The 72,089-nt window shown below is 38.0% G+C and overlaps 1 long non-coding RNA gene across 1 annotated transcript; it reads left to right on the top strand.

The window, feature by feature from the left end:
• Positions 1-23,407: 23,407 nt before the first annotated feature.
• Positions 23,408-45,476, top strand: LOC136363227 (uncharacterized). The gene is made up of 3 exons (XR_010743937.1): positions 23,408-23,576; positions 35,735-35,791; positions 44,915-45,476. It is a non-coding gene; the product is annotated as an uncharacterized lncRNA (long non-coding RNA).
• Positions 45,477-72,089: the final 26,613 nt, after the last annotated feature.

Raw genomic sequence — 72,089 nt, 5'->3', positions numbered from 1 at the left:
CGCATTTCTCATCCATGTTAAATACAAGATCATTTTGTTCCCCCTTACTGCCTTCCTCTTCTTCTGACTGCTTGCCTGGATAAAAATAAAAATGCCTTGAGCAAATCCTTTCATAACCTTATATATTGGGATGGTTAGACCAGAGCTCCTAACATGCGAGAACACATTTCCAGGAGTGGGTGGGTGTGTGCCTGAAAGCAAGAAACTAGACAGGACTGGGTGTCTTGAAAAAAAGCTCTGTGTTCATGAGCTAACTAAGATCCATTTGAAAAAAACCCTAAATTATTTGATTATATTTCCATGAGTATCTGGCCCTTGGAGAGAGAATCTCTTACAAATTTATGTGACATCCATTAAGCATTGCCTCAGATATTTTTCCTTCCTTCAGACATGCACACAGCACAGAAGGTGAGCTAATATAAATGGAAAACAGAAAGATGCAAACAAAAAGGAATTTATTTGTAGACATTTTTTTCTGAGATTTTCATGTGATTTTCTGCAAGTCAGAATTTTCCTGTGCCTCGGTTTACCCAGCTTTTAATTACAGTCATCTTCATACTGTAACAAGAGTGAGATTTTGCTAATTAGTTAAGTATGCCAAATACTGTGGTCATCTAAGACTTCATTGCTATGCTGCATAACTCAAAGAACTTCACAGTTACAGCCATTACAAAATTTAAATATTTCTAGATATGGGCTCCAAATGTTGTGCATTTTTAAGGTTAGGTCTACAGAGAGATTTGGGACAAATCAATCCAATTTTTAAGCATTTCAATAATCCTTAACATCTCACTCATCTGCTGCCAAAATCTGAGTCTTTAATTATATATACAGTGTTTAACTCCTTTGCTAGGAGCAATTGAACACTTCATCCAGCATGTCAGATAACCAAATGATTTAGGCAATGTTCTTGGACGAGGAAAAGAAAAATACCAAAAAAAGCTCCAAAGCCAAAAAACTTCAGTCTCTGCTCCAGATCATAAAATATAAAATTTCAAAACTGCTCCCAGACAAGGACTTAGATTGAAGGTGTATCTGTTTCTATGCACCATGCCTCTCAAGGAAAGCTTAACTCCAAGCCAGGTGCCCAGCTCCCTTGTGATTAAGCATCTCAAGAGACCCCTAGTTCCTGAGAGAAGAAATCAGCTTCCTCTTGTGTGAGGAGCAAATCACTTTGTGAGATGCCTAAAGTCTCCTGGCTTTAAAGGATTCATCTCTAGGTTCCATACTCCTTGCATTTCATGTATTGCCTGTGACACTGGGGACTGTGGATTTCACTAAGCTGTTAGACACCTAAAAATAGCATGTTGCATGACCTAGACCCTTTATGGGTCCAGCCCCCAGTTCACTACATATTCCCATGTTAAGACTAAGCTCATCCTCACGTACCTGGGCTCACTGCTAACAGCCTATGACATACAGCTGAGGTCATTCTAATTCCCTCTAGTACAAGGTAAGGGATACACATGCAGGAGGTAGTTCATTATGGTATTATAATCATGCCCTGCTCATACCCCAAAGTCATTCACTTCCATTAAAGGCCAGGAGAGCGCCTGTGAACTGAATCCCGAAATGAGTAAGTAGCACTGTTTGGGAAGAAGGTCGATGAGGTCATGGCAGTATTCATGGTGATGGCAGCCCTCATGAATTCAGCTATTATTTTTTATTTCATTGCCTTCCCAGAAATCTTCCTAAGCTTTAAATAATTACAACCTGCAACACTATTTGTTTAGGAATTTGTTTCATTTACCAACACACATTCCTATCATCCCTTCTTTTTTCTTATAATTCAAATATTTTGAATTATATGCAGGTTAAGCTGCTGGGCTAAGTGAGATTAGCAAAACAAGTGGTTCCAGGAGAATATCAGTTTTTACCACCAATGCAGTAACGACTGCAAGAATTGTCCAGTAAAATCATTAGCATTTTCTTCTTTAACTCAGGAAAAGACATATACATGCATCCTGAAGGATATTTCCTTGAGGTTATAAAAGAAGAAAAGACAATCTCCTGCGTAAGGAAATATTAGAAGCATTTTGACACTTACCCAGTTTTTGTGTGAGTGATTTGCACTGCATGAAACTTTTGCAGGATGTGCTGGGCAGAAGAATTGGTGGTTGTGTGCACCAATGGGTACTCCCAACTAGTCCTAAGTTGGGGACTAACTAGTCCCACTTCAGGTCACCAAGCAGAGAGATCCACCAAAGGAATGGCATAGTAAATCCGAACAGCCCTTACTCATCTGCTTAGGTTCAGTTCAGTCTATTTGACCAGGATATAAATTTGGGTAGATCACAATACTTTCCCTTGCTTTTCAAGGCCTAAAGAAGAAAAACAAACTGACCTTAAAATCAGATTTTCTGCTTTTGTTGTGAAAGATAAAGATAAGAAGAATTTTCTGAAAGGAGATATGTTTTTGGAAAGACTGTCCAACTTTCTACTGTCACTTATTCTTTCTTCACGAGACAATTACTAAAAACAAGGAATAAAGCAAATGAAGTAATTGAAATTGTTATTGACAGTTATAGCTGATAGTTGAAAATGGGAAAGTAAAAATAAAATATGTCACTTCCCTCCTGTAATAATACACATTTTTGAGTCACAAATCCATTTCAAATAGTCATTGATAGTTACAATTCAGTATTTCCCCAAGGAAATCTAGAAGGAAAATTCCTAGGTATGGAGGCCGTAAGAACATTGTACTGTTTAACTTAACTGTCAAATCTGTAGCTAGGAAGACAACAACATTCATTATTAAAAAAAAATAAAACAGTGACATACACGATCTGGTAAGAGCACCACAGGGAAACTTTGTGAAATGATGTAATGTGCAAGGTGAAAGGAACCTTACCCAAGGACACTGCAGAAGGAGACCTACCAGAAAGAGCCTCAAAGATTGATTTGGCCAATATTGATCAGATTAAATATCCAACAGTCAGAAGACCTTTTTTCTCAGATTCTAGACAACACTGCAGTCAAGCCTTGTGTTTAGTATATTTGTTTTATATGGCATTTATTGTTTATGGCTGTAAGTGGTCAAGACCTTAATTTTGTGTCTGGTGAAACCTGGTACAACACAGTGTCCTAACACTATGCTTGGGCACTTGCATAGTACCATCTGTTAAACAGAAATGTTCCCTGACAGCCTGCCATTTAACTATCAGACTAGTCCAACAATGCTTAACCCATGAGTTCTGACAATATTAACTGATATAATTAACTTATTAATATTATTGGCTTTACTATTACTCTACCACCCTCCATTCCCAATCATAAATAGATCCCCAATTTGCTGTGTACTGTAGAAACATTACATAAAATAACCTCCATAACTCTAGGCCATTACAAATGAAATAAGCAGAAATTACATAGGCATTGAAAATACTTAATTTGTCTCCCTAAAATGATGTAGTACTTTTTTGTCGCTGAAGCACCATCATTTGCCAACGGTAAACCAGAGTATTGATCAATATGACCCTACACAGTTAAGGGTATGATATTATCAGGGTTGCTCTAGTTGGAGGAAGCAGGTCCTGTTATACCAGCCCACTATTGCTGTTCTGTTCCCCATGTGTACCCCATTCTTTACTCATTTATCACAAGAGATACGAATTAACAGGCCAAACGCTAGATAAAACAGGAATGGAACGCATTAGGGCAAATTCACAAGTTCCAAGGAGCGCAACAAGATCGAGGCCAGTGTACTCCTCATTTTAAATCAAAACAAACCACAAAATGCTCCAACTTGCCTTTGTGAGAAAATAATTCTAGGTCATACAGTGATGCAAGTCAGAAACTCCAGACTGCCCCTAGCCTACTACAGCGTGAGTAGTAAGGGGAGCAAGTCATAACAGAAGTAAAAATGGAGCCCTTGTGTATGGTTTGATTCTTTGAGATTTTTTGGTTTTGGTTTAAATCCTTGCTTTGGGACACAGAAAAACAGTTTAGCATTCTGAAATCCTTCCTGCTGAAAACAGAGACAGGAAAAGGGAAACTTACATCTTTAATTACTATCCTATTGTTGGTAGAATTTATAAATTATGATATTGTTACCTGAGGGCTTGCTAACAGACTGCATCGTTTCTCCTCAGTCTGGCTCTAATCCCAGCTTCTATTTTTTCTTTTAAATCCTGGAATGCAGACAAAAAAAGGGTTTCCTTTCAATAAACCAACTGTCTGAACCCAGATTACTGTGCTGTGTCACTAAAATAAAGGATCTAGCATTAATCCCCTCAGCTTTCAAACAACAATATGAAACATTTACAGTATTTCCTATTCCCCAGGTAATGGAATTTATGTCATACAATGATCTTTATAAAATCAGAGTAGATCTCAGACTGGGCTTGAAACAATTGGTTTTCCTGGATATTGTACCCACAATTGGTTAGCTCTTTAAACTCTGGTTAGTAATTATCCAAGGTTTACTTTCTCAGCATTCAGTTAGATGGAAAATTAAAGACCAGGTTTTTATTACTTGAGAAATGTATTTTAATACCTACTTGTCTTAAGTCGCTTCCAGTGCCAGTGTTTTGATCAAAGAAAAAAGACCTAAACATGAACGAATGGAAATATTATCAGGAAAATAACTGGCTTTCAGTGGCAGGTGGACAAGTAAAAAAAAAACATTGTTTAGGAAGTCTCCTTCCAGTTCATTTTTTGGTGTCCTGTGTAGTCACCCATCCACATCGTGGTGGAATAAATTCCTCCCCAAAATGCAGTTGTACTGCTATGGATAACCTGCAGAAATCACCAGCCAATGAGCTGAAGGACTGTGCAGAGTATACAACTGTGGCTCCACTGTCAGAGCAGCTTGAAACTTTCCAGAGTCCTACAGGTCTCCTACTCTACAGGAGAAGCTTCACTTCAGCATGGATGGTGATTTTGGCCATCTATACAGTGGTTTTGGTTAGACAAAATGTATAAACCACATGTGCTTAAAGGCTTTCACACCTTTCACTCAGCAAACAACTCATTTCATTTGAACTCACTATAGGGGCAATACATCATGAATCAGCAGCTCTGCTGGAGATGTCTTCATTTGGGTGAATCCAAGCCAGTGACTCATAATCATTGAAGATGACATTGCTGCAAGCCTAATGTGCTAATTCCTGGATTGAGGCCAAATTCACTGTTGATTATTTCCACTCCTCTTGGGTGAAATGCCTACCTGGCTTTCAACCATAATCTTCATCATCTAGAACTCAGCACTCTCATTCCAGAAAATCTGCAGAAAAGCCTTTGGACAGCTTTTTTCTCAGGACAATGAACAGCATCATCAAACTTAATTCAGCAAATTGGTACAGCATAAAAAATAAGAGAAATAATTCTTCTAAATACATGCTGCAATTCTGCTCTGTACATAGAATGGAAAATGGAAAATACTACAGTTACAGAACCCTTTCTATTATTTGAAATAATTCTATGACACTATAAAAACTATGCAGTATTGCCCAGATTTTATGCTATGATCTTTGCTTTCCTGTATTCAAATTTTTAACTTGGATGAAATCAAACTTCTTTGAAAGTACTAAGCAACCAAATCAGTTAGACAGAAACAGAACCTCACATTTACAGCATCATTTGAAAATCAATGCAGAGGAAATTAACTCTATGACTTCACAATTAAAAAGACCAAACAGACTACTTCAGAAAAAGTTAGTCCCCTGGGGAAAAATGAATGTAACTGTCTCCAGCTATATAGAAGAACCAGACTTAGAAGACACAAAACACTGAAGGTTTTTTCTTCTTCTTTTTTATGGTCTTTGCTGCTACAAGCAGAGAGATGGGAATTTGAAATTCCCTGGGCCCCCGTGGAACTCAAATGTATCCATATTCCTGTAATGCAGTTTCTCTGTATAAATGTACTAACCTCCCACTAAGAAAATTAGCTCTTTAATCACTTGAATCCAAATAAAGCATTGTTATATCCTAAAGGCACTAAAGTTCTGCACTTTTAAGAGAGTGTCTGAACATTTCCCAAATACACTTAGAGTGGGAGAAGTACTTTTATTTAATTTTCTGTAATTAAAGAACAAGTCAGGTAGAAAACAAAGTTGTATTTGTGAGATTGCTTGCTAAAAGCAGAAGGTCTGCTTTCCACAATCCTTGTATTGTGTAAAAATCAAAAGCATCAGAAAGCATCAAGGAAAGAGGAAAAAAAAATACTAAAAACTCCCCAGTGCTATTTTCATGAAGGATACAATCTAGATTGAGACAGTAAAAGATACCTCATATTCTCTCTAAGTGCAGTTATTTATGGAACTTCGGGTTACAAGTTTAGTTTTTCATGTTTGCAATGAATGCCTGGATTTTTCACACAATAACCTGAATGAAATGGTTCCCTCACTCACAGTTATAATGCACTGACCACAGTGCAGCAATAAATTAGGCATGCAAAAGTGGAATGTAAAGGGAACAGCTTTGGAAGTCCTAAAGAGTACTGGGAAGGACTTGTAAGTCCTTCAATACCTAGAAGCCTCGTAGACCTTACCATCAAGCCATCTTCCTAACATCTCTCTTAAAATAAGCACCCTGCTCAGATAAGCGTACCATAGAGGATGTCCATTGTCCTGATATATTGATATAACACAAATATTGAAGAAACTGCCTTTTCTGATGGGTCCCTTGCAATTTTGGCCAGTGATGGAATTCTTCGCAGTCTACTGCTTTCAGCAGTTTTCCCCACTCCCAAGTTGACTTGATTCCCTTGGACTTCATGCTCAGGAGTTCTCTCCTTGCTCCTGAGAAAGAATATTTAATCTTTTGAGCCTGCTACATGAAAACCCCTCCCCTTTAAGTCAGTGGACACAAAGGATCCATGGAAGTTAGCTAATTCTGAGGCAGGCTGATCTCTGGCTGAATACCTGCACGTATACTGCCAAAGTTGCCTCAGCTCTGAACAGCTTGACAAGTTTGGTATGAATATACTTGGGATCAACATTTCAATACAGCATAATTAGTCTGTCAGGTGATTAATTCATTGTGCATATTAGACTATCCAAGCTGTCCTCATTAAGGCTGCATTTCACTAACTTGAAGCTTAATTTTTTAAGTATATGACTAGTATCCTTGAAATCTTGGTGCTCTTCACATACATAATTTCAAACGCATGCATAGGAGGTGTAATAAATAGATGTAATGGCTCTTTTATAGTAGGGTTTTTTAAACTATTTATTGTCGTTTCTTAATATTTATTTGCAGACTAGATTAAGTTACTTTTTTTTTTTTTTTTTTTTTTCCCAGCTACACTATACTTAGTGTCCTTGCTCTGCTATTTTTAGCCACTCATTTATAGTGCACTAGTGCTAGGACCCCTAATCAGGGATCAGGGTCTCATTCCACTCATTTCATGCTAGGTGTACAAACAGAACTTAGTTGCAGAGAGTTTTAATCTAAAGGCTACACATGTATATAGCCAGATTGTGAGCACAAGGCAACTATGAGAAAATGCACAATAGCTGTACTAAGAACAATATCAGCTCTCAGTCAGCAGAGCCAATGGTACATGACAGGCTGGTTTGCTACATGAGACTCCAAAGTTACACTTTTCTTACCTGGCACCTGCACTGCTGTCTTGAGCAGCATAATTTATAAATATCTCAGGCAGCATTTCCAGTGATAAGGATGCAAGGGTGGTACTTAACAGACCTCTTCAATTCTTAGTTCAGCTGTATAGCTGATAAATGCCACTGCACCTTAGTGTAATGCCAAAAAACTGGAACAGTCTTGGACTTATTTGGAAGTTGAGTGGCACATAACAGGCAATGTTTTTTGAGTGAGGCTCTTAAAGGCTACAGCAATATAAATATTTAGTGAGGATAAAAATAGCAAATGTAGATAGTATGTTCATGTGTCCTCACTGGAGTCTATTTAATTGTAGTCTACCACAGTAGACATAGACATATGCATCTCCAACCCATGGGATTTCACCTGATTTCAGAAAGGCTTGCATATCACATGAAAAATATCAAAAGGGGCTAGTTACACTGGGTGGAGGTTAATTGTCATACCTTATATCCACATCAAAAAAAAAAATACTAGCTTACATCTATGTATATAAAACTAGACATTAAGATCACATAAAGCAACCAGAAGGACTGTCCTTAGCTTCATAGGGGTCTGGATGGATAGATACCTTGAAGGAGCAGCTAGAAGTCATCAGCATGTATTACTCTCAAATGTTACAAAGTCACCAACGGTTGCGTATCAAACACAAAAGAATTAAGGTATAAATCGATATACGTATCACACTGACAAATATATGTGCTCAGAAGTACCTATTGCAATGTACATCTTCTCTTTCCTTAACTTCTAAAATTGGAGACTAATTTCTTTATCTTGTTTTAGTTAAACTTTCTCTACTGGTTCTGGCACTCATCAAAAATAAAAGAGCTGAATAGAAGGGGTGGAAATTCTAATTAGTCCCTGTCACAATTCATGCTGCTGTTGAAGGAATTCACAGTATGCAAAGCAGGTTCGAGCTACCCTAAGTGTCAAGCCCTGCTATGACAAAGAAATTGACAATACTTGGGTTAAAAGGCAAGAAAAACACACTATCTTTTCCACTTTACAGATAACATCTTTTTGCTTAGTCAGGCTTAATTTGCCCATTACAATGAGAAAAACAGAAGGGTAAAGGTGTATCTTCATAAGAAGTGACAGTAGGAGTACCAATAACATCATACATACCTTTACTCTATAGCAGAAGTATAGTCTTCTATATTCAGACTTAAAAAAAAAAAAGGTAACTAAATCAAACAGAACTGCGATGCAAGTTACTATAAACGCCACAGAAGTAAATACAACACAGTTAATTCCATGATAAATGACTGAGTGCTCTAGGCGTAGCATCATTTTCTGATACTGATTGGCTGCTGATATGAATCAAGAGTAGCTCAGGAATCCAAAGAGAACAAAAACCAGTAAAAATTAGGATTTTTCTAGTTACCATTTAATGATCTGTGTACATTTTGACTATAAATAATTTCCCGAAGAGCAGCTTGGTGCACATATTTTTGAGAAAAAACAATCTTTAATATATTCACTCAGGCATTATCCTTTCACTTAAAGTACTGCACAGAGCACTCTGGTTTTCATGAACTTTTGCTAAACTTTTATTGCTTACAACACTCAGTCAAAGGAAATGAGAAAAAAAGGCCTGACCATTTGCCTGATGTCGTTGTAGAGACAGCCACAACATTCAGAGTGCTTCAATAAAATTTCAGAGGGCTTCAAGTATCAGCACCTTGTTATCTAGAAGTCTCTCATATCTTTTCTCTGTAATCTCCCAAGGGCAGCTCCACACAGCTCTGGGTCTTCCTCTCCTTCCTTCCTCTCCTCTCCTTCCTTCCTTCCTTCCTTCCTTCCTCAGTTCTGGCTTGCTCCTTCCTATCCCTAGCATGGCCACCTAACCCTTTCTGTGCCTCACATGACCTCCTGTCCCTTCCTCCTCACGTGGAGGAGGGCAAGGCTCTTCCCACTCTAGGATCATTAACATAGCTGCAATATATTGGGGGCAAGATTGCCTTTAGCACTATCTCTGTCTGTGTCCTCACAACCTGTCTACCCACAGCCCAATTCTACATGGTCTGGGAGTGAGCAGGAAATTGTACTGGTAAATAAATATTTTCATCTGAGCCCAAGGTGTTATATTTTCCTGACCATTCATAGAATTTATTTAATTTCTGGAGTGAAAACTGCAAGTGACTTGGGAAATGATCCTTAGAAAGAATTTATGTTCACAACTTTGTCACCAGCAGCTGTAGTTACTCCTTACAACATTTTCTGGGATATATGTGTTATAACTGCATCACCACTGAGACTGCACATGATGACATCCTCCATTTTGGAAAGTGAGCATCTGGATTGCTGATTAGAGAACAAATTGGTAAGCTGAAAGACATTGCAATCTGTTACTCTTATATTTATATAAGCATTAAATCAACTATTGAATTTGAGCTTAATAATGGCTTCAGACAAACCACTGATTTTTTACAAAGGGACTTTGGGTGTCTTCCTGTTAGCTTGAATATTCTCAAATTCAAGACTCTGTATTGTCTGCCCCACAAAACTATTTCTTTTGGTTGACTTCACTATCAGCATCTTATCTCATTTGATCAGATCTACGAGGGAGACGTAAAACAGACTGGGACAAATTACAGTGATCTGAGGTGTATGCTGTGAAAGAAATCTGGACTGACACCCTCCCCACATCCCCCACAGACTTCAATATTATACTGAAAGAAGAGAGATGAATTCTTTGCACCAGATACTTCTACAGGTGCCACCCAGAGCACTGACAGTCCCTGGGTTAATTAATTAATAAATTAATTAATTACGGGGCTGCAAATTCTGCCACAACTATTTCCACTAACACCACTCTCTCTGGTGCACTGCTATCCAAGATAAACTGGACCATCAATACACTAACCAAAAATATCTTTATAGCCATTATTGTACAAAAAGCCAAGTGTTCATAAAAAATCAGGACGGATAAATTTTCCTAATAAGTGGCTAAAACATCCTCAGCATTTATAGAGGTATTTTGCTGCTCAAGGGTTTTCAATATGATGCTCTGATGATAGAAGAACCACACTTATCAAATATGAAGCTACTGTAAATTTACTATAATTGAATAATTTTCCTCTTAGCTTTGGTTCACTAAAACTGTAGCAAGGATCTCATCTCTAAGTGATCGTTCCACAGTCTGTTTCAATATATGTCATGTTAGACAAGGCTCATATATAGTATCATTTGAGATTACTAATTCCAAAGCCAAGGAACCTTGTAAAAGATCTGGATGATTGACCATAAAGTATGTAAGTATTTAGTCAAATTAAACTGTGATTAGGGTTTTCAGCTACACATTTAAACACACACACACACAAAAAAAAAAAAAAAAAAAAAAAAAAAAAGTTGGATATATCTTTGCTACCTTAGAGAAGTACTATCTATGAATTGAAATTTGTAAAACAAATTCCATGGAGACTTTTCAGGAAAAGGAATTAGAGAAACATTTGTAATATTCTAATATCTGTAATATAGAGAAATATTCACAATTTTCTGTGGCCACTTCTGTACAACAAAACATTTTCAAAGGTTTTTCCATCATTGGAAAAGAGAATGATGACTGCAGAATAACTCCATGAGATAGTTTGTTCTCCATGGATCTGGTGTTAATGTTGCAGAGGTTTTTAATCCTGTTCAATTTAATGAAAGGGAAGACCTTACTCTGTCTGTACCTGTTTGGCAAGACAGAATTGTGCCCAGGTTTTCCACAAATAACTGTCAGTTAAAACTAGAGCTGTCCTCACTCTCTATGATGTAAGATTCAAAAGAACCCAAGCATGCCAAGTAATCACCTAAAGACTCTGTGATCTCAGAGAGTTTTCAAGTGTGCTGTTGTTCTGCTTTTATATTCAGATTCTGATGGAACCTCAAAGCCAGAGGTTCCATCACACTAACATTACCCTCCTATCCCCCACCTCCTTTTTTTTTTTTTTTTTCTTCCAGGAGTGTTTTCTTGGTTTTGTTCATTTATTTGTTGAGATTTGTTTTTTGGATTTTTTTCTTTTGTCTCAATGTCCTTCTGTAAAAGAAATGGCACATAATGTTTTTGTTGTACTTCTGTCTGCTCATGTGGAATTCCCACATCTATAGCAAGTTATTTCTAATTTCAGAGGTAAGTGTAAATATTATATTGACCCTACATTCTGTCATACTTAAAGACATCAGTGAACAGGAAGGAAAAACTGTATCTGTCACAGGGAATCACTAGTTCTTCCAAATAACAAACCTAAGAGAACTACGAATGCAAGACTTAATCCATATCAGAAAAAGAACTCATAGAATGCCATTAAGCAATTAAATCTAATTTAATGCAATTTTTTTATAACAATCATTGGTTTTGTAATATTTAAGATCTGTCTGCAAAGAAATGTGCTAACAATTTATGGAAACTTCTTCAACCTAAATGAAAGCACTGGAAATAGTCTGCCAAAGGTCATTTCTGGTCTTCAGTTCCAAGACAAAAACTATTTGATGTGTTTTGAGTCATTGTGATATGTGCTCATATTTGGGGTGTAATAGTGAATATTTTGTCCAAAGATTCATTAGCAGTAGTGTTTGTGTTTTACCCAACTGCTCTTTAGAGTCTATTTTAACAGGGATAGTAAAAAACCAGTATGGAAACAACTTTTCTCCTTGCTGCCATTCATTGTCTGCCATTGTTTAGACAAAAAACAAGAGGACAGTAGAAACCATTAACTAGTAGCTTTTTTTCCAGGTGAATTTCTCAGCACAGGATGGAAAGAGGGGGGTAAAAATGTCAGAAAGGTTGTGTGATATGTACCTACATACTGTGTGAGCACTGTGTGTTCCCAAGAGGCCATTTTAGAAACTGAGGTATAAGGGCAGGAAAAGATTTCTTTTTTCTCCCAAACATACCCATACAACACATGGGATTCCTGCAACTGTCCAAAATGGATCTGCATTTCTAATATGAGTAGAAGTTATTGCAGAACAGCTCCTCAGATATTCACTTGGAGTTTTAAATTAATTCATTCTGAAGGTCTGCACATCCACTGGCATGAGAATTGACCAAAATCAGCAAATTCATGCTGAATATTTGGAAAATATTTGGAAAAGTCACTGCTGAACTGGTTAATAAGTGAATTAAAACAAAAAATAGTCGGAACGCATTTGCTTTTTCAGTTAGAAAAAATGACTCTGTTGAATCAAAGATCACAATTTAAATACTGAAATTCAATCCAGCTGTAATCATGATCATTCTTTCCTGTGCCAGATCTATAAACTTTAAATGTTTTCATACTCTTGGGATGCAAAGTACTTTATTGCTATTCTCCATCTCTTTTTATTTATCATAATCAGAATTGCTGTATTTAACTCCTTATCTATCCAGTCCTAGGGTTAAGTGAAGCCTATTCTGTTGCTAACGTTATCAGGTTGGACAAAGTACAGTGGAGTAGCAGAGAAAGTTCATTTACCAATTATGCCAACTGCCTTTTTATTAGATCGTAATTTTCTGACTGCTGTTCAGTGGTGTTAAGTAGTTCTCAGGGTATTTGCTTTGCTTTAAAAAAATATTTTTACATTTATCCATTAAAACGCTGCTTCTCATTTACTGCAGTTTTTTCTAGTTCATTCCTTGCCTTTTTTTTTTCTTTTTTTTTTTTCTTTTTAGTGTAAGAGGCTGGTTTTTAAGGAGGTTGTGGTGACCACTGATGCTGTTTCCATCAGAATCTTTCAGATCTTACAGCTGTGTTAACTCAGTGAAGCAGTCAGTCTTGTCTTAAGCAATTTTGATCTAATCAAGAACTATGCTCTAACACCTTTGGCTGCACTTGTATTTCTATCATGGCAACATTACGACTTTTTTTTTTCTTTTGAAATAGCACATATGCTACTATGCACTGAGAAAAGTCAGTAAAAAAGCAGCCAAAGGCCAAAATCTACTGCCAATGATGTTGCTGTAAAGCTGAAATCACAGCCATTCACTTCAGTAAAGCATTTCCAGATATACATTAAGGTACCTGAAAGCAGAATTAGGTGATACATGGACAACATCGTGATAGGATGTGAGGTCCCGCAGATAAGGCCGTTTCTCAGCACTTTTACTGCAGAGGGATAGGAATTCAGACTCTGCCAAAAAGGGCAAACCCAGCACATTAGCGAGTGCTAAGTTCTCTTCCCGTGCATCTTAGGAAAAATCTGAAGCAACCAAAGTGGCTGGATTTTTTTTCTCTGTAATTGGCAGGCCTAAAGGTTAGAGACTTCATACCAGATTTATCATTCCTAGCTTGGTAATGGTTGAAAAAGAATCAAAGCTTTTGGATTGTGGCTTTTGGGTTTTCCCCTGTATTCCCTCCTGAAAAACAGCAGGACAGACACTGACAGTGCAGAGCACACACTGCAGAGCTCCCATGACATTTGCATTTGGGGGACCTTGGAGCTCCTTATTCAGATCACTGTCTCTATTCTGAGAAATCTTGTGGTCAAATTCAAAAAGGAGCATAAGGGACTGACAGAAGACTCAGACAGAATAGGATGATTGGACTTGTGCTCCAGAAATTTCTCACATAGCACAGATGTGCCTCGCTTCAGAGACCTTGAGGCACTCAGCAGCATCTTCCACGTATATATCTATTTATCTATTTATATATCCCTCCAGATATTATCTAGGGAAGATTGCAGATACTAAGAGACTATCTCTTATGTGTCTCATATCCTTCCATCATCAACAAGTATCTCATTGTCTAACTTTAAAATTAGACTCTCTTGCTTAACTTTAAATCGTTTAAATCTTGGACTTAAATATATTTTAATGTATATGTTAGAATGCTTGCTGAATAAGTATATACATTTAAAATTTTCACAAACTGTAATCTACATAAATGACCACTTATGACAGAAAAAAAACACTTTTCATTAAATAGTAGATTTGCTTTAACTTACCTTGTTTTCAGTCCAGAGTTATGAAGCCAAGGAAGCAGAGAGTTTTCATATGAAACTGTTATAGCTTTTGCTGCCCACAGGATGAAAGACCTATGTTATATAATTTAGATGCACAAGCATAATTGCCCTTTATTTTCATTACAAAAAATCTTGAGAAAATGGCTTGATTTCTTTGTGTCTGTTTTTAAACTGATACACGTGCAAAACCAAAACATTTTCCCATTTTAAATGTTATATATATTTTAATTTCTGACTGCTCGTCATGTTCTGTAAGATCTTTAGAAAAGAGAAAGATTGTTAATGTATTATGTGTCTGTGTTATCAGATAACAAAATCTGACAGGAACCATGCAAGTAAATGCAAAGAAATTTCCAGTATGTCTACAAGGAAATGTCTTATATGTAATTGGATTTACATTCTTGGGAAGACTCTCAGATCAGGCCTAGGATTAGCCCCTCAAAACAGGGTGAAATAATATCATACTGGAGACTTTTGTTTTACCGCCTGCTGTTGCTAACTGATTAAATTTAAACTCTGTTTTTTAAAAAAAATTACTCCTCTCTGCACATTGAGTATCTGCTTCCATTGCAATAATAAAATAGAATCACAGAACGATTTTGATCAGAAGGGACCTACAGAGTTCATACAGAGTTCACCTGAGCCACCTTCAAAGCAAGGCTAACAGATGAGCTTTGAGGCCAGTTTTGTATAAGGTCAAAACAGTTCCAGGCTTAATTGTATATAACTGGTATCCTCTTTGATTCAATTAATTTTAATCTTCAAAATTTTTGAATACTTCTATTTCCATTCCTGGACCAAAGTCCAAACAAAAAATTTCTTTTGAATCATTTCATATGACCACATGACTATCATGAGAAAGCATTAAGGAAAGAAGAATGGATTTTTGGTACACATTTTAAGATTTTAAACACACATAGATTTTGCATTTCCTCAAGTGACCATCATGTTTAGGTAGAGATCAGTATAAAAATAAAATATGAAAATCTTTAAATCATCCTTATCAAAGATTGCAGATTAAAATTTGATTCTTCCACCAAGTGAAGTTGTAATATTCAGTTCCATTTCGATGTGGTGCTAAAGGGCCATTGAGAGAGGATACTATTCAGCAGTCTTGAGTATTTCAATTCTTGCACTGAAAAGGGTTAATTGCCTATTATATATAAAGTTTTTGAGAGAATGCCATTCTTCTGTGTCAAATCCTATTTTCATTGCATTCAACCTTATTTTAATGACATAGAACTGGACAAATGGGGAAAAACACCCATGGCACAATTTCTACCAATGAATATTTCAGCAGGTGCCTCTTGGCTAAAAGTCTAGATAAAAGCCTTGCTCCAGGCAAATTAAGAGTGGAAGAAAAGACTTCTAAGTACTGAGAGCTTATGAGAAAAGAACGAGCATAGAACCCCAGACATGATCCTTTCAATCAAAAATCTAGAGATCACAGCAAAAGGCAATTACAGTGGCTCCTCCCTTGTGTTGTAGTCTGTGTTTTGCTGCTGTGTACAGCAAAAGTTTCCAACTAGGTGAAATGCTTAGTCTCCTCTTTCACTTTAGACATTTAGTTATAGCAGTTAACAACATTTTTTCCTGTTTGTTAGAGGACAAAAACAGGACTATCTGTAAATATTGGGTATAGGCTTTTACCTTTAAACTCCTCTGAGATGGTTTATTCAGGAGACTACGGAAAGGATTGTGATGCTATAACACACTGACATTATAAAATAAATCCTGATAGGAGCTAAAAACTGGGCTTAAGCTGGCAAATGCATAGCCCTGGGTAGCCTTTCTTCTCTGGGATTTACTTTGAACTCTGGCTTTGAGAAGTTTCTGAGTGCTGCTGAAAAACACAAAAGTGGGATCAGAACTGGGGTAGCAAAGGAGAGCTGCCACAGAGAAGGGAGAGCTGAAAGGTGCATGAGTTACAGGTAGCAGGGCTCTAAGGAATAAAAAAAGGAAAAGGGATAGAAGTGTGTTCATAAAGCACCATAAATGGGGCAAAGCATGGTGAAGTTGGAAAAGCTGGGACATTCAGTAACAACTTGACAGTAAAACAAAAAAAAATCCAGTCATCAGCCCTAGGATTTCCCCTAGGCTTGCAGTGGTTCTGCAATTCTCTTCCTGTACCTTGTCTTGCAATGTAGTCCACAATTTTGAAGAGCATGATAAAACCACATGAGGCACAGCTGGGGTGGGCACATACTGCACCCAACTGTGACTCAGCTCTACAGATAGGATGGCACCTGCCTTCTTCTTGCCATTTGATATGCAGGCATTAACTCTTCCTATTGATTTCAAAGATGGCTCCATGGAGAAAAGCACAAATTGATGCAAACCAATGAACAGATTAGCTGAAACACTATGAGTTGCCTGGCAGACCTAAAATATCAAAAACAAGTCTTCTACTATCTTTACCAGGAGTCATAAGAAAGATGTGGGTTTGCCCATATGTTTTTGCGCCATTTATTTCCATTTATTTGCTTTTTTTTGACTTCTTGTTACTTGTTGACACTGATTATTTTCCTGTCCATTAAAATTCTCCCAGACATATTCTATGCCACTTCTCTTTTTTTATATTTTCCTTTTCATCTCTGTTTTTTTTGTTTGTCTTTTCAGCACCCTTCCTCTTCCTGTTTTCATTCCAATACTGTAAAAATTGTTTAGAAGTGAATAGTTGTTTATTCATTTAAAAAGGACCAAATAACTATGTAAAACTCCTTACAACTTCCAGCCAGGAAAAAAAAAATGTTCAAATTTTCATCTATCAAAACTTTTGTATTTTGTCCTGTTGAAATATATCATCAATGTAAAATGTTTCCCCAATGACAAACCTTCTCACAAAAATTGTTGTTCTGTCAAAAACACTAATATCTCAGGAAAAAGACATTTGAGCATATCTTTGACCAGCTTTACAGAATACTCTTTCCACAAATTCATACCAAAGGTTCTTTTGCTTACTTTCAACTTCTACAACACCCTTGATATTCTCTACATTATGCTATATTCTTCCACAATTCCATCATTCCTGTGTCCACTACTTTTCTACGCTCTCCTCTCTGCAGTGGAGTTGGATAGGGATGGCTGTCTAAAAAGAAGAAGCATCATGTAGGTTTTTTTGATGCCAGAGAGTATATGCCTGTTTTTCTCTATACTCTATTAACCACGTGTTATCAAAATCAAAAGTCACACACAATGCCCACTGAAACCTGCCAGCAGTGTTTCAATTCTTCAATAAAAAAGTTGAATTATAGAGGTGTTAAGATAGAGGCAGCTTTGGAGGAAATTTAAAATTTTTGGGAGATAATGAAACCAGTTTCATTTAGATGGACATTTGACATTGCGTAATTGTAAGAGACAAAGTACTCATTAATATTTTACTTTTAACTAAAGTCAAGATTATCACATCATTTTCAACCAAACTTAAGTAGGAGCTAACCCACCGGGAGACTGCAGAATATCTCTTCTTAAATTTTAATTTGTTGAAAATTGTATTCTTCCTATTGTTAGTATTCCACAAAAGAATCACTGAAGCTTCAACTCATCAAACCAAGCTAAGGAGCGTCTATTTTGCCTTCCTTAGCAGTGCCCTTCAATTCAGTCTTTATGAGAGTGAACCACAAAGTCTCCAGCAGCATGGAAAGCAGCTGATGTTTGTATGTTAGCATTATCAGTAGCTTCTGTAATTATTTCCATAATAAATGGCCTCCAGGTGCAAAGTATGAGAAAAATATAATGGGGATTAAAATAAGCATTGCTGAAGTTTGACTGATTGACAAATACTTATTTTTATAGCATTTTTCGGGTATCCTTTTATTTTTAATAAAGCTATAAATACTTAGTCAAGGGCTTCACCATAAGAAGAAGGAGTAATCTTGTTAACTTGAAAGTGCAGATACTAACAGAAGAATAGAGTTAAATGTTTCTGTGTTTGACAGGTATCATTTGACATCTGGCCATTTCACTGACAAACTCTAGGCTGTGGTGCTATAATGAAAACTACAGTCACTCCTCATGACCACTCAGTCTACAGATACACTCTTATGTCATCAGCAATCATGGAATCTGTTGACTATTATTGTTAATATGTTCAAACAGAAACACACAAGTTATGAAAATCAAGCCGTGTGATGTACAGTATTCCCTTTAGAGTAGTTTTGGTGCCTTGACCCCAGCCTGTGTATATTCTTTGATCCAAATAAAATTCACTGCCCACTGGCTATGAAACACTTCTCAGGTCCACACCATCATCATCAAATTCTTTATGGTCCTTTACTGAAGCAAGTCAGAATTTATATATCAAGTTAACAGAGAGCAATCAGCACAGAGACAACAGTGTGTGCAAGCTTCAGACGATAAATAAAATGTTGACTGCATGGAGGACAGCTATAATCAGAATTAAGACCTTAGTCTGTGAGAGCTTATGCAAGGCAAAAGAAGGAAATGATTTGTGATGGAATTGCATGTATGACATATCCAAGATAGTATTATGGTTCAGTCATAGTGCAGCTGTAATCATGCAGACCTTCCATTCCAGGACCAGAGGAGGAAGCGGCATAACATACAGCTAATCATCTGTTTCTCCCTTTTGTCATTACTGCTTCTGTCAGTTAAAATGGCATTCCTTAAAAACCAAGGGATGATTCTTGGGAAAGAAAAAGAATTTTTCCCAGATTTGTGGAGTTTTCTCGGTGCAACAGAAACTTTTGATTCATGACGGAACTACCTTGTATATAATAAAGAATGTATCTGCTTTTAAGAAAAAAAACCGTAACTGGTCTTTCAGGTACAGCAGCTGAACATAGATTACGAGTGTTAGTTGTACAGAAGGCATTCCAAGCTAAATTTTCCACATATATAAGTAGGTAAATTTGTAATTAGATGCCTAAGCTTCTTAGGTATTTAATATCCACTGAATACCAAGCACTTTCTATTACAGAATATGAACAGGCACTTTTGTCACTTCTACGAGGTACTTAGCTGGAACTTTAATTCCCTTTAAAGCAAACAAACAAACAACAGTAGAAACACCGCAAACTACACATGCACAAATATGGATACTCTAAAAATATTACTATTTTTAACTGTAAGGTAAGCTGGTTTATTGTCCAGTTTACTTTGACAGTTCAGGGATTAAAAGCTCTACCCTTAGCTGCCAGGTGTCCTTGCAGATGCTGTTGGGACTAAATACAGGGAGCAGTCACATTATCTTCTGGCTGCATGGAACGGGCCAGGCAGCCTAATTGGAGAACAAGACTTCTGAAAGGAAAGTGTGAACAAGCCTAATTGTCAGCACCAGCCTGATTAGCTCCAAGGTGAAGTGATATAAACCAGAAGCAGAGACAGAAGCAGAAAAAAGTGCAAAGAAATGTTTAAATAACGCTGGTAAGCTTGTTTCTCAAGTTTTTGGCATTTGTTTGGTTTTTGGTTTTGTTTTTTGCTATTATTTCTCCTACCAGGACTGCAGGCTGAGAGAAGCAGTGTATGGTTGGGGAGTGGAGAGCACTAGCTGAGAAACCAAGCTTTTCCTTAAGACGTTTGTTGTTTGAATAAAACCTGATCTTCACCTTGTCAGGCAGCTGGCAAGTACTTGACCTGAAACCCCATTGTTCCCCCTGCATTCCTAACATGATTCAGCAACAGAAACTAAATTTGGCAGCTAGTAATAATGGCATCAGAGAAACTGACTGAGAAGAATTTTCATTAATATTTTCTTCTTCTTTTTTCCCCTACCATTCTGGTTGCAGAAATAAACCCACACTCAGCCCTGAGATTAGTGAAATGCATGGCATGACTGTTTTCCATCTTACTACCTCCAGCTCAGCTGCAGAAACAGAACATCACAGCTCATAGAGGTAGAAGATCTTCTCCTTAAATGAAGTAAGGTGGAATTCTCGGTCTGCTGTTTAGTAAATCTTTTAAATCACAAAGTGGTTCCTACATGCTACTATAACTGTTCTGTGGGTAAGAAGTACAGAAACATTTAAGGGGATAGAATAAACCTTTGATATGATGTATCTGATCCATATGAGAAAGTTCCACCTCCTTCTATGCCAGAGGAGCCCACAGCTGTATGGAGCTTGTTTTACATCTAGACTGCTCCTTAGTGACAAATGAACCCTCTGGGTTCTTGAGGAACCAACAAGTCTTGGTTTGCCCAGTATGCAATAGTAGCCAATGTTAGCTGTGTCCAGCTACTTCCAGGAGGTAATTTCATTTACTTATTTTGAAACCCCAAACTACTGCTTTTGTTCATGCCATTTCATATATCCCTTTAGTTCAAACTGGATTACTCCAGCTCTCATGGATGAACAAGCTGAATTCAGAACTGGGGCATCCCCATTGTGGTGACCTGGTGCAACAGCAGCAGTTGGGACCATGCAGAGTCAAGTGCTTTAGCTGCAGGAGAACACCTCCATGCCTCCTCATCCCTTTTACAGCACTGTACCAGGCTGTAATGGCCAATTTTAGGCTATTCATATGCAGAAGGAGGAAAATGGATGTTCAGGTAGGACATTTTCCACACAGGGCTGTTTCTTACCTCATCAACAGAAAAATCAGCAGGCTGATTTTGGCACAAAAGTTGCTATTTGGACCTCAGTGCTTCAGAGATTTTCATCTTTGGTACTAATCCCAGCAACATGTATTTTCTATCCTTCTTGGTACTTTCTCGACTATGTTAAGCACCTTTTTTTTTTTCTTCTCAGTGCACTGCCATGTGATTATCTACTGAACATCTCTCTTCCACATCTGCTCCCACTGATAATGGAACAAGCGTGTTCTGGTGTTCTTGGAACAAGATTCCCAGAATTCAACACAGTGTGTCAGACTAGGGTTTCTCAAAGTCACTGAGAGGTGATGAAAAACTTAATACTTTCTTGGTTCTTTTGGTTATACTTTTACTGGTATATAATAGAACTGTACAAATGGCCCTCTTGGAGAGATTCAAGTGTGCATTTGGCTTTTTTCCTGTGTCATTGTCAGCAAAGGCAGAGCTGTTTTGGTGAACTGCTCAGTGTCTGATGTGGTGAGTGAGGACTGACTGACACATGCAGAATGTAAACTCATTTTGAATCAGAGCAGTTGGAGAGCAAGAAAGCAAGCAAAACTGTTGAAAAATGCCAGTTATTAGAGCTGGACAAATTTCTGCTATTAGATAATGTAATTATTCCCCAAACTGTATTTAATTATCAGGTACACAGATAAATTGGCATTTTTATTCCTTTTTTAAATATTGAAAATTAATTGAAAAAGGCTTTTAAGAAAGATAATTAAACAAATATGCTATGAAACAAGGCCATGTGCAATTTCATTTTATGTGTAAATTACATGTAGGCCCAAAGGGGATGCAGTCTTATTATACAGTTTGTTCCTCTATTAGCATTTCAATGGAAAGACTTTTCCTCCTGGTTCAGAGGAAAACAAGGAAAGCAAGAGATATATGCTCGAGCTACATATAGATAGAGGGCCTGGAAAAGCTCTGTTATTCCTCCTCTCAACCCCTGAAAAAGGAATGAAAGAGGATAAGGTTGTGATCTCTACAGATGAGAGGAGATTGCAGAAGTGTGAAGTACAGCTGATTTCATTCTGTAGTAGACTGGACTGCAACTTGAATCAGGTCCTAAGTCTTGATACTGAAATGTTAGTTCCCTGCTGGAATCTGTTCATGGCAGGACCTCAGTACAGAGTACAAAACCCAGCAGAAACAGCTATATTGAACCTCTCTGCTTTCCCAGGACCTACCTTCTTCAGACAAATAAATGCAGAATTCAGAGAACTGTAGCTACTAATCCTAAGTGTTTAAACACAGCACAGGGCAGTTGTATTTATAGAAATCTGACAAAATCAGCTTCTGAGGTTTTCAGCTTCAGCTCTTCCCCTCTCACTAAGAAGTACCTGACATCTCCTCCAGCAACTGTGGTGTGTTTAGCCACATAATCATTATCCCTTTGTGGTTTTGTTCACTTTTGCTTCAAATATATGGACTGTTGTCTAAAGAAACAAGCTATGTTGGGTTCATTTTAAGTTCATACTGTCAGAAAGCACATACTGTGTGTCTGCCATCATGGACACCTTAATTTGATTCCGAGAGGCTGTGGAGTCTTGCCTCTCTGGGGATATTCACAGTCTATCTAGATGTGATCCTGTGCAACCTGCTCTGAGGAGGGAACCTGCTTTAGCAAGGAGGTTGGACTAGAGGATCTCCAGAGGTCCCTTCCAGCCTCAAACATTGTGTGATTCTGTGAAAAAAAAAAAAAATTTAGTGCTGAGAAAGTGGCAACATTTGCCCTAACAACCAGGAGAAGACAAAGCAAGACGGGTTCATTCAAGTGATGTGCAATTTAACATAGCAAAGTATGCTGTAATCTAGAACAAGCAGCATCACAAATAGACTCTAGTTTCTCAGGAAGAGATTAAAGAGTGAGAGTGAAAAAAAAAAAAAAAAGAAAGAAAATATATTCTGAAAATGAGAAAAGTTTTTGAGCTGAGAAATTTTATTTATTTAAAAGTTGGTTAAGAACTGCCCTGAATCACCTTCCTGGGAAGTGATTCCATCTGCAAATGAACATTTAAATCTAACAGTAGACCAAAACTGCAACAAATTACTGGCAAGTGAAGCCAAATAAACTTTAACTAGGAAGATATCAAAATATTTAATAGTCAAGGCATTTAGGCAGAATAGCAAATTAGCAGAAACTTTTGTACCTTTGTACCTTTTGAATCTTCATGTACCAATTTTTCTGCATCAAAGCAGGATAACTCTCTTTATTAATTCAAAAATATTATTTTGATTAACAATGAACTAATTAAGAGAAAACAGATTGCCTGAGATGTATGAGAAGTCAGGCTAGATGATCTGCTTGGCCCTATAAGGCCCTAATATTTCATAATGTGTGAATTATTTTCGGATTTTTTCATACAGACAAAAGAGAAAGCTTTCTATTCTTCTCCATTAGGGAAAACCATTTTCCAAGTAGCTGTAAAGAACACTGCTGCATTACAAGAACTAAAGACAGATCCAAAGATAATGATTACTAGCCTTCCAGATGCACTACATTTTGCATAGAAAGCTAAACAATGACTAGGTAATTGTTGACTACTGTTTATTGTAATAATCATCACTGTCACCTTCCTTCTCTTCCTCTCACATTGTATCTACCCATTGTCTTTCACTTTGTATTTGAATTAAGTGAGACAAGTATATTTTTTCTTTTGTTTTTTCCTTGTTATTAAAATGCAGACTTAATCTCTTCCAGGAACTTCTTGTAATATCTAACACATAAATATGCAATAATAAGTACATAAGTACTTTCACCTCTAATGAAAGATATCCCTGCCCATGACAGAGAGGTTGGAACTACATGATCTTTAAGGTCCCCTCCAATTCAAACCATTCTATGATTCTTTGATTATTAGAAGGGAAAACTGGGTGAAGTCTCTTTTTTTACATTATCAAAGTCATCACTTTGTTTCCAGGGCTCAGTTCTGCAGCCAGCAAATGAATCACCCAAAAGTACCACTATGTGTTTGAACCACAAAAACTTAGGTTAGATGTATATCAGCTTGCATATGTTGTATTTTCCATTCTCCTAGGACTCAGTTTTGTCCTTTATTTCAAGGTCCATGTGGTTTCAAAAGTATACTGTAAGGTTCCACTATTTTTATGTGTGAACTCACAGTTTGTTATTGACATTCTTCTCTTACTGGGGTAATTTAAACATCTATTTTATTTGCATCTAATCAATTACTAAATGAAGTCATGCACTTTTAACTGAATGGTCAAGCAGTCTGCTTTCCACTTGCTTTGTAGATGTTTTTTTCATGGAACATTTCATTGATCTAGACACTCTCATTTGTCTCCTTTCTGGAGAAGGATCATCTGTTAACATCTCAGATCCCCTGTTTTCCCATAGATACCTTCCAGTGGGCTTCTAAAAGAAGACAATGATAGTACATGCCCTCCTTTTTGCATCTCACTGAAATGTCCAAACTTATTTCCTTCTTTCTCTCTTTTTCAAAAGGGTTGTGGATATGATTAGAGTTTGAGTCAGAAGCTATAGGTGTGATTTCTGGCTATTTCTGCTTAGACCTTAGTATCTATTCTGTAGATTTCCTGTCTCTTGCATGCTCTAAAGACATTTTTATCAACTATTGCTAGCAATAGCTTTTAATTTCTTTCTGTAATCACTGAAAATTGAGACTTTAAAAATACCATTCTGGATACACAATCAGTTAGTTTATTAATAAATAACAAACAGCACTTGCACATGGAGGCATATTTTGTTCAGAGCTATATGGTTATTTCACGAATGAGACCTTTCCTGGAATATGTGCTCAAAGATTTATACCTGAGTTGGTTAAAAGAAAAGATCTAACAGAGTCTTAAGACCTTTTCAATTCCAATTTTGTGGTACACCTATGTGCTTCCTTTGCAGAGAGGATGAGGAAGGAGGTTGGTCCCTCTGAATACTTCCCAGAGTTGGAGCCCCAGGGACACACCCCAGAAGAGAGGACTGCCCAGACACAGAGGTGGTGACAGAGCCTCTCATGGCATACAGCTGTATATCAATGGACAAGAACAGAGTGGGTAGTCTACAGCATTTTCTTTCATGCTTGGAGTTTAACTCTTCCCAGTAATTCTTGTTTAAGTTTGATGCTTACTGTATATAAATCACTGAATTGCAACATGAGAATTAGAGAAAAAAATTCCTGAAGACTCAACGTTAATTTAATTTCAGCAATTTTCAACATTTTGAATATGTGCTGTCTTTGGCTGTGGTAGAGTTAGCTTTCTTCCCCTTGACTGGTATGGGCGTGGGCACATTTTGGGCTTGTGCTGAACACCGTGATGAAAGTGTAGAGATGTTTTTGTTATTGCTGAGCAGTGTTAGGGCCAAGGCTTTTACTTTCCCTTACTGCCATGCCATCGAGGAGGCTCAGAGTGCATGGGAGGCTGGGAGGAGACTCAGCTGGGTCAGGTGACCCAAACTGACCAAAGAGATATTCCAGACTACATGGCATCATGCTCACTATATGAAGAGAAAGAAGGGGGACATTGGGAGTGATGGTGTTTGTCTTCCCAATTAATTACATGTGATGGGGACCTGCTTTCCTGGAGGTGGCTAAACACCTGCCTTCGATGGGAAACAGTGAATTAATACCTTTTGTTCTGCCTGTGTGTGTGGCTTTTGCTTTCCTCGTTAACTGTTTAATTTTACCCCATGAGTTTTCTGCCTTTTACACTTCCAATTCTCTCCCCAGTCCCACTGGATGGACTCAGCAAGAGACTGCCTGGGGCCTGGCTGCTGGCTGGGGTTAAACCACAACAACATAATATGCAAAGAAAAATCAGGGACAGGGTACTGAAAGCAACAGGCTGTTGAAAGCTGCAGGGTTATCTTCATGATCAGATTGTTAAAGAGTGAGAATGTGACTTTGAGGCCAGTTCCTGTCAACATGCAAAATTCATCTATTTATTATAAAATAAAAATTCAGAGCAAAACATCATTTAAAAACAAATATGATATATGATGGTATTAAAAATGAAAAGAGGAATAGAGCATGTCGCCAGATATATATGTACACATATATACGTAGAGTTTATGTCTATAGTCTTTCCAGTGAAGAATCTGCCATTCCGTGTCACCCTATTAATTATAAATAGATCTTAACCAAAGGATGTATATTGTGTCTAGATTTAAAAGCATATGAGGTTCAGATATTTATGGGCAGAAGTTTTCACAGTCTGCATGAGCAAGACAAAGCACTTTCAAACTGGGACTTGACACTTGCGATATGCATGCACGTCTCAGTTACACAGTAGTCAGAGGGGTAGGCATGCAGAGAAAGAATATTTTATAAGTCGATATCAGTAAACTTCAAAAGCAGCCCCAATGATGGAAGGGAAAGCTGTTCATAAGGTACAGTGAGCAAGAGCACACCTTTAAAAGCTTGGCAAGCAAAAGGCAGGATGTGATAGATGCTGTAATTCAGAACCAGAGGCCAATGCAGCAGAGATACAGCTGGAGTGATGTACTGCCTGTTTGTGCTGCCAAGGTCTCTGTGTGAGTAAGATGAAGTTTGAAGATCACATTTCTAGGAGATAGTTCAGCAATCAGTTCTGGATCCTAGACCAGATTAAACTGCCAAATAAGTAATTGATCTGTATGACTATTTTAATTTGAATTTATTCTGTGCAGGACCCTAATGTGATTTGACTTATATTTTTATTTTATGTTTTTACAGGACACACATGCTCTCTTTTGCCCCTTGAAACACTTGTGATTTTTTTTTTATTTTTTTATGAATGCTCTCCAAGGGAAGTTACAAGTTGATTTAAAAGTATATGATTAAGAGGAACACAGTCCAGAAGAAAGGCTGGTTATGTGCAGTATAGGGAGTGAATCAGGTAAATGTCCCTCTATGTGACATTACCAGTAGCTGCAAGTCACCAAACAGCAAGGTTTCCTAAAGTTTCTAACAAAAATGAGTGTACTCCAGTTGGAAATTTAGCTACAAATGTTAGAGGAAACATCAAAATATGTCAGATATTTTCAAAGGTGTAATCACTGCAGCCCAATGGAAATCTTGGTAGCAATCATCCCCAAGAGAATGGATTCGAATCATTCGGATGCAGGGAGATTGAAATTGCTTGCCTGCCAAAAGTTGCATAGTAACAAAACTTCATTTTGTTCAGGTCAGGGCATTCTGTACACCACTGAATATAATCAAAATGTCACCATTTTTAAGGACAATATCCTTGTCATGTGAAGAAAATAAAATGGATGAATAGCATTGCATTAATTTTCATAACATCCCATTTCATATGGCATTACTGGAAAGATTTTATTAATTCATTTAGTGGCTTTTCTGTGGTTTTTAGTTTTAGTTTGATTTTTTTAATTTTTATCCAGCTTCTCATTTGTACTCAGGGCAGAAGTAATTTTATCTAATTGTGTTTGGTGACATCATAGTATAAGTGGAACAAGCTACCAAGAGATTCATCTCCTTCTAAGATTCGTGGGATGAATCATGGTCTGGAGGTGTCTGTCTCTCTTCACTGAAAACAGAGGCAGCTGAGATAATTGGCCTAGACTAGGTGCCTAATTTTTAAATGATTAATGTTAGATGAGGTGAATCTTACCTTAAGAGGATATTTTTTAGGGCAGTCAGTGTGTATACAAATGTAATTAGTAATGCCATTATGAAAGTCCTCCATTTAATCAGAGAGGTTCAAATGTGATGCTTCTCAATGATAATCAGCATTTGAAATCAAATACCTTTTTAGTATGCCAAAGAGTCACTGCAGGAAACTATGGACTGGGATCCAGTGGCTTTTCTTTCAACATCTTATTTACAGGTGAAAAAAGCCTTGAGTTCTGCTGTGCCTTAATGTAGCCATCAGTTGGTCCTCCACACTGCAGTGTGACATTTGCTACTAATTTACAGTCCCAAAAATGCAACTTTGAGGAAAGTAAATTGCTATTTTCTGCAGCTATGTTAGAAAAAGGTGTTCCAGTGAAATGGCTCATTCATCCTCTGTTGAAGCTAATGCACTGTAGTTGTTGCTGTAAGTAAGGTAGTCCAAGGGCATTTCAAGGAAAATAGATAACTGAGTAACTCTGACTGAAAACAATCTAAAATTTGTAAGCCTGCCAAATTCTTCCAAACATTAGGCCAGAACCCAAAACAATTCTGGTTTTTCTGTGTTCCATGTAGTAAACTGTAGATCAACTCAGAATCAGAATGCCTCTACTAAGCTTTCTATCCATTCATTTTTACTGTGGGCAAATCAAGTACACACATACTTAAGAACTAAGAAGGCTTTCATTTTTCTTTTGATTCAATTTATTCAATTTATTCTATTACTGAATAGTGCCAAAGGTAATTTTGAAGCGATCAGGTTAAAATTTATGTGAGCTAAAACAAAGAGGTGGCTTAATTGAATAAGCACACTTTACTCATTAACCCTGTGCCACTGGGACTAATCAGTATGAACCCAGGGCTGCTAATAATCACAAAGGTAGCAAAGTTCTGCTTCTTGCTCTTGCACAGAAATGAAGAGGGGTAGAAACAGGCAAAGGGAAAACAGAGGTGGTCTGTAGGCATTCCTGGAGTAAGAGGTGATTTGAGAGCACAACATAAAGCAATTAGTGCTAGGTTCTCCAATAGAAAAGCCTGCATTTGAAATAAAGCTGTTTTTCTCTCCCACTCTGAACAGTAATTATTAGTTAGAAAGTGGAGCAGACAACTGCTGCTTTCATTGTCATGAGTTATGGGAATGTGAGAAAGGTTGGGTAGTTTAAAATAAGAATGAAGAAATACAGTAGATCAAAGACCAGTGACCCTGTCTGACCTGTCTTAATATAAAGAGGCATTGGAAAAGGCTGGTGTGACAGGAGTCTCAATTTCCACCATTGCTCAGGATGAAGGAAGGTAGGGACTGAGGTGGGCTGTGGGTCATCTGTAACTATTTGGAATTCTCAATGGAGTGTTTAGTGAGCTGGGAATAGGTCATAACTGCTCCTTTAAATGCCGGTGGGATCATATCAATTCTTAAATGTTGAAATATAGAGAAGGCCTTACAACTACCCCTCTGTTAAAGATGGAAATAACATTTCATGAAACATTTTGTAAGTTCTCCAAAGCTGAAAGAGGAGTTTCATCTCAGTGGCATGACATCTGTAGTTTACATTGTAGTTTGAGAGCACTGGGAGGAAAGGTTTATTTAAAGGATACATTTGAATATCTGGTGCAGTCAGAGGAATATTTGGTGCATGTAAAAATGCTTGATACCTACAATAACAGTCTCTTCTCTGTTGCAGGCCCTGAATGAGACCTGTGCTCATGAACAGATTTAGCTGAAGTTCAGTCTAGGCTAGGTGTTAGCAACATCACTGGAAAAAGTAGATACTTGCCCAAATCACAATATTCCAGTCAGTTTGAATGTTTTACTTTAAATTATGAGAGGCCTTAGTAATCCATGATGTCAGGACCTCCCAGTGTGTGCTGTAGGAGTAGGTCTATGAAAACTAGAAGAAAAAACTGCCTTGTCATTGAATCCATTGAAATTCTATATTTTGTAATGATTAACACTGATTGTTAACTTTTTATTTACATATTTTAGCCAAGAATATATTGCTTTTGGAAAAGAAGCAATTTTAATAAACAATTTGACTTGAAAATATTTTGGAAAAAGAATTTTAAGTTAACAATGTTCCATATTTTTTAAGAGAGAAATTGTAGCTTCCCTTCATGTATGCTTAGAAAAACAATAATAATTACAGAATTATTTTACATCAAGATTAACTATTTTTTTTATTTTTAAAACAAAGCACTTAGAATAAATTCCTTTTTTTCCCTGTTTTTGTTTTTGTTGTTGTTGTTGTTGTTTTTAACAAAAAATAATTATAACTGTCAGTGTTCATCTGGAGTCAGTGTTGTAAAATCACCACTGAAATCCAGAGCTGCATCAATTGTGAGTCACAAGAGATTGCCCTGTCCAAGATCATAGCTGATGCATAGTCAGCTGGCCCTATGCTGTCCCTAATTGTGATGTCCTGGGAGTCTTAAAGGCTCCCAGCAAGAAAGCTTGTAAACCATAAGCACGTGACCTCTTTCTGTACACCATCTGATTGAAGCTTGCTGTGTTTGGGGTGTTTGTCCTAATGTTCAAGCCCCATTTCCACTGCTGCAAAAGTAGCTACTTACTTCTTTCTAATATCTGGTAAAATTATCAGCAAGGATGCTGTTGCCATTGATGCTGCTGACGCTCAGGAAAAGGACAGTCTGGTAGCTAGTGTTTCCAGATGCTTTAGGTGGAATAAACCCTTTAAATCACAATGCCTTGTGATTGATTTAAACTAGGAGAAAAAGATAAACTGAGTTAAGGAATATATGTTCCCCTTCTGCCTACTCTTACCTAAATGAACTTGTTTCCTTTCAGCATTCTTCATGGGCAAAAATCTCTTCAGTCTTCCTGTGAATTCCTGAAGCCTGCATACTTCAGTATACCCTCAAATCCTGAGAAATGTAATCAAAGAATTACCTCCCGTGACTTACACAGGGTAGATAACCCAGAAAATTATCACTTTGCCATAGCATCACATTACCAAATTTTTGTTTAGATAATAATTATAATATAATAAGAATATTCAGGGATGAAAAATAATTTCCCACCTAGCTTCAGTCTAATCCCTCAAAGCTTTTTACTTGCTGAACATGAGCTCGATTAAACAACACTTTTCTCATACTGAGCATGACTCTCCATGAGAGAATGGCACCTTTGGAATAGTGGGCAAGGAATAGCAAGGGTAGGACTGGTCAGATCAAGAAACAAAGATTGCTTGTTCCCATATTTTCCTCAGAGATTGGTCACAAAAGCTTCATCCTAAAACTGGAAGCCTGTTCTATTCCCAGTGACTTAGCAGTAAAGACAATTAAATGGTAGTATTTTTAGATAATTCTTGAGATAACACAGCACCAAAAATGGCACATAGATTACAGTGCAGACTCTGGAAAGTCATCAGGTTGCATTCCTTAAAATGGCTGCATTTATATATATATTGCTTGATTAGAAGTAGAACAGTGCGTCTTGGACACCTCAGAACTAACTCCATATTCTGATGAATGAATGACAAGCTTAAATTTAGGAGGAAAAATCCACCTGTTTTTACATTTTATATAAAGTATGTATTTATAGTGCTTTTGATGGCCATTAGCAACTGAAAATATGGAATGTTATAATTCACTAAGAGCTGCACATTACCCATATTTTCAGATGTTGTATCTGAATGAATTAATGTGTGTCTACAAAGTGAATTCAGGTAGATACAGTTGCATTTTAAATTTTAAACAGAAAACATGTCATCATTTATTTATTATTTTAATATTGAAAAATGCCAAATACATTCCTTATTATGATTTTTTTTTTTTTTTTTAAGACTGTGGCCAGTGTCAGTGAGTGTGCTAATAGGATGGTTGACAGCTCCTGTGGAACGTTTTCAGCACAGATGCCTTATTGGTTCATGAAGCATTCCTTCAAATATTATGAGTGACAACAAACCTGGAAATGGTGCAAGACAGGCATTTCCAATCTATAGAGACAGCTCACTTTTGAATTCTCCAACACCAGACCATTATGCAATCAACCAGTACTCCATCTGTACTGTAACCTCATGTCACAGAGCTGCATTGTCTTCCTGGGAAGTGAGATACATAACATGCTTCCTAGGACCAAAATAAACTGCCTCGAAACTGCAGGATGTTTGTTTTGTACCTGGCATATGTTAAAACAGCAGCTAGTGGGTTAATAATTTTCATTAGTTTATGTGCCTTTGGGCTATGTTGGACTAATTGAGCAGAATACCCAGAGGTCAAATCTGAGTTGGTTTCTTGGTTTTCTTCATTTAATTCTAATATTAAAGTAGTAACAGGTTAAACTGAGCTCTCAAGGGAACTGAAGACATACTGCTCCATAGTTGTTCTGGGTGTTGACTAAATCTCTGGCATTTAATCTTTGCTAAGGAAACCCTGGTGGGTGCTTTATGCTTTTTCAGTACCTATTTTGCATCTCCCACCCTTCTGCTTTCCTTGCAGAAAAAGTTTTTAATGTTATATAGCCCACCTGTAATGGTAACACTGCTCTCCTCAGATGGGAGGCCGGACTTGCAGAATTAAAGTGAGCCTTGGACTAGTGTGGTGTGGCAGTTGAGAACCTTAAGGCAGTCTTAGGAGCATTTGTGCCACCTTCCAGTCCACATTACATAAGTGCCTTCATCTCTTCAGTAAGGCAACTGTCTTAGGGATTGAATTAGTTCACCCTAGATTCCCTTTGGAGTTGCAGAGAGACAGAGGCACCTCAGGAGATGGTCAGCCTCAGGATGTTGTTAAGACTTTGCAGTCCATTGCTGCTTCAGCTGTGCACCAAACAGGTGGAATCACAGCTTTCTTCCACGCCGTAGTGCAAACCTCAAAACCTTTACATTTCCCTGTTTCCTTCAACCTCCATCTGCCCTTTCAGCAAACAACATCAAGGATCTTTAAAGAAACACCTTGTTTTCCTTGTCTTACACTGGTTGCTTCTGACCACCACAGTAACAGTGGGAGACAGACTATATACACATGGACACACCATACACTATGGTCTGACCTCATGGCAGATTTATTTGCCCTTGAGAAAGCATTAGAGCACAAAGGTCATCCACAGAAGCAAAAATAACAGTGGCTGAGGTTGGCAAGGATCTTTAGAGAGCAGATAGACCAAACTTCACCTCAGGGCAGCATCAACTAGAAAATGTTTCCAGAACCGTGTGTCCATTTGGGGGCTTGAATATGTCCAAGGATGGAAACTACACCACCCCTCTGGGTTACTGGTTCCAGTATTTGATCACTCTAAAGGTAGAAGAATTTCTTCTTACATTTAAATATTATTTCCTGTATTATAATGAGTCCCTGAGGTTTTTATCATGTAATTCCAACTCAGTTTCCTAGAAAATGTTTCTACACACAAGAATACACATTAATTTAGCCCCATTTTTTTGTTTGTTTGTTTTGTTGATAAGCCTACTGGCATACAGCTTTAAAAACACAGTTTTTTGACTGGGGCTGGTTGATTGTTTTGGGTCTGGTTGGTTGCTGCCTCATAATCCCATTTAAACAACCGTTGTGGACAGAGTATGTGCAAGGTGTACAGAGTAGAGGGGGGGCAGATGATTACTTTAGATTTGCTAAACTAAGTCACAGCTATTACTGCGCTATTATAGTTTTATAACAGGCCAATATTTTCAGATTTTGAACTTATTCATCCCTTTTAAAATCCTGGCCAGAAAATCGTTTACCTTATAGCTACAACATAAATATAAGGCAGAGGAGACACAAACTTTGGTAAGGTAGTTTTCTTTCTCCCTACAGGGGCCAAGGCTAGGATCTTCAGTTCTTTCTTCCTGTTACTTTTACTATTCTGTTTTCATTGCTAATTGCAAAGAGGATCATGGACTGACAGCAGATGAATTCTCCTAAATTCAGAAAGGACTGTCTCATTAAAAAGGGGCTTTCTGATGGTTGGATACCTGTGTTAGGGGACAGTGTGCTAATGTGCTCTGGCACAGGGAAGGTGGTTCCTGCTCCGGCCCAGAGCCAAGGGTGTGGTGCTGAGCTCCCGCAAGGTTAAATGAGGAGAGAAGTTGTTCTCAGCCTAGAGGAAAGGTGTGTGCCTGAGGTTTCTGAGAAGCTGTTTGGCATAACTTGGAGGGAGGTTTTGAACCATTTCAGATTGGCAGAGTTTTAATTCAGGAAAGGAAGGGAGACAACTGGCAGGTGAGTTTGTGGGCGAATGGATGATATACCGGTGGTAAAAGGACAATGGTAGACAGATTGGAAGAAGATTGATTGACTAGGCCTTCTTAGGAAAAAAAAACCTGTAAGAGCTATGGCAGATTAATTACTGTTTTCTCACCCCCTTTTAATTTTCAAGAAGCCGTTTGTTCCCCTGCCATTTTCATATCCACTTCCTGCCTTTCTCTGGAAAAAGAAAAGACAGGACAAAAAAAAAAAAAAAAAAAAAAAAAAAAAAAAAAAAAGGAGTCATAAGATCTATTTGAAAAATAAGCATGTGTGTGATTTAATAATCTACTCTCATGTCATATATGTGCCATAGACAGGGAGAAATAGCACAGTCCATGGAATCAAATATGATTTACAGCCAACTTAGGGTCATGTCTCTTGAGGGTTCTATTACACTCAGAGAACAATTAAGATGTTTTAAAGATTTCCTGGCTCTTTATTCTTCCAGTAAATTGCAGAAAGGTTCATATAGGGCTGAAGGTGGTTGAATAGGCATTTTCAGATTTCTAAGGTTGGGAGTTTTTTTATTTTTATTTTCTTTTAGTGGGGGACTGAAGACTGGGGGGGAAACTGTGAGTCTAAAATAAAATGACAGAAGGAAAGAGAAAAAGGATTTACAAATACCATCAAGGTGATAGATAACATCAGTGTATTTTATAAAGATAATGTGTGTTTTGAGATATGGCCTTTACAATTTCAAGTTATATCTCCAAGCTTGGTTCTTTACATATTTTCCTTTCAATAATTTTATTGGAAGTAATGTGGTTAGGGCTTTGCAGCATTAATATATATCCAGATTTATAATAATAAATATCCAAATTTTCCTTCACTTTCTTCTCCTTTTTGTGTCCTGAAACTCAAACGTTATGTTATTCTAAAAGAACTCCAACTTATTGTTTCCTTTGAAAACACTTATTCAAGAGACTTTAAAAAATATAGGCAGCTGGGTGTGTGTATTCTGTTATTTACTGGTTTTGTCTACCACTGGCAGTTTGCATTCTTGCCCCTTATTTCTCATTATCATTTGAGTTGAAGGAGTAGAAGAACAAGATGATAGGACAATACAAAATTGTTATAAAACAATTTGACATTGACTTTACATAAGAATTGAACCTTAGCTGAGTTTTCTTTTGAGATTTTCCTACTTGAGAAATGTTCAAGGGTTTTATGTTAGATATTGTATATGTTTTTTGCTTCATGCTAATGCTTAACATCGCTGTAATAATCCAGTGTATACTTGTGTACACAGTTTCATTATTAAAAGCAGAAGTGAATTTTAGATAACTCTTCTTGTGTTTATGAAAGATCTGGAACATGATTGTATATGGGGTTTTTTTTTCCATGGTCTACTGTCCATACCCCAATCCAAACAGATTATTAGGTGTTCAAGCTAATTTTAAGTGCAGCACGCTGCTCTAACAAATCAGAACAGGGTGGCAGAGGATTGCTCTGATATAGAAAATATCTAAAACACTTTAGAATCCAGGAAGTCATCATTATGGTGGTCTTCAACATCACATTACAGAGAAATGAGAGTGGAGGGTCTGGAGACAAATAGGATGGGAAATAATTTTTTCTTCATCAAGATAAAACTAAATAAGGAACAAAACCAGAAATATAAAAAGCATTCTCAAAAAATTTTGATGGAGAAAAGCGTGCATGTTAATCATCAGTTTTTCTCCTACAGTTCTACTTTATTTTTTTATTTTGTCCCTTAATTTCTATTTTTCTGATATTAAAATGATTAAGATCCCAAAAGAGAAAATTATCAATAAATACGACATTTAATTTTTCATTTAGAAAATGTAGAAATGGAACACTATGATGATAATTTTACTTTTTTTCTATTTCTAATTTGAAATAATTCAAAGCTAATTCTTCATAAATTCCTTTTTCACAGATTTGTATGGAGACTGTATAGAGGACTCCTCTGAAGTGCTCTTAGGCCAGCATGCAGGTAAAAAATTACCATGCCAAAAAGCTGACATAGTGCTTTTTCAGGCTGTCTTCTAAAAATCTGGAGCATGACCTTCAAGCTTTCACCATTTTACTGCTATGCTATGCAGCCCCAAACAGGTTCTTATGTTGTCCACATCACTGCAGTATCTGAAAGTCCCAGAGCAGTCCATTAAGCAACATGACTGACACTGTCACATGTGGTTTGTTCTTCCACTCTCTCCCCTAGGGAAGAAACGGGGTGTGCTGTTTTGTTTTGGCGTGTCATTTTCACACATCCATCATCATGTAATACTCCTCCTTCTATTAGCCAATGCAGTAGCTTTTGTCCTGGGAGAAACAAAACTTCCCATGAAACTGGTACAACTGCTGAAAGGATCCTGTAAAGCAGAGCATCTTCATTATCCCTCACTTTCCAGTCATGCTTGTCTCAGCAGCACCCCTCTGTCAGCAGGCAGTAATACTGAAGTCATGCCAGAAATAGGCACATTCAAGCAACTTGGCTGTGCAGTGTTGAAAGCCACCAGATTGTCCAAATTTGCTTATAAGAATTCAACATGGAAGTGACTATGCAAGGTGTTCACCTGTTGCTCTGTGCCTTGATTATTAATGAATTGTCTAAATAATTAAAAGAACAGCCCTTTTACCCCCTACAGCTGCAGTGATGGCATCAGCATTACAGCATCTGCCTCATGTCAGACACTTCAATGCTGAATCTCATTTAGGGTTAAAGCATTGCCACCATTATTCATCCAGGTCACAGCTACACACACCTTTTTCAGCACAAAAAGACACTGAAATGACCTCTGAAGCAACCATTGACCCTTGGGACAGAAAAGAGAGTAAGAGGCTTTTCTGGGTTTGTGTTTCTTCATGATATGTTATTTGTTACCAGTGACTTCCTTTTCCTAGAAAAGGACATAATGAAATTCCTGACTGAATGTTCCACACTGCAATGACAGTATATGTAGGCTCTTTAATTTTTTTTACTTTTCATGTATGCGAACTAGACAAGAAAGATGAAAATGTTCCCTCCTCATTAGAACACTGCTACAAATGAAGCACTGATTTACTTAATATTCCCCCAGCATTAATGGCACTGCATGGATTAGGGGTGTTATGATAATTTATTGAGACTATATAACAGCTGTTTTATTTTCTCCACCAACACCCCATTTGGATGCATTGGGCAAACAGAGTGAAACTTATTATCTTGTCTGTGTTTGCAAGCAGGAATTGAGACTGGAAGCAGAGAGGCAAAGGTAAAGTGATTTCCTAAGGACACCAATAAGGATGATAAAAAGTTGGAATTAGAGTCCAGGTTTTCTCCTGACCAGGTTACAAACTGTGTCAGAAGGGTCACACCTGGACCCTTGGAGAGGAGAGAGAATATGAGAACAGAAGGGTGGAAAACAAAATGTCATGCATGGTACTTTCAAATTCAAATGTGAATATGTAAGTCTGCGTCTGTTTCTTTAGAAGATGATACAGGCAAATAGGACAGTTTGAACTAGGCAAAATGTCCATACTGACACACTCAAACTGTTTTCACTTCAAGTTTAATAATTTCAGAATCACTGAAATGATGGCTCACTGGAGGGTTCTTAAAATTTCTTTCCTTAGATCTATCCAGGGCACAATTTCTAAGAAAGCTGGACATAGAATGCTTAATTTTAATAGAAAAAAAAAATCTTGCTTTGTTCTGAGAAAGTGACTGTCAGTGCCAAGTTTTCTGTATTTAAAGATGACAATATTGCATAGAAATGAAGGAAAGAGGTGATTAATACAGCAAATGTCTAGAGGCTATGCAGGGCAAATAGAAGAGGCAGTAACAAATGGATCAAGGTTTTCCCTAAAAAATCAGGCTACCTTGATATTGGAGAGACGACAGCATTGTCAGAGATGTTTTGACCAAGTATCTGATCTGTCATGTGAGGAGCAAAGAATGCTGGAGTCAGGCTTGGCAGATTATGTATCAGGCTTCCTGTGCTTGTTGCTGCTTGCACCTGGGACCTTGCCAGGGAAAGTAGGAATGAAAACATCTTTGCTAGTTATGGGCATTTCATAAATGAAGGAACCTTGTTCTGAGTGTGGGTGGGAGAAGACTTGCAGTTGTCCCTTGCGAAACAGTGTTTGGATTAGGAAAAATTCCTATTGATTTCAGTTCATGGCTGAAAAGAATTCTTAGGAAGTTTAGCTGGCAGTATTACTAGCTCCTGGATGGAAGTGGGATGGTATGTTATTCCTGCTTGTTAGTGGAAAACAGGCTAAATTTTAAATGCATAGTTGCTGCAATGATTTGTTTGCACGCTCCTGTTCCTGTGTTTTGGCAATGAGTTACAGGCAGTCAGTGGTGTCTGGATGGTAGCTTAGGCGTGTGCTCAGCTTCAGTTTTATAGGACATCTGGAACTGGCAGCTGAGGGATCTGTAAAAAATTTTTCTGGTAGAGAAAAGTATGAGGAAGGATGAATTGAACTTCTCTTGACAGACTTTCTTGAACCCTGCTAAATTTAATGACCACAGAGGTGTTTGTGGTAAAGGGTAATGCTCCCTTCTCTGAACCTCCAAGCCCTGTCCTTAGTGACTGACTCTGCCCCTCCACTCTTCTAAGCTCACATTAAAAGAAGAGCATAAAGCAGGGCCAGGGGAGGAGAAAGGGCAGAAACCTAAATAAAAGTTTCCAGTGCAATCTTATGGCCAAAAGGCCTAAGGTGATACTGTGATCTATAAACAAGGGACTATTGAGAGAGAAATCTTCGCCTCTCTGAAGTCAGAGACAAAATTCACAATGACTGCAGCAGCACTTGCGATTTTTTTTCTCTCAGTCTTCAGTGAACTGTTCCAGTCTCAGGATAGAATAGAGGGGAGGTCTGAAATCAGCTATTCCTTGTTATGCTAAAGTAAATGTAGGCTAAATAAAACCTTTGCAGCACTTCTACTGGAAAAAAAAAAACCACCCAAAAACCAAAAAGAAACCCCACCATATAAATTCTAAATGATATGCTTATAACAGGAAAATCCCTAATTTATTTTTCCTGATTTCTAATGTGTTAGAGATGACGATTTTTTTGTGGAAGGATGAGTCAGGGGGGTGCTTTCTTGCATAAAGAAGCAAACTTCTGGTGTACATTTTATTTGTTTAAAAATTTCTTGCTATAGGACTAGTTGACGTAGTGCTGAATGGAGTTTTTTAGTGTGACTTTTGTGGGACTAAGTGTAATTTTTGGATTCATTAAAGCTGGCTTGAGGAACAGTAGCTTTCCTAACCCTGGACTACTACTGCTCATAGCGTGGAATGCACGAAATTATGTGTTTAGAACTTTTACTGGAGGAGTAGTTGTAGTGTATATTGGAACATTTTACAGCTGCTGAAATAATCACTTTATTTATAACTGTAATAAATTTGCTTTCTAAAATAGGGTTGTTTAGAACTATTTTGCTGACAGAAATGAGGACGATATGAATATATGCTAACAATTAAAAAACATGATTCTTTTAAATAACAAACCACGAAAAAGTTAATATTTAAATTATTTTTCTTTGACAAGCAAGTGTATAGAATTTTTTTTTTTGTATGTAAGATGCAAGACATCTGCAAAGTCTGACAGTAAACTAGATACCATTTTTCATACATTTTAATTGGATTCAGTGCTGTTGATTTAAAGTAGTATATTTTTTGTGTCTCATTAAAAGATGAAAGAGACTATGAAAGCTGCCTCTTTACTTGAAAATAAATACTTCCTGGACATGCCTTTTTAGGTGAAGAAGCAAAGGGAAATCAACATGATTGAAACGTGTTTTTCAGAGCCAAACAAAAATCTTTCTAACAAATTTAACATGGTATTGCGGTGCATAAGCCCAAATAATGAAAATTTTGAGGGCAGGTAAGAGTTACACTTGCAGTTGCACAGTTTGTCAGATCACAAATCTGCCCTCTCCAGTGCAACTGGACCAAGCAGTGCCTGGCAATGGGCTCTCAGGCATGTTCTTTGTGCTCTGCTCCCTTCTGAGCAGTGCCATCACAGGGTCTGGCATACAGGCTGCTTTTGGACTGGGATGTAAGGAGGGAGAGCTGGACTAAGAGGAGGATGTGCCCAACATGTCCTTCAGCCATTTCTCTGAGTAAAGAAGTCCAAGAAAGGCTGATTGGTGGCTGAGAGCATCTCTGAACCTGATTTACTGTGGCACAAATACTTTTTTTGCGTTTTTTCCCATCTTTCATTTTCAGTGGCAGAAAGGGGGAACACAGAAGCCCTGAGTTGTGCTTAGGCACAGGAAGGTAACATTTCACATGTAGACTTCTGACCATATCTTATAGCCAGACATGCACTCTGCCAATTCTCCTAGTGTCATAGGTACACCCAGCTCTGAAACAAATGCTCTGTGCTTTAGGTTTTACATGTCATGCTTAATCAAATGATCCCTGCAGGGAGAAGAGCTGTTGAGAGGCACCATTGTGCTACATTATCCAGTTTTAGTTTTGGGGAATATCCTGTGCCTAGACAGTTCAAAATGTCAGCAGAGTAACCTCTCTCCCATCTGCCCACAAAAGAACAGTCCAGGCCAGGTCTATACAGTCTTACCTCACTCTGGGTATGTAAGTATGGGAGGTTGTCGATGGGGGCAAACACAAGCCTTCATTCTTGTTTCTCTTCCCCTCAGGGCTGCTCCAAGGCTCGGTGGAGTTGATGGAAATACTCACACCAGTGTGCACAAACTCTAGTTTATGTCTTTCTATATCCAGAGAGGCACAACTCATTCTGGAAAGGTCAAAATCACACCCATCTACCCCATCTTTTTTAACAGCTTGCTGCATTGATCTGATGCAGCAAAAGCTGTACACAGAAACCTCTTTTAGCACTGATGACAGCAAAGTCTGTAAATTTAGCAAAGTTTCCAGCAGTGACATGGAAATAGAGTAGATGATTTAAACAGGATTTTCCATTCTTGCTTCTCACTTGTCCATTTTTCTGCTGAAACCTCTGAATAAAATTGTTAATAGCCAGAGGCCTGGTAACTTGGCAGGTCTGAAAAAGGCTGGCGTGGGGAACTTGCATGGGCAGACCGCAGATTTGACATCCAGGTTTTGATCAGATCTGAACAAAAATTTCAATGAATCAGCACAGGTATTTACCTCTGTTGGACAGTTATAGTAAACATGCTTGGGGCTGGTTAGCATCAAGATAGGTACCTTCCAGAGGAAAATAAGGAAGAAGGAGTGTGAGAGGGAAGAAAAGAGGCACCACTCCTTCTTTTGAATGTCTGATAAACTAAAGCCCAGACTTCATTACAGAATACATCTCTGTTAAAATGCCTTCTTCTAGATAAGATACATGTAACTGAGATACAAGATCACTTGTATTAATTACATTGAAACTTGGTTATTTAATACTGATACAACTCACACAGAAGATATTAACAATATGGTTTTGCTATCAAAGAAATCTGTTTTATAACATAGCTAATAATGAGAAACAGTATTATTAGTACTATTGTTAGCAGATTTTTTTTTTCTGTGCCTGCACCTGTGATATGTTCTTGAGCTTCTATCATGTGGAGGTTTGGTAAAAATCTGGAGCTAATACTCTAGACTGATTCTTTAATATTTTTTTTTTAAATTTCTTTTTCACTTCACATAAATAGTTCTTTTAAAATCTGCCCCTAAGAAGAATACCTCATTACTGGCAGCAGTAAACTGTTAGGAGGGTCAATTGTGTTTATCTGTATTTGTTTTTTTATTATTGTTTTTATTCACTTGGATGCTGGTAGCCAAAACAAGAGAGAAGTCTTATTTTGCTAATCATTTTACAAATGTTAAAAATATGCTCCACACAACGATTTAACAGCCTTGACATGTCCTACTTCACAACATTATGCTACGAAGGTTTGTAGTGGCCCAGTCCATTTTTAAGAGGTGCTTCCTATACATTCAGTTCTTTGGTGCAGAGAAGAGTCCATACTAAGGGAGAAATAAAGCTTCTGGGGACACAAAGCAGGTGTGGGGACAAAGCTTCTGGGGACACAGAGCAGATTTACTGGTAGTGGCCACAGATCCTGTTGGCTGAAATGTTTACCAAGGACCTGCCCCAGGCACACAAAGAGACAAAAGTGATTGGGTCATTGTGCTTCTCACTTTGTGGTGAAGTACACAGGAGAAAAATCAAGGGAAATAAGACAGGTCTAAGTTTAACTTACACAGGAGAAAATAGTGAGGATGGCACGAACAATTTTCCAGATATCCAGGACAAAGAGACTTACTTGTGGTTTGCACATTCAGAGTTAACTGGCAGTGTGTGGTTAACACAGTTTGGAATAAATGGGCAATGTAAAATATACATGATCTGTTGGTTTCTTTGCAGAGAAATTTCTTTGATGTTTGCTATAGTGTCTATTTATAAAATTTGTGCTTCCAGGCGGGACAACATGTGATTCTTTTTTTCCCCCTTCAGCATTTCAAGTACTTTGTTTCATTATTAGATTTTTTTTAAAATTAGGAAAAATACAAGAAGAAAGTCTTAGCCCTTCCAGGGCAGTGGCAAAGATCCTTTGTGCATGTATTTACACTGGAGGTTGATGATACAGCTACAGTTTTTATTTTTAATAAAATGTTAAGGCTTTACAACAAAACAGACAAGAGACAATACTTTGAGTGTCACAGTCCTTGTACATAATAAAAGATCTTTTAACTCTATGCATTGGACTGTCCTTTATGATGATGCCAATTGCCATTATAAAATGCATTTGATGTATGTATTTATTACTGTTGATCTCAGTAGTGTCAGATAAAAGAAAATGGTGACTGGCAGGGGAATTGTTGTGTGTAATCACTAATAAAAAATAAATGAATTAAACAGCCAATCAAATATCATCATTATTTTGAAGGTAGGAGTTAAACAGGAAGTCAGGAAGAAAGAAAGTTTAGGAAGAACTGAACTTGGAAAATATCTTTGCACAGAAAATAATAAGAAAAAATAAATGAAAGAGTTTTCCGTATATCAAGGTGTTTTTAGAAAGTAGTAACAACGGTGCAAATGACAAAAAACCCAAACAAATAATTTTAGCAACAACATCAGAGTAAGATACACGCTTAAGAATACTTAGAGCTTGAATGTATAGCTCTTCTGGGAAATTACGCACTGGAGTTGCTGCCAATAATGCCCTCTTCTGGCGATGCTATTGCAGCTAAGGCGACGTGTCAGTCATCTCAGGACCCTGCATCTTCGGTTTGCAGGGTGAATTCGACTGTAGGCAGGGAGAGACTTTTATCTGAGTTAAATGTCACAACCCCTTTCTTTTCCCCTTTAGTTCCAAAGACTAGCTGTAGGTAAATTATTTTAATAAGGTAAGAGATACCACAGTACAGTTTTCTTTTCTTCCTTTTTTTTTTTTCCTTACCCCAAATAATGCTCTCTATGTCATCTGTATATTTATGATAGCTCAAAGACATGGGTGTGTGGATCTAATTAAAAATGTGAAAGGGTTTAGCAGCCTGCTGCTTCCCTGTGAGTCTCTTGTTGCCAACTCTTGGCAGCTCTGCTGTCACTGAGCCAAATGTTTAGTCTTCAGCTGAACTACTGCCAGTGAGTTGCGCTGCATTCTGGGACCACAGAGCCTCGAGGTACCGTGTTAAACTATCTCACATAAGGATGTGCAGTGAGCTGGACTTCATATTCAATCACCCAAAAGAAAAGTGAAGGAGAAAGCCTACTTTTGCCTGGTGAGCCTTAACGGTGTATAAGACACAATGACCAAATCCTCCAGGATTTTGCATCAAGGAAAACAAATAGTTTCTTGAGGTGCATCAACCCATGCGTTTGTTTAATGTACCTATGCAGCAATTGCAATAGTTACATTTAGCAAATTTAGTTTAAATCAGTCTACCCTAAATAGGGAATTAAAAAAAGAAATTTAAAACCCTGGCTTTCTGTACATAGAAATGCTTAATGTGAAACAAATTGAAATCTTCCAACTCAAGTACAGGTACCCTTAGCAAGTATGGGGCAATTTGGTACAGAAAAAAAAGAAAAATTGGCATATATGCATTCCAGTCAGCAGCAGGAAAGCTATGTTGATAGAAACGTGCTTAGCACAGTTGCATTGCTTAATAAATTCAGGTATAATGTGGAGATAGATGGGGTTATAGGCTAAGCTGGCCTGTAGGCTTTGATCAGTGCTCCAACTCACTTAGGGCTTAAAGTGGACTGGAAGAATTGCCAGGTCTCATGAGTCAATGATGGATTTCCAGCAGATCAGAATTAAATTCTCCTTTTAGCCATTCTCCCTGCACTCTTTTCTGCAAGGGAAATTACTTCTGCCAATAGCAAGGCAGTGTGTGTGTCTTTTCTATTTCTCCACTGTCCCATTTCTATCTTTTGTTATCATGCTCTTCTCATTTTCACATAATTTTTATTCCCTTCCCTTCCCTTCCCTTCCCTTCCCTTCCCTTCCCTTCCCTTCCCTTCCCTTCCCTTCCCTTCCCTTCCCTTCCCTTCCCTTCCCTTCCCTTCCCTTCCCTTCCCTTCCCTTCCCTTCCCTTCCCTTCCCTTCCCTTCCCTTCCCTCATTTTCAGTCCTCTCCTAAGACTTTTCTCTTCATCTGCCTGGATTTCACATCACCCTTTTTTTTCCCCTTAACTTTTACTACCCTTCTCTACAGCTTCCCTTCACTATCATAATGTTCTGCCTGAGAGAATGAATGAGCCACCACGGATGTTAGTTCAGGGGCTTAGCAGACACTTTATTCCTGAAAATATTTTCTTTGTAGGTTTTTGAATCCAGCACAATGGCAAAACAACAACAAGGTGCTGCTGATTGCACCATTCCTCCAACTCTTAATGCTGGGTATTGAAGAATAAAACTACAGTAAAAAAAAATGTTGGCTTAATATCAAAAACTTGTCTACATTCATTCATAATGCTAAGTATAGATTAGACACACAGCAATAAAGGGGCAGAGAGAGAGGAAAAAAAATAAACATTTACACTAATGATCATGCCTTTTTTTTTTCTTTTGTTTTTGTTTTTTTGTTTTTTTGTTTTTTTTTTTTTTAAAGGCATTTAAGGAAGTAGAAGCGGGCACAAGTGTGCAACACACCTGAACTCTACCTCTTTGATCTTTCCTGTAGGGTCCTTTTTGTTGCAGTGGGCCAGCTCTGGGAAGGAGGCAGGACTCAGAAGCCGCTTGGCATCCAGCCCAGGCTTTGTGGGCCACTGGAGAGATGGATAGCTAGGTGCAGAAGTGCCCTGAGGCAGGTGTTAAAATGTTGTTCTTAGTTCCTTGGTGGTAATCATTGCAAAACAATCCTGTCTGCTCTATTCGTATCAACAAGCTGCTTTCCATGGCTCGTTGCTAAGAGACAGGACTGTTGCTTACAAGTTGCTTAGTGCCTTAGACTTTCATAATTTATCATTTATTATCTTAGCATGAAAATTTGTTGGGTTTTTTTATTTTATTCTTCCACCAACCCAGTAATTGTTACATAAAACAAAGGTCATGTAGCTACCAGAGTAGCAGTTGCTCCTATAATATACTTTGCCTTTGTATGGTTTTAGTTCTGTGAAAAGAAAATGCTATTATAAACTGAAGATGAATATCATTTTTGTCCATTAACTTCTTGCATTATAAGACTGGTTAGGTCAATGGATTCCCTCAAGATTTCTTTACTATTGAAAACATGTTTCTGTCCAACCAAGAAGGAAATGAATTGAAATGATTTCAATTATCACATGAAAGATGTCGGCACTTCTTGCTCTACACTTCAGCACCTAATAGTTCAACTCAACAATCCTACTTTCACAAAGTTAGTTGTAGAGATGCTTAACCAGTTCCAGAAATTACTTTTGTGCATTTCTCTAGTTTTGTGAATATACAAACCTTACCTTGCTGAAGTGTTTTTTACTAAACACTAGTTGTATCAGCTCAGTGAGGAGTAATGCCAAAGAGGAAATGAGAAAAATTTGCGGACTTGTTAAATTGCAAAATAACACTGTCACAGTTCACCAGTTTAAGGGAAAAAAAATAAAAAAAGAAATTATTGTTATACTCCCTGTTGGAAATTATGGATATTGACCTGGGGTCAGGTTTTACTTTACTGTTTTACAGAAAAAATGTACATACAGCTGATGCTGTGGTATTACACTGAAACACATCTAAGGGCCCCATCAGTACAAAAGATTGCTACAGTTAATTCTTTAGAAAAATGAAGGCAAAGTTACTTTTGCCCCATCATTTCAGTAAACTGTTAATGCCAGTTAGGACCAAGAACTTCATGAAAGAGCTGTAGAAATAGCTCCAGAAATGGCTTGGTGCAGATAGTGCTTCCAGTTCAAAGCTTTTGAGGGAGTGCCAACCCAGCAAAATAAAGGGACATTTTCCAGCAGACCTGACCTTTTTCCATCCAGCAACAACAGTGAAGTTAGGCTTGAATACACAGGACAATACAGCCAGGGCTGAGGCAAGTATCACCACATCTTGCTGTCTTAGCTAACTAAATAAACAAAATTATGTGAATATGTCCTATGGTGACACATTTTGTGTTGAAATAGTATTCTTGAGTGCTTTAGTAGCTAATTCTTGTTTAGCTATGAAGCCAAGTGTATCTTAGTCAGTCTAAATGCATTGTGGAGTTGGAGTCTCCTCTGACCAGTGAAGGTTACTCATGGAGTAGCCCTGCTGATCAATACCTGAGATCAATCAAAAGCCAACCCACTTTAGAGCCAGAAATTTTGAAATCTAAAAGTCCATAAGAAATTTAGTTCTTCTCAATAGTGTGATGAAAGATACTGCCTTCAGTTCGGGAAGAAAATGCAGATACAACTTAAATAAATGTGATTCTAAAAACTTGCGTGGTCCCAAAATCCTCTGAAATCCTGCTTGCTAATTCTGATGTAATTATCTCCCCCTTGTATAGTTACTTAGACAAAATGGGATCCAAAACAACATAAAAGAACAACAATGAGCTGGTATTCTGTTACTTGTAGAGTTTGATGACATGGAGTTAACTTGAGGAATTTGGGTGAGGAGAACATCCTCCTGTGATTTTCCTTGTTTATGGGTATCTTTGGCAATAAAACCTCATTTTCCATAAAAAAGGGGTACTTTATATGCATGCAAGTGTAATGACATGGTCCATACCCTCTTTATATAAGTTCATGTTACTTAATTATTACTGCTACAACCATTCGCTCAAACATCAGAAGCGATGAACAGGGAGGAGGAATGTAATCTATGCATTAACCTTCCAAGAAGGGCGCTCCTGTTGACTCTATACATGCGTCACAATTCTCCACAGAACCAGCTGAAGCATATTTAGTGAAAGGAAAAGGTGGACACGCTAAGGAACTGATCTGTTACAGGAAATTCTGACCAAAATTATCCTTGAAAACCAATATATATTTATCCTGCTTTATTGAGGGGGTTGGTGGGGAAAGATATAATCAAATGGCTCACTGTTTCTTAGATAACACGAACTGGAAAATGCATCAACAGTAATATGTCTACAGACTGTGACTCGACCTTCTGAAAGAATCCTTAAAATCTGTGAAGGAGGATTTTTGGATTTTAAACTCTTATGGTTGTTGGGAAAAGAAACAGATTTATTTGGCTGCTATGTTAAGGTTCTTGGGTGAGCAATAGGCACCAAATGTTTGGAAATCATTGTGCAAGCACAAAAGAAAGAAACTGCAGAAGGTGTTTTTAAGTGACAAATCTACAATTTTAGTCCTTGGGTTAAGTTTAGTGAGAAAGAATCAGAGATTTGTTCTTGTGATTAACTCTACTGGAATCCACATGTGAAAATAACCAAATGTTCTTGAGGGGCAGTCATCAGTTGTTCTCTAAGGTATATGAAGTCCATAGTCTAATCTGGATGTTCATGTAGGGCTCTGTCAGAAATCTGATGTATAATTTTATCATACAAAATCAATGCATGTTGATCCTGGGGTTCAAAAAATCCTAGGGTTCAAATAGGAAGGGTTGATGGATCATTATCTAGGTATAGTAATAGATTCATTTGTATTTTATCACGAGAGTGATAGCTGGTTAAACAAGTCATGTGAACTTGTTAGATTAAATAATCATAAGAGCATGAAAATACCCTGAGTTTTCAACAGGACAGTTAGAAGCTACTAATGCTTTTTAAATAGGGGGTGAGAGGGAGGCGGGGGACAGAAGGGGAAGGTTGCATTTGTTTGGGGTTTTTCCCCCACCCCAGTCTAAGTTAAATCTTTCTCTGGACAAAAAACTCATTAAAATCTTTGGTCTGAAGAACTGTAGCACAAACATGCTGCTGTGTCAAGAATGCCCTCCTGGCAGCTTACAACTTTCGGGTGAACAGAGGAAATATTTTTCTCTTGGTTTTGAATTATCTGCTTTCACAAGTAACTAATATTATTTATCTCAAGTAAAGAAAAACTTGTGATTTTGTAAGAGTTTAGAAATATAACCATTGGATTGAAGGTTTGCTTTAATGGATTAACAAAACAAAACTGAAAAGACAAAGCTCATCAGAAATCACAGTTCCTTAATCACCTGATTAATTTGTCTTAGGGGTTACTGAAGCTCCCCTGAGAAGATTCATGGTCCTGGGCCACCCAGCAGCAACTCAACATCTTGAATGCTCAGGGAAAAGCCTGCAAAATAAGAGGGAGGGCTCTTCACTGCTCCCCACTCAGGCAGAATGCCCACTGAATTCAATAGGATTTTTGCATGAGTAAGTCAAGCAGGATTTGGCTCTGGAAGGACATAACAAGATTGAGCAGACTTGGTTCCCAGTAATGGTGTCCCATTGTGCTGTGGTATGGTAGAACACACAGTGCTGGAGTGCATTCTGTCAGTGCCTCTGTCTTCCAGAGGATATTGTAATATCTCATTATTGTGAACTAGAAGAAAGGGATCTGGTAGAATTAGAACTGGAGATTACTGTAGGGTTTTCAGAAATACAAAAAAAAAAGCAAAGAAATGTAACATTATGAACACAGGATATTAATAGCTTACTTTTACTCTGTGAAATGTCTTTAATTCCAAGCCTTTTGAAGCAGATGATATGTTTGTCAATGATGCCTAGTGGCTCCATTCTAACTTGTGGATACATTACCAAAAGTTTGTCTAAAAAGCCTAACTTGTGAGTTGTGGATTCTCTCCAGAGAGCATTTAAATTATTTTCTCTCCCTGATCTTGTTGGTTCTACAGAACTGGAGTGTTGTGCTGGATTTTTGAAGTGAGACATCTGAAATAGGCCTTGCAAAGCATCCTGAGAACCTGGCTTTGGCAGCAGGATGAAGTCTGGTATTTTCTTTGGCTTGGGTCTGTGCATTCCTACTGTTGGACACTGATCCCAGCATGGTACACTGTGTTGTAGGGTGACCCAAGCTCAGGCCAGCCCTAAATTACACGTCTTGCAACATGCAACCTCCAAGCATGTTCTGGAAGGGCACCAGAGCTCATATGGGTGACATGAACCACAGGTTTTGCATGTTACATGAGCATGTCCTGCCCATCCATGGAGTGTGCTTTGGGCACATGCCAGGGAGTAGCTCAGGCCATGCCTGCTCCTGTGTGACTCAAACCTTACACCTAATCAGAGGCTTTTATCCATATGATAGAATTAGAAGGTAACTTGGACATAGGCTGGAACTTGAGTGAAAAATATTTGCTCAGAACATATTTTAGACATGTCCAGTTTGCACCTACAAATACACCAATGTTACTAAATGTACAAATTCCAGACCAAATCTTTCACAAATCCTGGGTATTATGGTGTTTGCTCTAGACTTTTAAAAGATACTTGCTGAATAATGTGTCTGATTTTGCTAGGTCACCTTTGTACAAACAGGAACGAGTACAAGATTAAGGGGTTTTTCTGGAAGGTATCATGTGTGCCCATGACCTCACCTCAACTGTGGTCATCCTCACCCAGAGTTCCCATTATTTGAAGAAAATCCCAACAGGCATAAGTGTTGCACAAGCCCTCAGGAAGCTGTAACTTGCCTGTAAGAAATATCTCTGAATACTATAGTCAAAGAAATGGAGTAATCCATGGGGGTTTTTTTATGTCACCTTGATACAAACAAAAATCAATGGTTGTCCTGTCTGGAGTGTTTGTCCATTGATACAGTGCCTGCCATTCTCTGCTTGAAAAGAATTCATGTGTACGTCCTTTGACACACAAAGAATTTTTTTTTTAAAAGCACTCTGAAAGGTAATTTATACAGAGTTTAGATGGAATGTGTGCATGTGTGTGTACACATACACAAATAAAATATTGGTAAGCTGAAAAGTGGAAAGTGTCAAGTGCACAGTGAAAACCACAAGGGTCAGTATGACTTAGTGATGTTATCTAAAAAAATACAACTATTTCTGCATTTACAGAATTTCTGAGACTGTCAGTGGTACCTGGAAGGCATAGCATAAACTTTCATTTAATACAGACCTGCCTCTGATGTACATTATTAATTGATATTTATAAAGAAGTGCATTAAGTATTATCTGGGTATAGGCACTACTATAAAGCTATAAATACATTTAGCTAGATTTTATAGTTCCTTAAGATCAGTCACCAGAGACAGAGAATGATATATATTTGATATGAATAACATCTGTATTTGTGTCTAAATAGGGGAGGAAATGCATCTGTCTTTAGTAGATGTCTCTTTTTAATGTTTCAGCCTGCAAGAAATGCACATTAATAGCAGCTTCTTCCCTGAGGAAGGTTTTGAACTGGAGTACTTGAGAAGAAACTTACAACAGAGCAGCCTAAAGTGCCACCCAGTCCCTTTTAATTAGCACATATAAGTCTCCCAACATCCAAGATATGATTGAGACTTTCTGCCATTTCATTTTAATATCAGTGTTATATGCTAACGTTTGTCAGACTAAGCTAAAAAAACACTTCTTTTTATGTTGTTTCCCACATGCAGAGCAGACCTCTTACATTTTTGTTGGCTGCTAACGTACTAAGCGTTTTTTGGCAGCATGCGGTTCTGGATTGAAGCCATGCATGCAAGTCTTCCACAGTAAGTATGGCCCAAAGGATTAGAGATCAATGGATTTAGTTATCTGGTGAAGTTCCCCTGCCTCTCTGGTGCTATTAAAAGGTTTTGCTATTGTAACGAGCACCAGAACTTTTCATTTTAAGCTTGCCCAACTGAGGCTTCCACTTAGGCTGCAAAGTATAAGAAAGTTACTGGACTTCTGCAGGCAGATTTACTGTCATGCCACTGAAATGCAAGTCCAAGAAAAACCCCAAACAAATATTTTGTACATTGGAAGATAAAAATTGTTCATAAAGGAGGAAAAATACAACTCGACAGTGTGCTTTCTCAGTATAATCAAAAGATGCTGTCTTAGAAAAATTGCCTTCTAATTAGTTCATAATGAAATCCTGAGAAATGGGGTAGACTTCTAGAAAAAGTCTGATGCCTGAAGCACTGCCAGCCTAAGTAAAAGGAATCCTCCGTCCCAAGAGCTCAGGGGCCTCCAAACCACAGACCTGGCCTGCAGCTGGGCTGCTGCTGCTGGCTGTTGGCTGAGTACTAGTGGACACTGTTCATTGCTCTCCACTCTGACACTGACTCTGAAGCTTTGTGTGCTGTCCAACGCTACTGAATTGGGCCCCAAAACACCTACTTCCTTCCCCTTCCCTCCACAAGGAAATGTGAACAGCTGCCACAGAGATTTTTTCTGCTGTGCATGTGTAGAGATTCCTCCTGTGTTTGGCGTCCCCGCACAAGAGAGATGTACCATAAAGCCCTTCAGTATTTGGCCCATGCCATGTGGGAATATCTTGACTTTCAAGTTTGAGGCACAAAGTAGTTTTCATGTTCTTATTTTTAAACATGGGACTTCCTGAACAGAGGAAAAAATCATAACCCAGCTGATATAGCATTGCTCTTTTAAAGCTGAACAGAATAAGTCATTCCAGGCATCTACATTCATAGTGGACATAGGAGGTAAAAATGTAGCTCATGTTTGGGTCCATCCTGTGTGTGCAGGGAGCGGAAGGTGACCAGGAATTGCACTTTCCCACTGTCTTTGCCCAGGCCTCGTTACAGATTCAGGCTCTGGTCCTGTAATTACTAAACTTTATAGAGTTCTACAAGAACCTTTATAATCACTACAAGAAGGGAAATTAGAGAAAGGAAATTATGGAAGAACAAATTCAACCTTCCCACCTTTTTATTAGCACGCTTCAGATAATGACACACTGCACTGTCACAAAAGGATGGTAAAAGCTGATAAAAACCCATAGAGAATCAACACGACAGGTTCCAGCTTGAGCCAACACAGTATTAATTTTCTGTGTCCGGAGCTGTGTCTTACGATGCACTGTGCATTTATGAAACACTTTTCAGGTGAAGTGACCCACACACATCTGACTAACCCCGAAGCATACCAAGATGGCCCTCCTACCACATAGTTAAAGCAAGAATCACCAACAGCAAAGAATCTACAGCTATTAACTCAAAGTCTTACCAGGGTGACACCACCCTAGCTCAAGCAGTAGCACCTTTGGCACCTCAAAGTATAAAATAAACCTTCCAAACAAAGGAAGGACAACGTATAGTAGAAGAGGGCAGCATCCTGAAAAGGTGAACTGGTTCTGATAAAAGGCTCACTGCTGATTTCAGGATTTTGCTGTCCATGAATAATGCCCTCAATTGCCAACTGTCCTGAAAAGCTCTTCAAATAGTAAGCGTGCCCAGAAACAGACTGTCAGGCTACCAGGCTCCCTAGGGAAGCCACATAGTTCTGTATTGCAGGGAACAAAATGTAAATCTACTCTTCTTAAGGGCAGCCAGATAAAATAAGAGCTAATCCAAACACCAAACCAAGTCCAAAACCTTAGAGTGGGTGGAGATAAACACTCTCTAAGTTATCCATGTAATGTATTGTTCAGGCATAAAAAGCTCATCTAACTTTGCCGCTGTTCTAAAGTCCTAAAAAATCCTGTCCTCCAAGCATCTACCATTCCAAGATGATACAGATACTTTGGAGGTTCCATTCACAGAAGCAGAATTTTTTGTGCCTTAACCAACATGAACTTCTGACACGTCCCCAGTTTTAAAGGCTCACCCTTCAGTGTTTTATATGTGCTTCTTGTTCTACATCTTTATTGATAATGCCCCATCCTCACCCAAAGGTTTCATATTCATTTCCATTTTCAGATCTTCTGAAGCTCTGAAAATCGTTGCAAAAGCAACTTTCTTTCTCATAGCTAGAGTACACTAAAAATTTTGCCAGTCACAGTGTCACTACTGAAGATGGTTTGAAGCTGGGAGCAAATGGGGAGAACTTTCTCAACATTGAAGCTGGTGTGTTTGAGGTTTACCCCAGTGCATTAGATGTAGGAGCCAGACAGATACACCAGATCTGAATGCTGTCAGCTTTGGAGGAGCAGCTGTGTCCGAAAGTCTCTCTTCCCAGCCATGACCCTTTCCCATTTGTGATTCCATTCCTAAGGCAGCACCCAGACCATTACACTGCTCTCGTTGTCAACATCTGCAGGTGTCTCCAGGTAGAGATTGTCTTGATTTTTTTTTGTATCCTCTTCTACTTAGTTTGTATTGTAAAAACAAAAATACCCTTTATTTTATAATCTTTCCAACAATCTTGTTGAATGATGCACCTATGTTAGCATTTTTGTGTATTTTCCATGTTTGTTTCTGTGTTTGCCGATTTCTTCTTGCTTTAATTTTCTTTTAGTGGTCTCAGAGTCCTAAACCATGCAAACAGACTTAAGAGATGTGCTACACTGTCAGGGACTGCAGAGGAAAAGGAAACCCAGCCACTTGCAGCCTCCTTGCCACTTGCATCCATGCAAGAATGGTTAGAGGAAGAAGTGTAGATTTAAGGCCATGATGTAAGTGGTAGCTAAAATTAAGGTTATTTCATCATGTTATTTCATCATAAAGGATTCTGACCATTTCCTCAGAAAAGTGGGAAAACATATTAAAAAAAATACGGTGTTCTCTAGGAGCCAATGATGTAATAAAAAAGGGTTGTCTGGTCCTTTGCTAAATTACATTTACAATTTTTACTTTTCTTTGTTTCTTGTTTACCAGTGGGGAAATTGTGTTTAATTTAAAATATTTCTCAACAGCTTACAAAGAAGACAAGTCTAGAAGAAAATGTCCAAAGTTGTTTTCTTCTATTAAAAGACTCATGCTGATATTATTCTCAGTCTGTGTTTATATGTTAATGCAATCATACATATGTCCTTCCCCTGATTTCCTAGCATATCTTCTTTCACTACTCTTCTTGTAGCACTCCCCAAAGGTTTGCCTGTATCAGTCCACAGTGACTGATTTACACACCAGAAAGTCTCTGAAAGCATAAAGATGCATCATGCATAGTACTGCCTCAGTTTGAAGCAGAGACCAGCACAAATTAATTCCCATGATATTTATGGGAACTTAAACATAGAAGGGCAGAGAATTAAAAACAGGGATGCTCCCTAGCAGTCAGGGAGACTGCTGGCTAAAATACTCCCTTGGATGAAATCTCACCAGGAAAGTGTTTGGAGCCTAACTCCAGACTTTACACGCCAAGCTCTTCAGTCTGGTGCTATTCTAGATGTACCAGTTCAATCTGTGGCAGTGCGTGACTCAGCCAGACCTCACACAGCTGAACTGAGCTTGGAAGCCTCAGCCTATGAATTCCTGGGTTAGACTTCACTTTCTCTGCCTGTTTCCTATTAGCTCTGTGGGTTTTCAGGCTTTTATGGCAATCCTCTGACTGAAAATTACTGCTGCCCAAGACAGCCTGACTGCCAATAAGGTTGCAAACACAGAACTTTTTCAGTAATTCTTTGGGCCATGAAAGGTTGGTTATTTCCAAACTTTTCATTAAATGTATATTTCTTAAAGCTGAAATGTTAATTTCCATATGCTCTTCTCTCTCTTTTTCTCCCTTTCACTCTCCTTTTTAAGCTGACATCAAGAATTGAGGCACAAAAACAGAGAGAGAGGGAGGGAGTAAAATTATATTTTTCATGTAACTCTACTGAAGTCAAGGAAGTTACACTAAGGAAAATCTGGGGCTGCTCTGTTTATTTTCTTACTCTTGGTTTGCTTAATTTCATGCCACTTAAAATTACATTTAATTGATGCAGTTCTCTATTTCATTTTCAGTTGTGCTCTTTTCCCAGCATGTTCCCCAGGACACTGGAAAAAGAGAAAAGCTGAATCAGTTTGGAAAAACATGAATATTTCTGAACGTGTGGACAGTTTTCACTTCTCAAGTGTGGGAGGAATATTTCACTGCCACCCTACCCATCACTCAAATGTCCCGATCAGGTTATTGAAATAAATTATCCTTAAGAATAATTATCTGAGAATAATTCTCTTCCTGTCTCAAAAAACACATCCGCTACCATATAAGGTTTTTATCTAGATAGATTACATGCAGAATGATTTCAATAAATAAGCTGAATGACGCTTAAATCCTCTGAGGCACTCACTCTTCAGTACTCAATAGATCTGAAGTTGTGTTACTGGCAAACAAAAGTGTTTCCTCAAAACTCTCACTCTGCTCTAGTTGCATTTTTGAAACAACAGCTTGTACCAATGAGACATTTTTGCTCTGGAAGACAAGGCCCTGATATGTGGCCAGCTCCACCTGGACTGGGGGAAACACAGATCAAGGATTTTTGCTAAAAAGCCTCTTGCTGATGTTCCTTGGCACTCATCAGCACAACCTCTTGGACCACATTCACTCTTACTTTCGTTTCCAAATTCAGTAAGTACTCACACAGTGGAGCTTAATTCTCTTGAAATTCACGGACAGTGCATTTCACAGTCACACATAGGCATTCACATGCATGAGTAGTCACACAGGAGATTGCTCACAGACCAAAGAGTGAAACCATGCCACGTGACTTAGGGAAGTACTCATAACTCAGTTACACATCTTGAATACTGTATATGGAATATTTGGAGACAGCTGTTCATGATTAACCCAGAAAGGTTTTAAAATATTTACATTCTTCCTTGTGGCCCTCATTCAGCAAGGTACTCAGGCATATGTGTAACTAAGCAAATAAATAGCAGAGCATGGTAGGAAGGCACAGTGTGAGGAATAACTGAGATGCTTTACTCCTTCTGTCAATGGATATCACCTCTCAATTGATATCTGCAAAGAAATTTGGTTGTAAAAAACCATACAGGTATGGAGAGGACAGTGGCCTGGAAGTGGAGTGTTGTGACCTATTCACATATCAGTGCTGGTCCTTAGAAATGTGGAAAAAATCACACAAAAGAATAGAAAGCACATGGGATAATTTTGGAAAGGAGTTCCAGTTTAATATATTTTTAATGTCAAAACTCTTTGTTGCAAGTAAGTTTTGCTTCTGGATTTTTCATGAGCAGGAAAAAAAATGATACATTCATTGGATGATTTATGCATTTCAAATTATTTGCTCAGCTCACTACAGAATGAATTGATACACTGCAGAAATCCATATTACATCTATTTCACCTTCTTTAGCTACATGGCAAAACAGCTTTGCTTAATGCTATATTCATGTGTCCTATGGGAGAATAAGTATTTTTTTACTTTTTTTCTGCATCTGTGTATTCATTAAAGATACACATAAACACACAGAAGCACTGAAATACGAGGAGAACCCCAAAAGCAAAGGAAGCTGAGTTGGAACATATTTCTGAATTTGTTTGCAAACCTGCGACAGTGAACAACTCTCAAAAAATAATATTGCTGGATGAGACTGCAAAGTTTTGGGGAAGTTCTTTGAATACATGTAAACATGATATGTGTAGGCAAATGTTTAACTTGCCTTTTTTACTTCTACAAATTATATTATGAAATCAGACATTTCTGACTTCTTAGGGATGTCAAATCAATGTATTCCTTCAAAACAGATAATTGCAGGGAACTGCTCTGCTTCTCAGCTTCTATAGTTTTGATTGTTCCACTTTCAGACTGATAATGATCAGACTCTTCAGTTGTTTTAGCAGTTCATTTACATAATACAGGTAGTTTGGGAAACATCACCTGCAGCCCCAAATGTCGTGTGTGAGACACTGCAGACTCTGAACAAAAAAGAAACAAACACATTGAGTTTATGCAACTGGAGGACAGAGACAAGTCTTGTGCTTTCATTTGCTGCCCTTTGATCACAGGGACCTAAATTTTAATCCATTCCAGGCAGAATCATGGAAAATGTATTTGATCTGATAGCTGTATCAGCACTACTTTAATACGCTGCTTTCTCAGATTCAGGACTGAAGCATCTAGATTTAAAATGTCCTACTGCTGCCAAAAGAGATTGAATTTGACAGATGAGGATTTATGAGTGCTGCTCACAAGTAGCAGAGGTCACCTCAGATGGTCACTTCTATATTGTTCCTACAAGAGAAGGCACTGTAGTGGTTTGGAAGCAGTAATATGAAAGATATAGTGTGTGTCTTGTTACCACACACATAATTAGGATCTTAATGAGAAGTTTTCTATTAACATTGTATTAAGGCTAGTGACCTAGAGTGATACAAAGTCAATGGACCCATTACATTTCATGCCATACTGTACAAAGTCCCACTGAGAGACACAGAATATTGAAGGACCATCCGTACGATGCCCTCAGGGTCTATTCTCCCTTTGATGCATATGTATAACACTCATTAATGTTAATGGAAGTTACTTCTGAATAGTTAGGGGAGAACAGACCCTCTGTTTAATACGAAAGTGTACTTGGAAGAGATTCCACAGGAGCTTTGGGATCCCAAACAATGTCAATGAAGTTATGACTAATCAATAGGTGAGCAGCAAGTGAAATCAACTGGGCATAGTGCACAATCCATATGGTTTGACCAAAATACATTGGACAAAAAATGCTCCCCTCTTCCAAATCTCCCCCAGAAAGATCTATGGTATATTTTACAGTGGAGGCCACGTAAGCCAAAACTGTCATATTCTTTATTCATCCCTTGCTCTTATGTAATATGCTCAGGAAACTATCCTCATTACATACACAAGAAACCACCTTATCTAACTTTCAAAGTCTGAATATCAGTTTAATCTACTTTTCTAGATTCTTTTTATGATTCACAGGGACCATAAACCACCTAAAATAGGTAATAGATATTGGTTGTGTTGAGACAAGATGATTCAGCCTCTAGGGGTGCAAATTTCCCCCTACTGACTGCACAGGAAGTGTACACTCCGCTGACTCATATTACATGAGGTATCTGCAACCACTTTGTGGTCCTATAACACATATGTAGCTGCATGGGGTCCTCAACCTTGGTTTTCAGGGGTCAGTTGGACTGCTCTAGCCACCTTAGTGCTTTCCTTTCTTGACAGTGACTCTAGGTCCCTGGAAGCCTTCCTATCTTTGAAAATGTACTGTTTCCATGAAAATAACCTTTGTGATGCTCAGCAGGGTTTTTCTTAAGAGCAGCATATTCTCTGTGCAACTGTAAAACATTGCTGCAGAGGCACTGACTGGCACATATACAATTATAATCATTCCCTATAGGGATACTATGAAGCTATGGTTTAGATTATTTTAATTAGAGATTATAACTCTAAAAGTTCTCAACATCTACCTAAAATCTCTTTTTGAAACCCCTGGGCGGACCCTCTTTGAATGCCAAGGGCCAAGAAGAGCAGGGAAGTTGGAGCAAGGCAAGTCAGACAGTGTGGGGTGGTCAGCCCCACTGCATCCAAGCAAGAAGAAATGAGCAGATCCAGTGATGGTTACTGGTTCAACCAATGTCCAGGTTGTCCATATGGGTGAAGCAAGCCAGAAAGTCAAGCCAGAAGCCAAGCCAGAAAGCCAAGTCAGTGCAGCTCAGGAGAAGGCCAAAGGTGATGTCCTGAACTTAAAGGCAGCTCTCAATCAAAGAGGAACAACTGCAGGTCAGACACCTGCAACATACCTATGCTGGTCTTGGGTCCAGGAAGCCAAAGTCCAGGCAGGAGTGTGGCAGTGAACTCAGGTTCTCAGCAGCATCACTTCACAGTGGAAACTTCAAATTTAAATTTATAAAATGCTTATGCTGTTACATTTGACTGTGTATGTGCAATAGAAGTGATCAAAGTTGCTCTGAATTTTGAAAGAAAATATGCATGATATGTCCAACTGAGTGGCTTGAGGAGGGTCCTATCAAGGCATGCATCAACCAAGGTGCTTTTAAGTTATTATGAGAATGAGTCAAGGAGTCCTCATGGCTTTATGCTACAGTTCTCTTCTGCAAACAGCTATGCTGGCAGTGAAGCACTGTGTGTTTTGTCATTAGACCACCTTGGAGCTAGGACAAGCACAAGGATAGATCTGAATTAGTAAAGGATGACAAAATGAGAAGGTACTCTACTGTCAGGTCTTCTCTATACCTCACCAGCATATCTGGCTATCCATTTAAATATCTTCCCAGCCCTTGGGCAATGACTTATCTGTGATTACTCTATGACCATATTATCTTTTATCAGGCCCCTCTCTGACTCATCCTGCCCTGTTCTGTACCTAGGAGCAGGTTCCCAGGAAGTGGGGACAAGTCATCAGTTTCAGCACACCAAGGTTCAAAGGCATTGTTCACACCCCTGGGTGAAATGCTCATACTGCCTGGTTCAGACCTGTGCAGGAGAGCAACCAGAGCAACCACAAAGTCTGCTACCATTGTCAGTCTGAACTCCTACACATTAAAATAGTCCCTACAATCTCTAACATGGCTGTGGGGACTACATAAGTCTTTATCTCATTGTCACACAGCACATTTACTTTTCTCATGTAGATACAAGTATTTGTGAAAACACACAGCAAGAACTGTGACATAAGATTAAAACTCTAGAAACAAGAGTTTCCATTACAGTTAAAAAAAAGTCCAAAATGGTTTGGAATTTTTCAGTGTTTCAGGTAATCACAGTCCTAGTGCTTCAGGTAATCACAATCCTAGTACTTCTGCTGAAGAATGTATGCAAGACTGAAATATTTTTTAACAAAATCAGTCACAAAATAAAACTACTATGTATGTATAGGTGTCTGTATACAGACATGCCTAAATTTGGCAGTGTGTGTTTGCAGATATGACTTTTCCTCCCTTTGTATGACTATACATTGAGATACGTGCAGCCAGTGTGTGTATATACTACATTTAGTTAAAAAATAAAGACTTCTATTCATATCTGCCTTGATAAATGCATAAATGTACAGACAGTTTCTTGGCCACAGCTACTGCGTGCTTGACAGATATGGTCACCTCATACCAGACCTCACCTAGACCTGGGGCAAAGACAAATCCAGTTTGATTGATTGGGATATTGTGTATTCATTCATTAGTCCAGGCTTTGGCAGACAAGACCTGGCAGGTATCTTCTTGTAAGCAGACGGCTTTCCTGGTGTGGTCTTGGGTTTTCTGCCAGCTTAGCTGTGAAATTTTATACACTTCTGTGGCGGGGATTAAGGCTATCAGGACTCCAAGATTTCTCATATATTAGACAGCATATGCAGATCAAACCCTGTGCTGTATACCCTGTCCCTAAGAAAATGAAGTCTGTATTGGTGTTTGTAAGCTCTTCTATGCAGGGTGGATCTGGGACCATTTTTCAAAGTTTCTTTTTACAAAGAAAGCACTTAGAGTTTGCAGTGAGGTTCATACAAGTATCTCTTCCAACTGATTTCAACCCAGTCTCTCAAGTCTGGGTTGGGTTTTTATATGCCCACCAGAGAGAGAACAAAAATGAAAATAATAACCAAAATTAAGGGTCAGAAAGCAACCCAAAACTTTCAATGAGAATGCTTGATGTATAAAGCAATTGCATCTCAGAAGTAAATGCTTCCAGGTTTTAAAGATATCATTAAGGTTAGTGTTAAAATCTGTAGACTGAAAAACTTTGATGACTGAAGCAGACAGCGGAGAAAAACAGCTCATACTGGCCACTTAAAATCTTTTTTCATTCATTTTTTTCACTACGTCATAAATCTACCACTTTGTAAACTAGCCAAGAAAAATGTAAATTGAATCATATGCTGAGGATAGAATTTGTTAAAAGTGAGGAAAGTTCATCAGTTAAAAATTACCAATGAGACCAAATTAAAATAAATGTTCTCAAGCCTTACTTTCAGAAAATCAATTTTATAGTACTTAGATGGTAAAAAATGCATTCAAATCCAGTAGAAATCTCTTTATGTACCACAAGAGCAGAAAAAAAAGCCTTATTATAAATAAAAATCAGGACTAGAATTTTGCAGTGGTTTTCTATATTTGTAGATTTTTTGTGTATGAAGGGCAAAACAAGAATTTAATAAATTTGGTCTTTCCTTTTAAAGAAAGAGTTAATAGGAATTATGCACTTACAACCTTAAAGAGTTCAGATATATTAGGCTTTGAGAAGGAAAGCAAAGCATGGAAATATTGCTGGTTTGCTTTTTTTTTTTTTTTTTTTTTTTTTTTTTTTTTTTTTTAATAATTCAGTCAACATGTAGTCTTTGTTTTTAATTAAATAAAGCTGACAGCATTATAGTCTTTGCACTCCCATTCTTCCAATGCCAGATCAGAACCAAGCACAATTTTAGTCTCTGAACCTGGAACAACTTAGATTAATGCTTGGCTTGATGGGTATGATTTGTCTGTTCAGTGGGTTGTCTTCAATACAACTTCTCATTCTTCAAGGAGTTAAGCAGGCCTGAAAGTAATTACAAGCACAACAAACGAATACATTTATTGAGGTCAGTATGACATGGAAGAGGAGGGAGATCAATATTCTTTAGAGGGGACACAGAGTAGTTATATTATTATTAAATAATTAAAAATTACTAAATGATTCATGCTTCTTTTGCTTTATTCATTCGATGTTTAACAGGTAGAATTTTCTGCTACTTGATTAAAGACAGATATATTTCCTGTGAGAGCAGAGCTAAAATTATTGTGTAGTATTATCAAATAAAAGATTTGATAAAACCTAGCTTTTGCAACTGCTCACTGAACACACCTAATTTCTGCTAGTGAGATATTTACTCATTTTCTCTGGTATCTTGAATGAATAATTTTCCCACTGTACTACGAATGGATGATCTATAACTACTAACCTTTTGCATTGTGTAACTTTTGGGGTGTGATTTGTCACATGCTATCCTTTTTATTTTTTCATTGGATTCCTAAATCTGTAATAACTGAAAGATTAAATCTTCCCATGAACAGTAATTGACTCTGGATCACACTTCTAGAGGAAACCTAATGGAATACAATATAATTCATACACAAATGTGTTCAGTGAGAGTTCTGCTCATTGTCAATGACAGCCCCATCCAAAGCAGCAGGTATTGTAGCAAAGCTCCTAAAATTCAATTGTCTCACAAACACAATATAATAATAAACCCTACCAGAAATCTCAGAGAAGAAATCTCCAATGTTAGAGAAACTTGGAATTTTTTAATTTAATAGTAGTGATAGTAGTAGTAGCAGTAGTTGTAGTAACAGTAGTGGTAGTAGTAATAGTTATGTACGTTTACATAGCCAAGAAAATGGTGATAATGATTACCTCAGAGAGAAGCAAATTAAAAAAATTGTGTGGTTCATTATTTATTTTAACTACCTTAATTTAAGGGAATCCACTTATATTTTCTAGTTGTGCTGAGATAACTGTATGTGCAATTGACTACTCAGACATAAAAGACGTATTTTCAAAAATTGCTTGAACAGTTGCTATGTAGGTAATCAGATATTTGTGCATCAAAGGACAGACAAGGCCACAAATAAAATGCAGTTGTGTAGATCGGAATAGAGATAAGTATAACATGCCCTGCTTATTAAATACATGTTTGATAGACAAATGCTGCATCCTCAAGTGAGATTTATGAAAAGCCCAGAGAAGAATAGTTTTACTAACCAGATGAAAGTACTGTAGTCTGCTTGTTTAATGCATAAGCTTTTCTCTTTTTTAGGATGACTAGCACAAACCCCTTGTTTTTTAGTGCAGCACCAGAGTATTTGTAGCTAGCATGGAAAATTCTATGTAAATAATACTGTAACAAGGATGTGTTCCCACAGCAAAATTGGACTCCCTGCTATATGTTTGTATTTAACTTGGTTCACTCAGGGCAAAGGTTTTTTAAAAAGCAGCTATTCCAGGGAATTGATGTTTGACAGGCACGGCTGTCCCCAGAATTTGCTACCCCTTGGAGTACTGAAATGAGAGAGCTTTGGTTAGTGAATGTCATTGCATTTCCAGTTCATCACCTGTTATTATGTGAGCGACTTATCAAAGCAGGGCTACATAGCCCCCATAGAGAAAAATAACATCCTGACAGGAGCAGAATGGTTTATTTTGTTCCCAATCTAAATAAACAAAGTTGAATAGAACTCAGAGATCGACTCTCCTTCCTACTACCACCTAAAAATACATATAAAGCCAGTGATGACAACTTTTCCTTCATTGCTTTTCTAAAGAGCAGAGGTTGGTCTGAAAGATAATAGGCCAAGGAGACAACACAGGTACTTTTCACCTTGTGAACACAGATGAGGACCAGACAGACCAGTTCTATGGGACATGACAACCTCTGTTTTTGACTGAGTGCCAATCCTAGCCCATGCTGGAAGTATGAGTAGATCAACAGAGCTGGCACAAGCGCAGTGCTATTTGTAGTGGTGGCATGGCTTTGGTGCATCCTGCCTGCCACAAACACCAAGGCTGCAGGAGGTCCTGCTATTTAACCCCTTCTCTTCCTGCCTCATCTCTCTTCAGTTCCCAGTTACCTGGACTATGAGTTAACATTATAATTGACCCCAGTTAATTAATCCTCTAAACATTTCTCTCTTCAGTGCATAAGTAGCCCCATTTCGCAAATAGTGAAAATAAAACATATCAAGTGCTTTGTCCATGGCCACTGAGGAACTCTCTACTGGTTGGGCTCAGTCCCAAACAGATATCTAGAACTGACTCCAAACATGCAGTACAGTATTCACTCAAACAGTTCTATACACATCAGTTGCAGTTTAACTTTGTTCAGATACCTGGTTTTGGTGTCTCCAGCTGAAATTTCCTTTATAATTGGTAGTGGGGAAAAAACTGTGAAAACTTCATACATAATATAATAATACAGGAACATAATACTAGAGAGACCTGTGAAAAGAATTTCAGGGCACAATCATTCCCACATTTGGGAAAGACAGTAGTAATTTCCAAGGTCAAAGGCTGATTCTGGACTGAGAGTTGAGGCACAAAGAGCTTTAGTTTCTTACCTCTAGGGAGGCTGTGGCATTGTCGAGAACTGAGCACAGAATTTCTGAATTCCAGGCAAGTTCCATAACCACAGGATGACTCCAAGACTGGCTGTAACCTACAACTGCCCCTGCCCAAGAATTCAGCCAGGTGTCTTGTGATCAATCAGAAGTAGTTTATTGCCTCTGATGAAGTACAGATAAATTTCTAAACAAGTGTCTGAGTCAGTAGGAACCAAGTAATTTTCCTTCAACAAGACATTACCTGCTATATTACATATCACATTGCCTTCTCTTCCAGAGAACTTTACTTCCTCTTCTGGAGCTCTGCGAGTTTTTGAGGTTCCATCCAGTCCTGAAGGCATATGGCAAAACTGAGTCCTCCTGATCCAAGATAGAGATGAATCTTCTTTAGAGAACAACTTATGTTTTCTTCTGACAGAGTTAGTTTTCCAGGATTTATAATATGTCAAGATATTTTTAGGAAATAGCAGCACATGCCAAACGTTTGCCAGAGTGTTTTATGACCTTATGGTGAGGCCTTCTTAAGGGGAAGAACATTAGCAAAATATGGTGTAGGATTCCAGTAGAGAAGTGTGTGTATATATATATATACACACACACAAACACATATATATATATATATATATATATATGTGCGTATATAAATTAAGTATTGTGTCAGAAGAAGCAAACCAACACATCCTTGATTGATAAAATTGGTATTCTTGGGGAAGAAAAAAAAAAAACAAAACCAAAACCAAAACAAACCCAGAAAAACAATACCCACACAAAGAAGCCTAATCATTTTCCAGCAACACATTTTACAGGAAGGCTGTCCACTGTGGATGATTTCTTAATCTTTAACTTTTCCTAATACAGTGCCTGGCTCCCCTACAAGGGACTAAGGTGATCAAATCCCCACTGGAACCAGCATCAGCAGATTCCTGGCCTTGAACTCACAAATGTTCTCACCAGCTAAATATAACGTTAAATCATTAAATATCATGCTGAATTAACAAGTAATAATCATCATGGAAAAGAGGAAGAGCAAGGAAAAAAACCAGAAAAACATACAGAGTTAAAGCTGGCCATGTTGAATGGAGCTTGAGCAAGCTGGTCTAGTAAAAGATATTCCTGCCCATATTGGAGGGGTTGTAACTAGATTTAAGGTTCCTTCCAATCCAAGATATTCTGTGCTTTTTTCATTCTATGAATTTTCATTAAGAATACTTTTTCTTTAGAACAAAATCAACCTCTTCCATGGTCAAGGTGCAGTAGTGCTACTATAGGCCTTTTTCATCCTTCAGATAATTTTTCTTGAGGAACAATATTAAAGGAATAGAAACCTCCACTGAAATATCATGGATAGAATCTCATGGACTCAATTACTTTCCCCTTAACTTTTAGGTGCCCTAATTCTTCCATGCATGAAGGATGGAATTTGTATAAGGCACCTCCTTGAACACACACAGTAAGGTTGAGCTAAACAAAAAGAAGTTAAAAGTACCAGTTCTATAAGTTAAGTGGTATAGGACAGGCAAAATTAGACCTTACTGCTGTGGCTGAAATATGAATTAAACAATAGGCTCTATTTTCCATAAATTTCTTCCCATGCTGCATATAGTGAAGAAGATTGCATCAATACTGCTGCTTCTGATCTTCTTAAAATTAATATGATGAGCTTCATGGAAAAGTTATGAAAGAAAGGGAGGAAAGGAAAGAAAAAGAGAAGGAAGAAAAAATTGAAGAAAATAATTTTGTTCTCCGATCTAGAAGCACTGCTTCAGTAAGAAACTTAAACGCTTGTTTAACTTTCATTGCCTATGTGTTTCTATTAAATTCAATACATTCTGCTGAATAAGACAGCTCTTTTCCAAAACTTCAATTTGTGATGCACTGTAAGAAAGAAAAATATTGAAATTCAGGTTTGCCTGGCACACCAGGCTGTCATTAATCTCATATGGCAAAGCCACAGTGTCTTTAATTAGCAGAATAACATATTAGTAAAGCTAAGAATAAAAATTATAGCTTTTCTTTCTTAACTTTCATATGACACCTGACCACTGCTACAGAGAATATTTAACTGGAAGTGAATTTATATAATAGTCACATATTCAAGATATAAAACAAATATTTGTTCAGAAGAGTATGAAATATGCTTACCAAAACATATTTACAATATTTTTAATAACACTAAGTTTTCATGAATAATCAATTGACAATAAAGATGACAGGCTAGATTCAGTACATACTCATTCTACAAAATAGTGTACTTGAGTGGCTAGAAGCATTGAATTTTCACCAGTGCTTTGCACAAGAAATTGTACTGTCATATATTCAAGGTTACTTAATGACAGTGCTTTGGTAGTTCCTCTGTTTAGGGTAGGTTCTTTGTGCATCCATATGGGGCTCATCAAAATCTAGCATGGAGTGACTGATCCACATTTTGGCTGAATACAAGAGCAAACTGAACTCTTTCTGTGATGCTGTAAAATGAAATGAGTAATGTTACAGTCAAAAGTAATTTACAGTCTGTAGATTTAAGCCTTGTTTATATACATAGTTGCTGCAGTTTAATTAAACTGGTGCCAACCTCCATTTGGACATCCTTCTGTTTTAGTTGGTTTGGTTTAAGCCTATTTTAAGTGACTTACAAATAACCCAAAATATGAGGGTCTACAAAGAACCTTCTGTACTATCTTAACCAAATGAATTTAAAATCAGTTTTTTAATTGACATCAGTACAGCTCAACAAACAGCCAAGTCTCAGATACAGAAGGGATTATATGAAGTGATGCAAAGGATGAAGGTCCACCTGATATCTATTAGTGTTAAGTACAATGCAATAATTTAGCAGCAAGTGCTAAAGGAATACAGATGGAAGACATTAAGTGAAACTAACAATAACTACAAAGACTAATAATGGGAACAGAGAAAATCAAATGAGGTTGAACCAGACTCTTGGCTTCATGTGTGCCTTCTGTTTTGCTGTCCACTTTCAGCAAAATCCCAAGTAACTATAGGCAGGTGTACAAGGTTTTCTTCTCAAGATTTGTATCACTGCCCTTCTTGATGATAAAAGAAAATCTGTAAGATGGAGGAGACTGTGGTAGAAGCAGCAGGCGCTGGGATGGGATTTCATTACATTCCCTGGTTTGTTATCTCTGCTTAGCACATCAACAGCACCTGCTGGTAAGAGACGCAGCCTTTCAGACAGAAAGCTTCAGTTTCTTGCTAACTCACAGTTCCCCTGGGGCAAAATGGAAGACATATATTTATGGCAGGCAATAAAGAATATGCATAAAGCCTGTTTGGGTCAGCCAAGTACATTTTATTGAATCAAATAATTTGGATTTCCCTGAAAAATCTGTAACTCTGGCCTCCCTAAATATATTGGCACAAATTCTTCATCCTGATGGCAATAGGGTTGCTCCGTGTACATCTGCACAAGAAGCTACTAAAGGGTTCCTACAGGCATTTACTTCTTGTGAGCTCATTCTCTTCCCTCATCCCATCATCCCAATGTGGAAGCAGGATGCCAGCACATCATGTCAGAATTTTCCAGAAGTATGAGGACTGATACATACTTTAATCCCATCTAATTCAACAGTGGTGGTTTGCACTCACTGCCAGATGGCAAATGCTCAGAGTTCTATTGATGTTGGGGGAAGTTGTGCAGGAGAGAAGGACTACTGAGGCATGGACTGATATGTTGTCTAGCAGGGCCTTTCAGAGGCTGATCAAATGAAGAGATTATCTTTTCAAAACATTAGAAAAGATAATCAAGCCACCTGGACTTTCCTGATAATTTCTAGTATTGCATTTATCCCATGGACACATACATTTTGTTTTAAGTGGTAGCATAGGGTCCTCAGCATACCTTGCTTCAAAAAGGCCATACAAAACATGAAAACTGCATCAGGAAGGCACATACACATTAACTCAAAATTATCCACATTGATGTTAAAAAATTAAATATTTGCATAATTTAAAACATTCGCTTAAGAATGGTGCTCAGGTGTTTTCCTAGGAAATAACCTGTAAGCCTGGAACAGAATGTCTATATTATATAAACATTTCTAAAGAATCCAAAACCATCTCACAGGTTATCACAGGATGGTAGCTGAAAGGGTACACTGGCTAATTACATTTGAAAGCTGCTGGTTAGGCAAGCATTTCTGTGGTAAAGATATCAAAGAAAAGTGGTTGATCAGCTTTAAAAATTGAGAATCACTTTGACATCTATATAAAATCAGACCTTGATACTGTCCTCCTTGCCCTAATGTAATTTATGTATTTGATGTCCTTGCCCACTAGAGAATACATACTTAAAATGTAGCCTACTAGACTCAGGTGCAAATAAAAAAACCAGCACAGATTTCATAAGAATTTTATTTTCTTTCCCATGCAGCAAAGAAAAGAGGATCAAATCCTATCATTGTATTGACCTTAACAATAAATATGCCCATGTATTCATGTATTGTTTGAGTGCAATGAATAACAGACTACACTGCTTTAAATAGATAAACAGGTAATGGGTAGGACTGTCTCCTATGCAAAGTCATATGTTATACAAATACAGTCATAAAACAATATTGTTTTATTTTAATTAAGACTAGCATTAGGACATAAACATACATTCCTTTGTGAAGACTGCTTCTGTCTGCAGGCAATTGCATTTTTACACTTGGAAGAAAAGGAACAAAAAAGATGTTGAACTGTCTAAAGTTGTTTGCCTATATTATTCTTTTAGACATATTCAGCATCTGCAATTCACTGTGCTGCAAAACGAAAAGTTATCATATGTTAAGGCGGGACTGTAACAAAACCCAATTAATATATGCCAATAAACAGAAGTCTGGAAAAATCTTCGTTCTAGATGCTCATGCCATTTTTACACATTGCTTATGTAATCTAAAACAGGATGTGGTTGTGAATGTCCAGACTTGAGAGAGGTCATTTTATTGCATTGGCAAAGGAGATGAACTATTTTGTGTCTGGCTCAAACTCTGTTGTACACGTATCCACTTTTCAAACTAATATGCCAGCCTTTAGAGGGCAGAAGGCAGTGGTGTACATCTTCTTGTATCAGCTTCTTTGAATCAGGATTCCTTAGAATTATACTATTTTTCCTCTTTGGCCACAGCAGCAGTGGAGCTGCTGATTCCTTCCAAATCTGGAAACAGAGAAGTGTGAGCCCAGAGGCAATAATGCAGGAATACAAGGTGATTTTTTTTTCTTTTTTCTAGAAAGGAATATTGAAAGGTGGGCGGAAATGATTTTACCACAGAGGATTTACATTCATGGTTCTGGCTTGTCCTGAAACAACCAGCAACATCCAGGAAAAATAGGTGGGCATACTGTCAGTCATGCTGACTCACACTGGGCTGTTGTTTTCCGCGATTCCTTCTATCAGTCTCTTTTACTGGGTCTTTTATTTGGACTGCAAGCTTCTGACAAAGAGATGGGGTTGGAGAATCTGATCCATGTATGCACATTGCTTAGCATAATGACAGTGGGGTACAGTGTTATGCCCACTTGGGGTCCACTACAGTGTTATCTCTGCTGACACCAAGGCTGACAACAGTGACACTATATGCAGGTAATTAAAAGAGAAAAAGATCCAAAACCATGTGATGCTGAGTCATTCTCCTTCCTCTTGATTTGAATGGCAATGCTACAATGAACAGAGGAAACTCTGAGACTGCAGGCTTAAAATGCACAAAAAAGAATGTTTGTTTCCATATGGCCAAAGAATTATATTGTGAAATTCATTGTCATGTCAAAGATACCTAAAAGAAAAAACACAGTTAAGAATGGATTAGATAAATTTATGGATGACAGGATCATTGGTGTCTGTTAAGCCAAATGAAGGAGACACAAGTCCAGGCTCATTAAATTCCTCAGATTATGTCAGTGAGAAGCTGAGCAGGAATACCTTGAGAGTATCCCTTTGTGTAAACCCTGCCCTTTTTCTCTTCCTATGTATCATTTACTCACAACTGTTATAGAATCATAGAATCATAGAGTCATAGAATGTGTTGAGTTGAAAGAGACCCATGAGGATCATTGAGGCCAGCCCCTGACTCTGCACAGGACACCCCAAGAATTACACCGTGCACCAGTGAGCACTGTTCAGAGGCTTCTTGAACTCACACACACTTGGTACTGTGGCCCCTTCCCTGGGGAGTCTGTTCCAGTGCTCACCCACTCTCTGGATGAAAAACCTTTCCCTGATGTGTGAGCTAAACCTCCCCTGACTCCACTTCATGTCATGTCCTTGAGTCATGTTACTGGTCATGAGAATGATATAGACAGAAGAGTGGTCCTAACATACTAATGTTCAGACTTCAACCTGAATCGATATATGTTCTTATAGAGTTAACTGCATGTGCTCAAGATTTGGCCAGACAAGACCAATAGAGGGTATTGTGGCTTTAAAACTGGATTACTTACCTATTTTAGTCATGGCTTTGATATATTTTTCATACCTGTGATTACTATGAGTGTCACAGAATTAGAGTATAACAGAACAGTTGAGGTTGGACAGGCCTTCTGGAGGTGACCTTGCCCACCCTTCCAGCTGAAATAGGGACAGCTATAGCCAGTTGCCCGGGATTACGCCCAGAAAGCTTTTCAATATCTCCAAAGGTTGAAACTCCACAAGTTCTCTGTTCAGCTTGTGCCAGTGATCAGTCACTCTCACCTTGCAAAAAAAAACATATCCTGAAGTTCTGAGAGAAACTCCTGCCTTTCAGTTTGCCCACTGTCTCTGGTTCTGTCACTGATAAGAACCTGACTCCATCTTCTTTACACACCCTCTTCAGATATCTGTACACATTGATAAGATCCCCCTGAGCCCTCTCTTCTCCAGGCTGAACATCCCAGCTGTTTCAGTGTTTCCTTATTAGAAATGCTCCAGTCCCTTAACCATCTTCATGCCACTTACTAGACTTTCTCCAATAGCTCCATGTCTCTCTTTTACTGGGGATGTTTTGTCTGCTACTGTGCAGCCCAGAACTGGACACAGTGCTCCAGGAGTAGCCTCACCAGTGCTGAGTAAAGGAGAATGTTTATCTCTCTTTGGAAATGCTTTGTCTTATGCAGTCCAGGATACCTGTAAGCCATCTTTGGAGAGAGGTGACATTTCTGGTTCACGTGTAAAATTATGTAGATAGCATGTAGGAGAGCCCACATTGCCATAATCATTCTAGTGGGTTTTTACTTTCCATGTATGGCCAAAAAGATTTTGTAATAGTAGTGTAAAAATGCATTTGTGGTGATGTGCTGTGCTTAGCAGCCAGCTCAGGTGCAGGATACATGCAGAATGCTAAAATATACCAGCATAATTTTTGAATAAAGTGAGCTGCTCTATCTTTGCATAGGTTTACTCCTTGATTTCTGTGAGGAGACTGCTAGCAAGGCTGACAATTAGTACCAGTTGTAGTGGGCTTTTGAAGTTGGCCAGTAAATGAATTGTTGGCCAACAGGTGCCACTTGGAAGTCTGGGAACTCTGTGGTCTCATAACTGTCCCTTCGTCCCCATTCTAGCCCTGCCATTTCACTGGGTTGTTTCATCAAGGAAAGCAATTAGAAAAGCTGATAGCAGTTTTCTCTAAATTGTTGGCAGGGAGCCAGCATTATGCTGTGGAGGTGCGGTGCACTGCATCAAGTGGTTGCACTGAGTGACGCTCTGTAATGATGTGATGTGGCTATGTGATTAAATACTGGCTTCCTGCCGAAACATTCTCCCTGGGAAACAATTGTCACTGCACTTAGCATCTCTCCCCATTTGAGTGCAATGTGCCCTGCTTTTACAAGAAGGAAAAGGCTTTTATTGCTAAGGGTGAAAACCTGATGTATTTGACTGGTGCCTTCTTTATCTAAGCTCTTCCTGAGGCCAAGGACGTGAAGGTTTGGTCTCGGGAAGGTTTTGCCTTTCAGCCAGATACTATTAAAAATAGTGAGGAAAACCTAAAAGAGGGAAAACTCAATTTACACTGTTGTCTATCTAGTCTTTCCACTTCCATCCTCCGTCTACTTTCCACCATCCTTAATCCAGGGCCTACCTCAAACACTTTCTGAGTAAAAGACAATTTTTTAAGGTCTGCTTCTATATTTCCTAGG

This window comes from Sylvia atricapilla, chromosome 6, assembly GCF_009819655.1.
Source record: "Sylvia atricapilla isolate bSylAtr1 chromosome 6, bSylAtr1.pri, whole genome shotgun sequence".
Classification (NCBI taxonomy): Eukaryota; Metazoa; Chordata; class Aves; order Passeriformes; family Sylviidae; genus Sylvia; species Sylvia atricapilla.
This window is presented reverse-complemented; position numbering and strand designations above follow the sequence as displayed.